The 72,089-nt window shown below is 42.5% G+C and overlaps 3 protein-coding genes across 5 annotated transcripts in view; 2 read left to right on the top strand and 1 right to left on the bottom strand.

Moving 5' to 3' along the window:
* Positions 1-2,208, top strand: part of LOC124244767 (major allergen Equ c 1-like) — a 4,474-nt gene extending 2,266 nt beyond the window's left edge. The window contains exons 4-7 of one of the 2 annotated variants that reach the window (XM_046671596.1): positions 181-291; positions 650-751; positions 926-971; positions 1,929-2,208. In XM_046671596.1, the coding sequence (XP_046527552.1) occupies positions 181-291; positions 650-751; positions 926-963 (251 nt within the window). In that variant the 3' untranslated portion in view covers positions 964-971; positions 1,929-2,208. The remainder of the gene's footprint in view (positions 1-180; positions 292-649; positions 752-925; positions 972-1,928) is intronic. The other variant, XM_046671606.1, reaches the window with a different exon arrangement.
* Positions 2,209-26,491: 24,283 nt separating this feature from the next.
* Positions 26,492-26,839, bottom strand: LOC124247027 (SH3 domain-binding glutamic acid-rich-like protein). The gene has a single exon (XM_046675992.1). The coding sequence runs from the start codon at positions 26,837-26,839 to the stop codon at positions 26,492-26,494; it is 348 nt and encodes a 115-aa protein (XP_046531948.1).
* Positions 26,840-69,204: 42,365 nt separating this feature from the next.
* SLC46A2 (solute carrier family 46 member 2) overlaps positions 69,205-72,089 on the top strand; it is a 10,765-nt gene continuing 7,880 nt past the window's right edge. The window contains exon 1 of one of the 2 annotated variants that reach the window (XM_046682373.1): positions 69,205-71,306. In XM_046682373.1, coding sequence (XP_046538329.1) covers positions 70,178-71,306 — 1,129 coding nt within the window. In that variant the 5' untranslated portion in view covers positions 69,205-70,177. The remainder of the gene's footprint in view (positions 71,307-72,089) is intronic. The other variant, XM_046682364.1, reaches the window with a different exon arrangement.

Genomic DNA, 72,089 nt, shown 5'->3' with positions numbered 1-72,089 from the left:
TATCCCTTAGAAGTTGCCTCTTGAAGCCCAGGGAGATGCAAATGGAAGGCATTAGCTATCACTGTCTATCTCTTCCAGGATATGCACTTGCATTTGGTTAGTGGGAGAGAATAAGTAAAGCATTTTATTGGCTTCCCATGGACCAAAGAAGTTCTGAGCTGTGTTCTGTTTCCTCCACAGATGATGGATACAATGTATTTCGCATAAATGAATTTGTCAATTCTAACTATATTATTATTCAGCTGGTGAATTTCAGCAAGAACAGACCATACCAAAAGTTGGACTTCTTTGGTAGAGTATTTTCATGCTGACACTCATCTTGGGGTGGGGAGAGAGGGGAAGGGAGGAAGCCTGGAGAGAAAGTGGTCCTCCCAATCTTATCCTGGGATGTCTCTCCTCCTCTGAAGACAGATGCTCACCTTTGGTAAGCCCTCAGGTTCAGTGATGGGAAGATGATGAAATCTCTCATCATGCCAGAAGGAGATTCTAAAGATGTCAAATTCAAGACAGGTTATATCCCATCCCCAAGACTCTGCCTAAGCACCCAATCAGTGCCATCCATCCTCCCATCCATCTGGAGCCCCATGCCCCTCATGAGCCTCAGTGACAAATATACAGGACACAGTAGTTACTGTCACTCTTCCTACAGCCCGAGAACCAGATGTGAGTCCAGAACTCAAGGAAGAGTTTGTGAAAATTGCCCAAAGACAAGGAATTTTTGAGGAAAAGATATTTGACCTGACCCAAACTGGTAAGTTCAGCTATCTCTGGTTTTCTCTTCCTAAATTCCATTTTACTGAAAGGAGAAATTGAAGAGAAAGGGACCTTTAATCAGTCCCCTTTGTCCTAACCTTGAGAATCATTTGGTTTCTCTCTGGGAAATAAACTGCGGTTGGTTTGAATGCCCTCTGCTCTGCCTCTACAGATCGCTGTTTTCCGACCCGAGGGAGCGAAGTGGCCTAGGCCTCCAGGTTGGTGATCTCTGGTGGTGAGGGGGTGGCCAAGGGATCAGTGCCTTCCAAAAGTATTAGGGGGTTATATCTAAAGATTACAATAAAAATAATGTGGTAAGGCAGCTTGTGGAGAGAGCCTGGTTATTTGGAGTTGGAGGACCAGGGTTCAGGATCACTCCTACCATGAGCTTCTGAGCAAATGATCTAAGCAATTAAAAGGGAAACAATGATGTCTACTGACAGATTTCCTGTGTGGATAATAATGCTGGGGACAAGGGCTCAACGATTGACAATGTGCTAACAATCATTACGACAAAGTTTTAAATGGGAAAAGAGTAATAGGGTGTGAGTATGACACTCAAATACATTCTGTGTTTGTGGTCCATCTTCCAAGCCCAGAAGGGCATCTCACCCTCCAATTTGTGGTAAAAATGCCTTCCTTTGATCTCTGCATGGCCTTAACTTCTAATCTGAGAATAGAGCTGTCTCTCCTTCCAGTTGTCTTCTGATCTGGAAAATAGACTCTGAGTTTCCTCATCTGCTTCCTGCCTCAGATTTACTGTGGGGCTTCATTCAGGCAACATATGTGGAAGCCTTAGCCACTATAGCTTGCACAAAGTCAGCACTTAATCAAAGGTAGCTATGGCTTTGGACATTATTTTTCAATTTATCAAAAATTCTTCAAAACTTCTAATGCTAAAGATGACTGAAAAGAGCTTAGGATCCTTCATTACTTCCATTCTTTGTTTCATAGACTCAGTTGAGGAAAGGTTAAGATGGGATTAGCAATAGAAAAAGAAGTTACTTACTCAATGTCCTCCCTCCCACTATTCTGGCAAATAACATAGATTAGACTGCAAGTTGATATCTGTTTCTTTGCCATTTTTCTCTGTAATATAAAGTTTCTTTGCCTTCATTTCAATCCAAGACGTGCTTAATACATTTCTGTGTTTTCTTTCTCATTGGCTTATGTAGCTGAGTGAGAGTGAATACTTCCTCACCTGGGCTCCAGGATCTTCCCTCCGTGATCCCCATGACATCTTGTGACAAGTTCTGTCACCTGATTTCCATCACTATCGCACGTGAAGGCATTATCTCTGCATCTTCAGGATCTTCCCTAATTGTCTAGGAAGACTCCTCAACTCACCAAGAATCAAGGTTTTTCCCAAATTCCCCACTCTCTCTGCCATGCCCAGAACTCGACCATGCTGAGACCTTCCTCTACCTGATCAATAAATGATTAGCCTTGCAGTCATGTGACTTGTCTTTGTGTGTGTGAGAGATGTGGGGCCGACAGCAAGCGAATGAGGGGACTTCCTTGGCCCTGTACCCATAACCCTCCTCTAGCTTCTCAGAATCTTCCCTGAGTTTCAGGATTCTCCCTCCTCCACACTAATTCTCTGTCCCTGTGAGGGCTGCTTGCCCTTTGATGTGCCTATTTCTTAGTGAGCTGCTGAGACAAACTATAAGACTTGTCCTATAATTTGCCCCATCCTACAATTCTCTTTTTCAATGAATTACTGAGAGACAGATGCCACTGAGGCTGATACCACCTGGACATGTTTCAGAGCATGCCTCCACATCCCAGCTTCTCTGTGTCATCCATCCTATGAGATGGCCCGTGTCCTTTCATACTCTTGGGAAACCTCCTTCAACCACTGCTGTTACCTACGGTGAACATATTCAGTGAGATTCCATGACATGTGAGCAATACCTATCCTCAGCAACCTGTACTTGGTACAGTCAGGAGGCATCAAGCAGGCTAAATGTTATTAACTTCTCCTTTGGATGGCTTGCAGTCTTTGGAGAAAGGAAAATTAAAGATCGTGCTCCACTTATCATCCTTTCCCAAGACTGTAAATGTTACACACGGGTGTTGGGGCAAAACAAGACATGGGCGGGGTGCAAAATAATGCAGAAAGAATGACTCAGTCATTATGGACATAAGGTTATGGAGAGAAGGCTTTCTAGGCATCTGATGCTCCCCATGTCTTACCCCACCTCCAGATTACAAGAATGTTAGGTTCAGGCTTATGGCTCCTGACTTAACCACTTGGTCTGGTTTGCTGAAATATGGCAAAAGGCTATGCAGAAAATCAATCAGTCATATTGGAATCTTTCATTTACAAATATTGGCATTTAAGGGTCAGAACAGCTGATACCCAGAAGGGCATGGCCTAGCATTTCCTTGATATAGTTGAGAACGTTAACTACAATAGCAAGCAATGCAATGAGGACCACATTGATGGAGAAAATGGCTGGGTAGTACCACAGGTCAGGAAACTGCAGCCCAGAGGGAGGCACAAAAAGACCCTCAGCTGATCCCAGGTCAAGATGGCAGCTTGAGCTCACATTGAATCCTACCCTCCAACTCCAGACGTTTTAAGCAAATGAGGCATGAAATGTTAAGAACACTCAACAGTAAGGAGTGAAAAGGTTTGTAGATCAAAGACAGAGTGGTTCTTTCCAGAAGAAAAGAAAGAAAGAAAACAGATGGGAATGATGTGGGTAAACACGCCAGAGCAGCACTGTCTTCTGGGTTCTGAGTACAGATCTGGGTCACACGTGCAGGGTTGGAAGCAAGCGTCACAACGGCCAGGTGGGGATGCAGCTGAAAATGCACACCTCTGAGAAGCAGGGGCTGAGTGAGAATGAACTTAAAGACAGCCTCTCTCCCCCACCTGGGGTCTCAGAAAGAAGCTGACTGCCTGTGGCCCACAAACGAGGTACCACCCCCGACTTGAGAAAGAAAAACAGCAGCCACTGCTATCCTGGAACTGGCCTGACTCTCATAGCTAGGCTTCCATGTTATCACAGGCTGGCCTGATGCTCACGGCTAGGCCACATTGTTTTGCTGGGTGGAAACAACCTCATAAAACATCAACATCACACAAAGTCACTCCAAGATCATTGTGCAATCTACAAACATGCCCCTCTCTCTGCTAGAATGAGTGACTGCTACTTCTTTACTGATTACAGCTTTATCCTCATGCTTATCTCCACTCCCTATAGACAAGATTTATTGGGATATCCAATCACAGACTGGCCCCTGCTTTCCAATAGCACCCAATCTAGAGCTTCCTTAGATCCTCCCCAAATCCTATAGTAGGTTCTTCCTAACACTCTCTCACTGAGATACCCATGGTTCCTAATGGTGAGCATTCTTCCTAGCTGTGATAATAACCCAGCTTATTCAACTACAGAGATGTCGCTGGTGGTCTTTGGTGAAAGAGTATTAACATTTTTAGGACTAGAACACAAGCCCACTCTGGGCATGTGCTGCCTGGAATTCTGGGAAGCACCAAACTAAACCACAAATGCAGGGCCTGGTTCAATGCTATGCATTCTGTAGCGGCTGGGACACAAGATGCCTCCAGGGATCTTGGTCTGAGCAACTGGAAAGATGGAATTGCCATTTACTCCAGTCAGCTGGAAGACCCAGCTTAGTGGGAAAAGACAAATATCTCAGTTCTGGACATTTCATTAGTTTATCTAGCTAGGCTGCTATAAAAAAAGAGACCCAACCATAATCCAGTATGGTTTAATGAAGACAGAATTAATTTTGCTCTCCTAGGAATAATCTGAAGTAAGTGTTCCAAGTTGGCTGGCAGCTCTGTCCCATGTAGTTATTCAGGAGCCCTGTTCTTTCTATCTTGTTCTCCACCATCCCTAGGACATTGTCCTCACCTGCGTGGTTAAAGCGGAGATGCAAGAAGTAAGGGAAAAGAGAATGTGATGGAGGAGTGGTCATATGCCCACTGTCCTCTGTGGCCCCTGGCTCTGTGAGGTTCTTCCTTGTCACTTATCCCCCATGGCCACATCCATTTCCTGCTTGTGCAGGTTTGGAGAGACTATTTTGAGGATTAAAGAGTCACATGCTGTTGCTATAGGCCTGATCTAAACGTCTTTTGGCCATGCAAATTCCTCAAAAACTTGATAGGTTTTGGCTGTATTTGCCTCTTGACTTCTCCATGTGCAGATAACCAGATCCCAAAAATCTTATCTGGACATAGAGTTAAGCTTGGAAACTCTGGTGTTTTTCTAGATTGGGCTTTATGCCCTGCCCAGCCCATCTGCTTTTCTCAATTTGATGATGGCTACTTTGAAGCCATCTAAAACAATGGATCTGGGTGGGGTGAGCCCTTAATCCCTTCTTTGCCAGCAGGCTCACAACCTTTCATGACAGCAGCATTCTCTCCTAAGACCAGACTTCCACTTCACGGCTACTACTTACAACTGCTTCTCTTGGGGTAAAGAAGCAGTGACCCTTGCTCAACTTAGAGTGAGGCTTCAGGCAGAGGGGGCCTCCCTTTTCAAAGCTGTGCTACTTTCTCTCTCTGCTTGCAGCCTGGCTGGCTGTAGCCTTGGTTCCTCCCTCTTGCAAGTTTTGCTGAAAGCAGCAAGAAGTCCTGCACATGATACCAATATTCCAACACCTTGAATCTTTTCTATTTCTTCCCCCAGCTACAGCCTTTGTCAGCACATGGTCTGTTTTCCAAGGTACAGCAGGAACCATTTGACCAAATGTTTTCCCAACATGTAATGAGAGTTACCAGCTTTCCAGGCTGTGACAGCTGAATCCTTGATGCCCAACACCAGCCTTCCAGTAAACTGACCACATCTTTTAGGTTCTCTCAATTGCCTCAGCTAGCAAATCTTCACCATACCCCGTATACTTTGAACTGCCTTGGGTAATTAAAGTCATGATAAGGGCAGACATTGCAGTCATTATTGAAGATCCAGGTCAGTTAAAGGGCTTAAAACCTTTCGGGGAATCACTTCCTTCTCAGGTGCTGGGCTCCTGTAACAGGGCCATATGATCAACTCCCCAACTCTTTGGGACTTGGATCTGTATTTTCTCTTGTTCCTAGCTTATTGAGGCCCCTAACTTTGATAGCGTGACCCTCCCTAGAGGGAGAACAGGGCATTCTGATTCCTACAGAAAGGAATGCTTCAGTATCTTTGACCCTATTTCATAGGTCAAGAGCTCCAGAAACATTTTGGTGTCTCCTTTTCCTGATACTCCTTTTATGCCACACTTTTTTTTTTTTTTTTTGGAAATGTTTCCCTCTTTGGCATTCAGCACCGAGAATGTGGCTCCAGTATCCAGCAAGAACTTTAACATGTTTTCCTCCTACTGCGGAGGTCACCCAGGACTCCTAGGGCCAACTGGGGAGCCCCACGGCCCTGTCACATCTCATCTTTAGTCAAGGGAAGGTGCCATGGCTTGGTCTGTTCAACCCCTTCCCTCTCTGGGTATGCTTGGGACAGTCCTGCCACTAATGCCCTTCCTGTCCCTCAGTGGGAGCTGGTGTCACTCACCCATGGCATCTTCTACTCTTCCTTGGGTTACCTTGAGCAGACTGGAGAGCCACATCTAACAGGGTGGCTTGCCTTTTCACCTTGTCTTCTTTTTCGTGATCATCAGGGATCATTGGGATTCCACCCATGGTCAATCCTTGGCATAGCCTGTTAACTAGGCCTGTGAATGACTGATCCTGGGTCGTATTCATTATCTGCTTGTTCTCTAGCTTTTAAGAGAACGTCTGACTTTTCCTTGGCCATAAGGAGTGTAGTTAGCAGGCTTTGAGTATCTGCTCAGGTTGGATTATGAGTGGCAGATTTGTGAATTCCTCTGCGTCAGCTCTCAATCCTTTAGTGTGTGCCTTCCAATTATACAAATCAGAGGTGGAAAAGGGGATGCACACATGAATAAGTTTCCCCTCACTGTCACGTACCTGTCTTAGGGGATATATCCCAGGTATGTAACTGGTTCCTAATCTAGTTGTACTATCTTCAAGAGGAGGGTGAAGGGTCTTTGGCTGTTGGAGCTTAGATTCCACCTTTAACTCTTCAGTAAGACATAGTGCCATGAAGTTCTGGATATAAGGGATTTCTTCCCATTTCTCAGTTCTTTTGCAAAATAGATCTAATCGTAGTATGGTATTAACATTTAGGGTCTCATTTTCTTGCCATTTTTCCCCATCCTCCAGTGAATATTATAGCCAGGCTGTGTTACATAAAAAGATCACCTGCTCTCGGGTCAATGGGGAATACCCAAAGGCCTTCCAATTCTGGAGGATGTAGCCCAACAGACTGTCCTCTGGGATGGAGCTTGCTCTCCCCATATTCTAGTATCTTCTTATCACCTGTTTTCAACCGCCCAGGAGCAACTTATAATGGTTAGTGGTGATGCAGATGCCACAAGGTTGTGCCCAGAGGAGGTTTAGCACCTTGATAGCCCAAAACTAGGCTCAGGCCAAGTTTCCTCAGGCCAAGTTTGGCTCTGGCCAAACTAAATCTTTAAATAGAAAATAACACTGATGGACCCTGACAGGGAGGGCCAGAAAAAAAAGAGACCTAGGAGTCCAGAAAAGCCAGACTGTAGAAAAACAAGATTGATGTCGAGCATCCTCAACAAAAACAAACAAACAAAAACAGACTCAACAAGTCCAGAGAGGGTTTAACCTCATCTAAGGAGACCCTGCCTCTGGTTATAAGCACAACACAAAGACAGATTCTGCTGCAAAGAGCACCACAGAATAATATTCCAAATGCAGGCTAGTGTGAATTAGGATTACTCAGTAGATCATATATGCCACACTTCCTTCCAAGAGTTAAAAATACACGTAAGGAAACTCTACTTGTATATGAGAAATACAGTTATGAAACTCTATTCTTGGCATTCAGCTGGAGAGGAGAAATGGGTCCTGTATTAGTTTCCTGTTTCTGCTGTAACAAATCACCATAAATTTAGTGGCTAAATAGCACAAGTTTATAATATTATAGTTTTGGAGGTGAAAAGTCTGACATGGGGCTCACTGGGCCAAAACCAAGAGAGCCCTGTGTCTGTCATTTTGTTCAGATCATCTTCTAAGTCCTTTCTTAGAATTTTAAAGTTTTCTCCTTGGTAATTTTCTTGTGTATTTCTTTCTTAGTTGTTGATTCCTATATACTTTCAGTTTTTTTGTGTTTTGTTTTTTTCAACCTTTAATTATCGCTATTACTTTTTACTGGTTCAGTCGTCCCTCGGTATCTATGGGGGATTGATTCCAGGACCCCCGACAGATACCAAAATCCACAGATGCTCAAGTCTCTTATATAACATGGCCTAGCACAATGAATACGCCAGCCCTCCATATCTGTGAATTTCACATCCGCAAATTCAAATTAATTCCTCCACATCTGCAAAATTTTGATTTATGATTGGCTGAGTCCACTAATGCGAAACCTACAGATACAGCAGGTGGACTACATAAAGAAATGCTATTGATTTTTGTAAGTTGATCTATCTAGCAAGCTTGATGAAATTTTTTATTCACTGTAATAAAATTAGTTCTAATACTTCATGGATTCTGTTAGTTTTATAGGTATATGGTCATATTATCTGCAAGTAATGTCAATGTATCTCTTCTAATCCTTATACTTCTCTCTCTTTTTTCTTCTCTTCTTATAGCTTTAGCCAGAACCTCCAGGAATACTTTAAACATTGAAACTGTAGGGGAGGAAGAGATATGCTCTACCCTCTGGGTCCTTCTGGCTGGGCTATAAACTAAACTCACATGAGACAGAGTAACAGGAGAAAATCAAACAGAGCTTTATAACATGTATGCATGGGAGACACTGAAAAACTGAGAAACTCACCAAAATGGCTGAGGCCGTTCCCTTAAATACTATCTTCAGCTAAAGACAAAGGAGGGTGTTGGGGGTAGTGGTTTGGGGCTTCAAAGGGGAGGAAGGCAATTCACATGGAAATGGAAAAGCAAATGTTCGATAAACAGAACTTTGATAAGAGTGGGTTTAGCAAGGGTCCTCCCAGGCTACGGGTACCCAGAGTTATCTGTGGTGATGACTCAGGACAGGCCTTATCTTAAATTTCTTTTAGGCAGTTGGGGGAAGGTCAAAGTTTCTTTCAGAGTCTTTTGTTCTTAAAAATAATCAAGGCAAGGCAAAGAGACATATTTGGGGTGGCCAATTTTGATCCCCCACACAACCATATTTTCTATACCAGGAGTGGGCAAACGATGGCCAACTATAGCTAAATCCAGCCCATGGCCTATTTTTGTACTGCCTATGAGACAAGAACATTTGCAATCGATGTGATATTAGGAACACTAATGTTCAACTCCAATTCAGCAAAATGTTATTCAAAAAAAGAATTCCATTCTTCTAATAAACCTGGATTTCCACAAAAAGAATCATACTCAATATTATATTTTGAATTTCACCAAAAAATATGGAAATGTGTCTTCCCTATTACTATATTAGTACCTACATAATATCTTCAATTTTGCCTCTTGGCCAAAGCCTAAAATATTTACTACCTGGCCATTTAGAGAAAAAGTTTGCTGACCCACTTTTCTACACTATGGCCTTACCCCTGACTGCTATTTGCTATTGTTATTTGTGCTACATTTTCCTCCAAAGAAACAAGTTTGTCAAATTGAGCCCTTCAGAGTGTCTTCAATAAAATGGGCATTAAATTATAGGATTGAGGGATTAAGGAGATATTTTAAGTTGTGCTGTTACTGCTCCCCTTTAAATATCAAGAAAAACAAAAACTCAAATGGAGGACATGCAGATAAATGTCAAACTTCTGGAGTAAATATCAAACCAGGACACCCTGAGGTTATTTGAGGTTTCAAGGACAACACCGAACGTTCCAGATCTCTGTTCTTGGCTTAGAGGACTTTGTCACTTGATTCTCTTGACTTAAAACTGTCTGCTCCTGGAACCAGGCTGGTCCAAATATGAGCTGTTGTTCTTAAAAACATTTCTTAAATATAGTATTCTTAAATAACATTTCAGAAACATTGTTCTATTGGTTTCAAAAAGTTGATGATGGATCTGTTTGGTTATTAGAATAATGGACAATTACTGGCTAACCACTTGGTAAAGAAAGAGAACTGGAGTGCCAGGTTGTTCAGGAGAGCCTAGCCCCCAAAATAGGACCTGGTCAGCAGCACTGACAGCCAGTGCCCAGCTGCCAGGATTATTCCTACAACCTAACACAACTACCTGCGTCGTCCCCTGTTTCTGTTAAATCTGAATTAGTTATGCACACAATTTTCCTCAAACACCCCATGAGCAATACCACCTCTGTACCCTTGTCCTTACTTCTCCCTTGTCTGAAATACTTATCCCCGGTATCTTCATGGCCCACTTCCTCATGGCCTTCTGGCCCCTATGAGTCACTTCACACAGAGGACTCCTCCGAACCCCAAGTATAAAGTAGCACTCTTTCTCCACCTTCCCTGACTGGCCCCCCGTATTTATTTGTTTATTGCTTGTCCCCACTCCCTCTAGAATGTAAGTGCAACAAAGTCATGGAGTTCCTTTTGTTCACTTCAGTATCCAACACCTGAAACACTGCCTAGCCTGACACACACACTCCATGCTCATTGCCTTAGGAAGTGGGCTTCCCTGACCTGCACAGGAAGAATGAGGAAACCCATCCTCTTGTCTTGTCCTCATATTTTCAGGAGGGTGTCTCAGCTCACACCAAAGAATGTGGAGCCCTTAGGATGTTGCCCATTGGTGGAAGTAGAGAGATGGGGACTCTAAGGAGATTGCTTCCTAAAATCTCTTCATAAAACCCTGGGCTCTTCGAATGGAGGCCTAGTTGTCCCTCACACACACAAGAGCAGGCCTAGCAGTCAACCTTCAAGAGAAGAACAAGGGATCCAGGACCCTTTCTCCCCACCTCCTACAACCCTGGCCAGAGTGATATGCCACTCCCATTTCTGTCAGCCAAAAGGGAGTCTTGAAAGAAGTTGAGATTCAAGAAGCTCCTGACATGACAGGCACAGACTTGACCAGAGGGAGGGAGATGGCTGTTTCTAAAACATGGCCCAGTCTTCTGAGTTGAGGCTGAGTGGGCTGAGAGCACCAGAGGTCTCTGTGTACACAGATAAAAATGGAAGACCAGATTTGCAGGGTTCAGAAGAAAATGAGGGACTGAGTGTGTGGGGAGCTCAGGAGACAGCCTTTAGCTGTGCTTCCTGTTTCCTGTTCCCTCAAATCAGTTTGACTGGTTTGAAGCACAGACTCTTGCAGTAGGTAAGTATATGTGTCTCCACTCAACAAAAATAAAGGGATTACTACCTGAGTGGTCATCTTGTATGATATGTATATTGCTATCCCTCTGCCCCAAACTGACAGCTATGTCCACATCTCCACATTCCTTTAAGACAGGAAAAGATATGTAGCAAGCTTCCCCAATTACCGAGCTGCTGCTTTCTATATTCCTTCACTGTCCTTTTCCATCTCAGATCTAAAGCAAAGAATATGATAAGAATCCATTGATATCATCCTCATCTGTAAAAGAGGGGTAAAAATAATGATAATACCTAAACGATAGATTGTCACAAAGATTAAATTAGGTACTACTGCAAAGCATTTAGAACAGTGCCTGGCACACAGTAAGTACCATCTAAAGTATTTCCTGTCATTATTCTTTAATACATTTCTTGATTCAGTTTGCTCATAATTTAATTGTTTTTACAACTATCTCCAAAATTGAGATTCATCCATAGTATGATCCATTTTTTATTTTTATCGTATGCTTCTTATCATATTTGATTACAATATCATGTTAACTTCATAGAATATATAAGGGAGGTTTCCCCCTGAAAATCATTCAAATACCTTTGGGATGATCTATGCTTTAGAGATTATCATTTAAATTACAGACAATTTATCCCTAAAACCACTGGGCCATCATCATTGACAACAGGTTTCTTCAGTTTTCTATTTCTCTAGGGCTGTGATATTTGTGTTGTCATCAAAGATTTATCCGTCTCCTAGGCACGTTGCAATTAGACGTGGCCCTGTGACTTGCTTTGATCAGTGAAAACAGAGCAGAAGTTCCACATGCCCTGGCCATCAGGATCTTTTAAAGCTCCCAGGGGACCCAAAAGTGTAGCCAAAACTGAAAAACACTTATGGAAGGATGGAATGAGTTGGTCATGCCACCCATCGCTAAACTAGACTCTCTAGTACTTTAGCCGCGGAGAGGCGATGCCTGAAGCGGCCCCAAAAGATGTTGTGCAGATGCCAGGAGGCGGCCGGTGGGAGGTGAAATCGCAGATTGGCCCCTTCACATCCGTCCCGGTGCCCACAGGAGCCCCGGAGAATGGTCAGGTCCCCTCACAGGCGGCCTCGCGAACGCTCGTGGCTCAGGCTTGTCTCCCTGCGGTAAGTAGAGATGCACCCAGTGGGCGTGGACCTGGTGGTGGACACATGCGGGAGCCTGGCGCCGCGCTCTGAGGACGTCCGCGGGAAGCCTGGCGCCGCCTGCTGGCCGACCTCGCGCATCGCAGGGCGCTGCTAGGAGAGCCGGGCGTCCCGCCGCCTGGGCTGAGTCCGGCGCAAAGAAGCCCCTTTGGGAGGCCTCTTCCAGAAGGCCTGGGGCTCTCGCTGGCTTCCTCGGATTCTCTGCAGGTCCGCGCGGAGCGTGGAGGGGAAGGCAGCTCAAGGAGTCTGTGGGGAGAGGAGGAAGTATGAGGCTTCAGCCGGCCTTGCTGATGGGGAGACTGGTACAGAGGCTTTTTTGTAGAATCTGGGCGTCGGGAGCCCCCAGACCTCTCTGGCCTCCCAGCACCAGCAGGAGTTTCTGTGCTTAGAACTAGGGCCAGCAGAGGCCTTATGTTGGCAGACTTTGCAGCCAGTGGTTGGTTTGTTGTTCTCTGCTGTCTGCAGGTTTATTAGAAGGGGCCCCCAAGTGTGCTCGGGAACCAGGAGCCTTTGCCTATCAGAGCCCAGAGCCCATCTAGGGATGTCCCGAAGCTGGACCTCAGAACCAGGGTCTTGTGGGGAAGCAGCATCTGGCTGGAAGTGAGTGGGTTGTTCTGGAGTCTTCACTTCACCCAGCCTTTAGGAACTAAGGGAGCACCCCCGTAATAGCCCGGGGCCTCCTCTCTGAAGCCTGTGAGTCAATGCAGTGTGAGGAAGTCATTAGTTCTGTCTTCCAAATAGAGGCATTTCCCACATCACATCAGAAATGAAAGTCATGGTCATGAAAACCAGAGGTTCTGTGTGAAAGTGCTAAGTGGAAAGTTATTTCCTATTTTTAATAACAGTTTTATTGTGGTATAATTGACAATCAACTGCACATATTTAAAGTATAAAATTTGATGAGTGTTTACATGGATATACCCATGAGACCATCACCACAGTCAGGATAGTGAATATGTCCATCATCCTCAAAAGTTCTCTGTCCCTTTGTCGTCCCTCCCTCCCACAGTGCCACTCAAGCCCCAGGCAACCCCTAAGCCACTTTGTGTCTCGAGAGTTTGCAGTTTTTAGAGATTTATATAAATGCAGGTATTAGTATGTACTCTTTTTTGTTGTTTTTCTGGCTACTTTCACTCAGTATAATTATTTTGACATTCATTCATGCTGTTTATCAATAGTCTGTTCCTTTTTATTGCCAACAGTGTTTGTTGTGTGGATATACCACAAGTGTTTACCCGTTCATCTGTTGACGGACATTTTGTTGTTTCTTAGTTCTTGGCTATTTCAAAGAAAGCTACTGTGGAAATTTGTGCGCAAGTCTCTTTACGGCCATATGTTTACCTTTCTCTTGGGTTATACCTACGAGTGGAATGGCTGGGTCATGTGGTAGGTGTCTGTTTAATTTAAGAAGCTGACAGACTTTTCTAGAGTGGTTGTACCATTTTACATTTCCATCAGCAGTGTGTGCGAGTTCCAGTTCCTCCATATCCTCACCAACACTTGGTATTTTAAGTAGGAAAAATTGTAATGTGTTACACAGAACCCAGAACTTCCCAACAGTTTCCTAAAATCCAAGTAAACACATCGAGTGCCTGTAGGAAAACAGTAAACTGTAATGTTGGGACGTAAAAAGCTTAAAACATTGCTTCTTTATCAGCAAAAACCAACATGGTTGCTTTGTGATGCTTGTCTTAGGACATCAGAGATGCACATCACTTTTGATGATTCTAAACTTCTTTGTAACATGTCAAGCTTTCCCCACAGATTGTTAAAAATGTTGGCTTATATTTCTTTAAGGGAAACAACTTTTCCCCAAAAAAACCCATTATATTGAGAGATATGAATACTCCATGAAGATTTGGGTATTAAGAACTAAAAGACTAGGGGGCTAGCCCTGTCGCCTAGTGGTTAAGTTTGGCATACTATGCTTCGGCAACCCACGTTCACTTCCCAGGCACAGAACTACACCACTCGGCAGTGGCCATGCTGTGGCAGTGACCCACATACCAAATAGAGGAAGATTGGCATAGAAGTTAGCTCAGGGAAAATCTTCCTCAAGCAAAAAGAGGAAGATTGGCAACAGATGTTAGCTCAGGGTGAATCCTCCTCAGCAAAGAAAGAAAGAACTAAGAGACTGAGAAAACATTCTGTAGCATATGCCTTTATTTCGGGTTTCCCCCCACAGGTATACAGTGGGATTGCTCTCTCAGCCCACCCACCCTCACTTCTCCTCCCCACCTTAGAGTGTGTCACTCCTTGGCGGGAGTTTTGAGAGGCAGTGTTCAGTTCACCCATCCCTTCCTTTGCTGCATTGCCAGCACTCAGTGGCTACTCCGTCCACCTGGTCCCAGAGAACAATGACCCGAAGCCCAGAGTCCCCAGCCAACTTGTGATGGGCAGTTTGGTTTGAGGAAGAACATTTATGGTGTTAAGCCACTGAAATTTGAAGGTTGTCACACAATAGAAAATGACCTAGCCTGCCAAGCACATGGAGTCAATTTTGAGCACTCATGCTTTGCTAGGAGAGCAAAATTCCTCAAGGTTTTCAAGTTTATTGCCGAAGAGTTATACTCAATATTCTCATGTATTTTGTCATCTCTTTATATCATCTTTATTTCTAATTTTATTGATCAGAAAAGAACAAGGAAACTTTATTTTTTAAATTAAGTGTCCAAATATGTCCTGTTTTATATGTTCCACAGAATGTATGTTCTCTATATGAGAGTTCACTGTAGAGCTGTTATATTACTGCAAATTGTTTTATTCCTATTCTTTTTTTTTTTTTTTTTTGCCTACTAGATAGCCTGGTCATTTTTAAAAGCTATTTTCAACAATCCCACTAAAATTTCTTATCAAATTTCATTTGTTTGGGGAGATTTTTTGCTGTGTTCTACAGCTGGCTGAATGTAGACCAAATTTGACTACCATATCTCCTGTTTAATCTGCCAGGGGTATATAAAATCTGTTTGTCCTGTTAACGCCCTAACAGTCTTAACCGCCCTTAAATACCTGTTTGTCTAAATATTTCCCCATCTGTTTGTTTCTCTCTTTAATCTCTTTGACTTTCATTAAGGACACACAGTTGTGCTTTTCCTTTTTTTTTTTTAAGGTATACTTTTTGGTGAGGAAGATTGGCCCTAAGCTAATATCTGTTGCCAGTCTTTCTCTTTTTTTCTCCCCAAAGCCCCAGTACATAGTTGTATATCCCAGGTGTAAGTCCTTCTAGTTCTTCTATGTGGGATGCGACCACAGCGTAGCTTGATGAGCTGTGTGTAGGTCTGCTCCAAGGATCTGAACCAGTGAACTCCGGGCCGCTGAAGCAGAACAAGAGCCCTTAACCACTGCACCACCAGGCCGGCCCCAACAGCTATGCCTTCTAATCCATGCTGACAGCCCATTTGAAAATACAAATCATCTGGCTCCCATTTCACTGATTTTAATTCTTCTGTTTCCTGTTTTTCTGTGTTTACTCTGTTCCTTAGACTGAATGGTCTGATCACGTTTTTTCTTCCTTTTCTTTCCCTGTTAAATTAGAAGTTCTACAATCTTCAATTCTAGGAGTTTTTGTCCCATTCTTAAACACAATCTATATTTCTCTTTACTGCATTTGCTGTCATATAACTTGGGTGATAATCTAAGATGAGATACAAGAAGCTATTGTGAAGAGATATTAACCAGTTCACATTTATACAAACTGACCTTGACTAAAGTGGACTTCCAGGGGAAGGAAAAACCTTATTTTGCTCAGGGGATTCCAGTGTACCATGCACAGTAGGCAGTATGCTGAGCACCGAGAACATAACACACGTTGAAATAGGTAGAATAAAAGCGCATAGCTAAGAGAACCATGCTGTTATCAGAAAGGACAGGTACAAACAAAACCAAGCACAAACTTACTGCAGGGTTCTATATCCAGATGATTCTTAGATATTACCTGCATTAGAAACTTTATCTCCATCTTCAAAATACTTCGACATTCTCAGGCCACTCTCTAGATGTGTTACTATTAGTCTTACGCTTAATGTTCTAGCAATGTGCCTAGAGTTTCAAGGCATGGTTCGTGAATACATCCATACATGAAGTGTTTGGAGAATGTGTTAAGGGACAGCACAATTAGCCATGTCATCTGTAAAGCTGCTTATATTTAAGAGATTATTGCTAGGACTCCCAGTTAAACACGGTGTATTAGGCATATGGTTGCCTGTGTTCCCTCCTGAAATCCCACTATAATGAATTTAAACGTTTGAGGGAAGAAAAAGAGGAAGGTGGCGACAGAATCCCTCAAAGAGAAAAAAGAATAAAAGAGACAGTAATAGCAGAGAAGGATGAACACAGATTTGGGAGTTGGCAAGCAGACCTACAAGGGCTGAGTTAGCAGAGAAAGCTGGAGGCGCAGCATCTGCAGGGGGCAGGGAAGCCAAGAAGAGCACAGATCCTCAGCGCAGCACCCTGGAAAGGCTCCAGGCCAGGGAAAGGGTGGGGGGCAAAAGGGACATCTGGAATGATGGATCAGAAAGGCCGTTTAGCACCACCTCTGCGGCAAGAGGAGGCTGTCCAGACTGGCACCAGGTGGGACTAGTAGAGGCAATGAGAAGTGGCAAGTTGCTGGATATATTTTGAAAGAGCCAACAAGATTTCATGATGGATGGGAGATGTCGTGAGAGAGAAAGAGAAGAATGACATCTTATGTTTTTGACTCAAGCAATAGGAAAAGTGGATATGATGTTGGGTGAAGACAAAATTACAGAAATTACAGATTTGGGAGAGATCAGGAATTCAGATCTAGACATGTTAAGTTGGAGATGCTTATTGGACATCCAAGTGGCAATGGTGAACCATTATCTTTGTTACCCTGGTCAAGAAACAAACATGCCCTCTATGCTAGAGAGGGACATGATCTCTGTCCTTCCAGTTGTTTGCCACACAAACATCTGTGAGAAGATAGTCCTGGGTATAAACTGTCAGAAGACATATAGAAATGCTATGAAGGATTGTCCCCCGCAACAATATCCACCCTTTGTTTCTATGTTGTCTTAGCTTCTGGCAAATTTTCCTATGAATATGCCATTCAGTCAGCCACTATGCTTAATTAAGTGAACAAGAGCTAAGACCAGATCCATTCAATTTGTACTCTAAGCAGAATTGGTCCTGCTGGTCAACCTGCAATATTGACCTCAGCTATGCCCACCAGGCTTCCAGCTGAACAAAGCTCATAAACCATCAGTGTCTACCTTAGAAGGCCAAGTGCCTTTCTCCTTAAGTTTCCATAGCAACCCAAAGCGTTAGTCCAGGTAGAACAGGGAGTATTAGCAATTCCACAGATTACATTGGCCCACAGGGACGAGGCCTAGGGTGATTCTCTCATCTGCAAACAATCCAGGCCAGAGAATTAAGGCTGACCTGTGCCTGCCAGGACCAAGGTGATATGTCCTTAAACACTTCCAGTTCTCTTATGACCACTTCTTAGGGTGTAAGCCATTGTGTTTTAGGAGAGAGGTAAGCCAAAGTGTAGCTTCCACATAGGCAGTGCATTCCTGAAGGAGGACATAGTGTCCCTGGAAAGTATACGGTTTGAGGGGGGCCCCCTGAAGTGGGATATACATTAGTCAGAAAGCACAGGTTGACAGTGACCCCAACAGGGCCTCCCAGCCAACTGGTGAGCATTCAAGTTCCCAGTTCTGTCCATTTGAAGGGTCTTCCCGAGGGCAGTAAGTCCACTTTGTCCCCAACACCAGCTAGGTCACATCTGTCCTCATAGAATGGTCAGAGCCGGCTGGTTGAGGATGGCAGAGTCAACAGTCAGTGAAATTTTTTGCAGCCATTTGGGAGAGACGTACCCTGGGTTTTCCTTCTGTAACAAGGCTCCGGGGTGGTTCTGAAGGACAGAGGTCATTAATGCCCACTCCCTCTGTCACACCTCCCAGGTGCTGCTGTGTTGCTCTTCCTTCACCTCCACAACATCTCGTGTCCCATTCCAGAAGCTATAACTTTACCTTCTACCCAATCATTCCTACTCATGCCCAGACCTTTTGTCCAGAAGAATCAGGTGAAAGAGACCAGGACATTTTTATAAAACTTAAGAATTAAGTTGGAAACCCCTAGGCCTCCCTTTCAGTGTCAGAGTAAGCTGATCAGCAACCTGAAGCAGTATCAGTGGTGAGCCACCTGACAGCCTCAGAGAGGGGCGAAGGGCTGGTAGAGTTGATCTGCTGGGCAGGGGAAGGGAAACTCCCCTCGTGGTGTGGCCTCCCCCACCGTGGGACAAGCAGGTCAACTTTTGAGGAACACAGTTTGAGGGACGTCTTTGATCTGTTCTTCCACTTGGAACAGTGCAGACTGCCAAACAGCTAGGCCATTGGCAACAACAAACAAGTCTGAGTTCTGCCCACTGAGTGGGGTGACCACATTCACTCCCAGCTCTGCACGGTTGGCTCTGAGGCAGAACAGCTACATCAGCCCTGTGGACACTGCCAGGTTTCAACTTATCCAGACCTTCATCAAGCCAGAGCCAGGCAGAGAGGCACCGTTGGGCTGGTGGCTTTGCTCCTGTCGGAGGAGAGAGGATGTAAAGTCTGTAGACAAATATCTGCTACTTTTACCACGTAAAGCCAAGATGCCACTGGGGTCAGGACAGCTGTGTTCTTGAATACATTATGTTCATTTCTAAGCAAGGCTTTTGTGGACTCTTTCTACCTTGCTAGGCTTTGGGTCCAGGTTGACCCACCCCAAAATGGGGATTTGAGGACTGAGAGTCACAAAGCCTTCATGGGTCAAGTATTCCATTTCAACAAGAACTCAGCAAGCTAAGAGCTGCCTTCCAAAGGCTACTTGGCAGCCATAACAGAGGGGCCACAAGTCCAAAACCCTGAGGGCACTTCCAGGTAGAATCTGTCTCCCTTTGCCAGAGGCTCCAATTGGCAAAAGTCATGCTTTTTCTGTCTCCAGTAACCAAGGGGTCTAAGATGTTGGGCTCCTCTTGGGGAGAGGGAGCTTGGGCAAAGACAGCGTTTGTTGTTTTTTCCTTGACTGCCAAAGAGATTGAGTGTCCTGAACCCACTGCAGACCTAAGAAAGTTTACTTGGCATCTGGCCCCCTGAATTTTCAGGTTTGTCAGGCACACCTGCTGGCAAAGATGTGCAACACTGTAGTCAGGGCCATGCAGACTGAGGCTTCTGACTTGCCAACCAACAAGATATCTATATGGTGAAAGCTTTGGTCATCAGAGGGTAGAGGCTCTCATGCTGAATCTTGACCCACCTACTGGTGGCAAAGGGCAGTAGAGTTTGTCCCACTATTTGTCATTTTTCTGTGTGCAGCTCTTCCCCAATCAGGCTAATCCCCTCTGGGATGGTGAAGCGGAAGCATACAATGATTTCTATATAGTCAGATGTAGATGCAACAAAGACAGTAGACTGAGTCAGCCCAAAGGACCTATCCACAAGATCACGTTAGTTTCTCTCCCCGACTGTGACCTTAAACCCCATCCAGGCATCCATTCCTGTATCAGACCAAATAGGACAGTGACTTGAGTGCCTATATCTAACAGTCATCATCCTGTCCCTACCCAAGGTTCCCTAGCCTTTTCCTTAAAGTGGCTGGTGTGCGGGTAGAGGGGAAGGGAGGGATCAGGGTGTGAAGGGAGAAAGTGGTTTGGTGCTAGTGAGCAAGGACCCTTTACCTTGTTTCCAGCAGCTGCTCATGGCATCTCTCACTGGAAGTGTGCACAACCAACAAAAGCACAACTGGGCTGCATGTTTCAACTCTACCTCCCACCCTCAATCTCACTAACAGGCAGGATGGTGGGAGACTCTTCACCCGCCACCACTTGGACAACAGCACTTGCTTGAGATCCCAGGGTATTTGGTCCTCGTATCCCCAAACCTACTTGCAAACTAATATGTTCACCTACTACAGTTTTATGGATGCTGGGCGAGAAGACATGAGACCTCTGGGTCAGAGACAAGAGACTATTACTTACTACGTGGCAGGCAGCATGAGCCTCATGTTTGCATGGGTTTTCTTTGTCCCCCAAGTCCCATGGGAACAATGTGGAACAGGCTTAGGTAGATGCTACACACAGCATGGCTCTGCCATAGCTAAGGATCCCTGATCTCAGGAAACCACTCATTTAAGGGGGCTGCTAGCAAAATATCCAGTTTCAGCCACATATCAAAATAATATTTCCTCAAGAGTATTCAGGGAGAAATCTGCTTAGTTTTCAGTGACTTAAAAATGAATTTAATTCTGGCAAGATGAGTAGTCCCTGCAATAAAGGTACCACTGTCTACCAGTTCCTACTGCTCTCGCCTCTCCCATCTCAGTGTATTCACAAACACCAACCCGCAGTCTGGTCTGGCTAAAATCCAGAAGCCTGCTTGCTCTCCGACAGCTTTTCCATGTGTTCCTGACAGGACTACCTTCTTGCGTAGAGAATTCCATTTATTCTTTGATCGCTTGGTCCTTTGACTTGCTCGATGCTGTGGGCAGAACCTGTGGAAGCAAGCCTACACAACAAGTAGAGATAATATTCCTTCCCCTTTCCTGGGAGATGTTCTCCTTCCCTGGCATCCAACAGGAAGAACCCAGGGACCTGCGTTTTCCTGACATGAGTGTTCTTTTCCCATCCCTTCCACATGAAGATTTTAGTTGTCTTCAGGGTCTTAGTTCCTATAGGTGTTAATTTCCTCAAAATCCAGGTTTGAGGCATTTGGGGTCTAGGGTCTGTCAGGAAAGTCTGCTGGTTTAGTGAGATAAGCAGCAAGGTGCCATGTGCCTGGTGTTTTGGCGGCAGAATCGGGTTGGGTAATATGAAGAAGAATCTCTTTGATGTTTGAATCAAAGTCTAGACTCAGGCGTATGTTTCACCCATTTTGCTTGAGAAGCTCTTAGAGGATTGAGGTGGTAGTAGGAAACAAGAGCTTGAAGCCCATTGGGAGAGTTAGAGAGAAAAATAGATTGTTATCATCAATATGAATTCCACAGTATAGTTTAAGGTCCAGGTGCAGTCATCACTCCAAGATGATTTTTCCAGAGCAGGAGATAAAACTTGTATGAGTTATTGAACGACTGACATTCAATTACATCCATGGAATAACAGACCCATTACAAAGTGTCTTCAAGTTTCCTACTCCAGACTCGAAGCTCTGTCTCTCAATACATGTAAAGCCTGCCACCAGAAGTGAAAACAGGGGAAACATTAGTGTACAGTCATACCTAATATTCTCACACTAACTTTTAAAAGTCTCTTTCATCCTAGTGTCTTAAAGATGCTGGCCATCCAGACTTCTTGATTCACCCCAACCATTTTCCTCTGGGTTTGGGGGCAAAGTTGGGTTCTGCCTAGTCAGCCTCCTACTCCTCTGGAATCTTTTCAAACCTGATGGAATTGGAAGCCCCTGGAGTTGTTTACTAGCAATACCCCGGAGGCCAGCTTCATGTGTTTTACTTTATGCCCAAAGGCCCTACAAATGGGAGACGAGAGAGCCTTAGCACAGTGATTCTCAATTGTGGGTGATTTTTGCCCCTGAAGGGACACTTGGCAGTATCTGAAGACGTTTTCCGTTGTCTTCAGACCTTGTCTTCAGGGGAATGTTACTGACATCTAGAGAGTAGAGGCCAAAGATGCTGCTAAACATCCTAAATGCATAGCCGGTCACCCACAACAAAGAATTATCCAGCCCAATATGTTGGTAGTGCCAAGGAGAGAAATCCTGCAAGGGGTCAGTGTAACACTATCCTCAGATGAGCTTGGTGGGTTTTTATTTGTTTTAAGGCACTGCATTGCTGCCCAAACAGAAATCCTTCATTCAGATTCTCAGTGCAGTTACACTGAGTTAAAGTGTTATCACATGGTAAGTTTGAACAAAGGTATCCATTTTTCTGTAATGGAAGCTCAATTTCTGCCTCCTGCAGAAAGTAGTCTTTCTGATTCAAGATAGAGCTTGTCACTTCCAGTTTGAGACTATATCTCTTTGGGTTAGTGCTCAGTGGTTTCAGGATTTCTCCCTTATTTTTAGTTTTTACTCCGAGGATAATTTAAATTCCCAAGAGTCTTCGGTATTGTTCTGACTTTGGGGAAGAGGCATCTGGTCCACTAACATCAATACTCCCTCCCACCAGCTTTCAGAGATGTTCAGCCCCTGCTAGTCTTTGCTCATCTGCACCCATCCCCGTTGCCTTCATTGCTGAAGCATCTTCAGCCCACATCTCCTCTCCCTCCACTACACAGGTCTCTAGTCAGCTTCTTTTCCTAACAGTGGGGCCATTTCAGGTATGCAGATTCTCTTTATGGGAGAGTTGCCATTCCAAAGCAACAAGGAAAATTCTCATGCCCTCCTACAACACTCTGGAGCCCTGAGACACTATAGGGGGGCATGGGGAGGGGGCACTACGTCAGGCTTTCTCTTGGCCTTCGTGAGCCCTGTCACGGTTCCCACTCTGCTGCAGTTATCCTAGTGAATGAGTCTCTTTCCTAGCCTAGGATCATAAACAGAACTTACATACAAGTCACATTTGTTCTCCAGACCCCACGAAACTCACCTGGGGTTTCTATCATGACCATACTCCTCAGCAAGGGTGGGTAGCAGAAGGAAGTAGCTCAGGGCCACTCAGGAACACTCACCAACATATCATTCTCTTACAATTTTCTTCCGATTCTCAATCCTTCTCCAACTCAAGTCTTCCTTTTGTGGTCGGAAACATCTTTCTTCTACGTCCTTTGTTATGGGTAAAGCAACACAGCCTAGACAAGGGCACCTAAGAGTGCGCAGAATCCAAAACAAGTGGTCACGCTTTAGCCTCAGCTTATGACATCCATAGTCGGAAGCTCTGAGGGAAAAAGAAGCCTCTGGTGTGTTTTGTTGTGTTGTGATGTTAAGAAATAGACCAAAGAAGAGAACATAAATGGAGGGGAAAAAAACACTGTCATTGCTACAGCTAACTGACTATTGAGGGGGAAGCGAGCTGCTGCTGGGGTCCTGTTACTGACCTCCGGGAGCTATTGTGGATGAACACTGCCAGGACTTCATACCTTTCCAGGAAAAGCCAGGAACCTGGAGATATACGTGAAATGTCTTGATTTAAAGTAATGCCATGATTGTGTGGACCAAATAAGACTGGTTTGTAGGCCTGATCTGTCCTGTGTGCTGTAGGCTGGTGTCAACCTGCCCCTCAGTCGAGCACCATGAGTGATCTAGCATGATGAGTCCATAGAGAGACAGAGAGCAGGGCCATTTTTCCAGACCCTAGGGCAGAGCTTAGCCATCTGAAGTCTCCCTCTCAGCCAGGAAGCCCACTGCCAGCAGCCTGAAGCCCATGCTCACTGTTCTTTGAGCTGCCAAGGCCAAGAGTTGTGACGTCCTGGTAGGGTAGGGCTCATGTGTTCAAATACTTTCCTCCTTTAATTAGCCCTCAGCAGGAGCCTAGGCCCAAGTTCAGGCTACAGGTGAGTCAAATGTGCCAGCTGTGTGGAAGGGGAAGGAGCAGCCCCTGATCTGGGGGCTTACAGGGCTGATGGGTTCAGGAGCCTTTTTAGGAGCCAGTCTATGAAGGAAGATGATTCTGCATCTCTCTGCAAGACACTGGTGCACCCAGGGTTAAATTCTAAGTACCTTGGGCTTGAAAAAAAATGTTTTTTCCTTTTTCTTGTCCCATTCATATGTTAAGCCTTTTGCTGCATATATGTGACTCCTTGGAAAATATATAGCATGTTTTGCATGAATTAAAAACTTTATATCAATGATGTCATACTGTACGTTTCCTTCTGCTTTTTCCCATTCAAATCCTAGATATAAGACTTGACTAAACAGAAATAGGTAAAATCATAATCATAATGGGATTTTATTTTATTGTGGTAAAATACACATAACATAAAATTTACCATCTTAACCATTTTTAAGTATACAGTTCAATGGGATTAAAAACATTCATAATGTTGTGCAACCATCACCACCATCCATCTCCAGAGCTCTTTTCATCTTATAACACTAAAACTCTACACCCATCATCATGGAATTTTTTAACCCAGAAAATTACAGATCAAATAAACAAAAAATAAGGATACAGGAAATTCAAATAATCATTATTAATAATCCAAATATTATATAGAGAGAAGGAAAGAGAGAAAGGACTGTGAAAAGATCATATATGCACAGGGCCAGCCCAGCGCAGTGGGTAAGTTCACACATTCCACTTCGGCAGCCCAGTTCGGATCCCGGGTGCAGACATGGCACTGCTTGTCAAGCCATGCTGTAGCAGGCGTCCCACATATAAAGCAGAGGAAGATGGGCACGGATGTTAGCTCAGGGCCAGTCTTCCTCAGCAATAAAACAAGAGGAGGATTGGCAGCAGGTGTTAACTCAGGGCTGATCTTCCTCAAAAAAAAGAAAAGAAAGGAACATATATTCACTATTTTGGGAGGACAGATAGCTGTGGCCGTGTTTTAGACCACAAGGAAATTATTCAGTAATTCCGTGGATATAGAGAGCATACAACTAAAAAGATTGCCTTAATCTTTTTAAAAATCTTTTTAACCTATAGGTGTTAAGTCACAGTGGTATTAAATGGGAAGCCTTGAGGAATTATAGCCTTGTTCATACCAGTACCTTGAGAATTAAGATTTGAGTGAGACTTCCTGGGGTTAAACATGCCCTCTGGAAGTCACACTTCAAGATAACCATCCCCATAAATAACAGGATTTGAGAGGAAGGTGTTGAAAGCCTGCCTATCCAAACGTCTGTGAGCTAGGACCAACTTAAAAATTCCTGTTCATCATGGGATGTACCCTTCCTGTTCATGAATGGGACTAATGGTTTAAAGGAATTCAGTCTATTCAGTTGAATTAATCAAGCATCAACCAAGGAACATACAAATGACTAAATAGAAAGGCCAGTGGAGAAAAAACAAAACAGAGAATCCAGGTATATAACCGAGTGCATATAGAAATTTCATGTAAAAGAAGGCAGCATATCCAGTCAGTGGGGAAAGGGTAGAATTTTTTTTTTACCGTTCCTAAAAAGTATTGAGTTTATTTTAAAGCATCACATCAAGTTTGAATCTCAGTAAACAAAGCCATGTCTTCATTATACGTTGACTTGGGCAAAGAGCACAGAATTGCATACAGCAAATGATATGATAAAGTAATATAAAGGGAAAGGAGTTTGCTTTTAGTAATAAAGTGGTGTGGAACTAAAGTACAATATGTACATCTTCTGGGTAAGTGATTTAAGCCATAATGTTTCTTGTCTTCTTAGAAGTTTTCAGAATTAAGATTTTAAAAATTGACCCCTCTATCTGATACTTGTGCCATTCACTGGAATAGAGGCATAGAAAAGATTCTCTCTGCTTAGATTAATGGATTCACGCAATATGTGCCTAAGCTGGAACAAAGAGATCAAACATCTGAGAGAGGGTGGCACTCATGATCACAGTTGTTTTATAAGGGGGAAATCGCGAAGATTTTTTCAACGAAGATCCAAGGAAAACAAGTCTTGGGCAATGAACGGTGACCTATTTTATAATAGTTAATAAAAAGTCTGAGCTCTTTGCAAAAGTATGCCATTTTAAACTTACTTGCCATCCTGTTTCCATAACATACATGTGCATATTTCACTGGGGCAAGCAACTTAGAAACATGGTTGCATCATAGCTGTGTAGTTAAGCAAGGGACTTATCAATTGAATGCATCTTTTTTGTGTGTGGGGGGGAAGTTATTTGTTCTGATTGCTGAAATATGCAATAAAAGGCTACATTTAGAAGCCTTGAAAACCTGTGGTTCAGTACATGGAAGTTTCAGCTACAAAAGAATGGGAATGTTATAATTGCCGTAGGAAATTATAATGTTGGACACATAAACATTACTTGGAACTACTTTTTGATCACAATAATGTCACATCAAAAAGGTGCGTATTTCACTAAAATTAATGAGGCAATTTGGGAACAAGAGACAGATTCTTTCTCTCTCTCTTTGTTGAACTCCTCAGTGTAGAGCTACAGATATACTTAAGCTGAAATAGTAACATAAAAAAGGGGAAACGTGTTTGCTTTTTAAAGTCATTGAAGTACATAAAATGCCTTGGCAGATAATACTGTTCTATGACGTCTACTGAAAATTTTATGTTCATCCCCCATTCTCCTCATCATAATGTTCACATTTTAATTACGTTTTCATTTTGATTGTTTGCATGCAAAAACAGCAACTAATCTATTATTTCAACCTTAAGCCTATTTCTTTTGAAGCCAAGATAATTTTGTTATTTTATAAAAGCAATGGAGATCCCTTTTTCAAGATGCTTAAGGCGGAATGGTTAAGCTTCATGCTGCTTTGTCTGAGCTTCTGTTTCCTTTGAACCAGGTGGGCCTGTCAAGCCTAAAAAGGAATACACTGCACTGTTTTCTCTGGCTTCAAAGAAGTCCTCATAGTCCCCACGGTACTGGGTTTCAGTGAAAACCTGAGGTGGCAGGGGGTACCCTGTGGCTGGTTGACTGTTTTCAGGTACATTTTCTCTCATCCACTTCTGATTTTCTTCATTGACTGCAATATCTTCTTCTTCAAATCCTATTTTGTTAGCTTCTAAGAAACCAAGCACATCTTGCTGTTTCTTCTTAATCGCCAGAGAGCCAGAGGAAGATGCAATATACACACAGGTCACCATCCTGGGAACAGCAACTGCAGTTGTTTGGGTCCTGAAAAAGCTGGAGAGCAGCTGCAGCCAAGGGTAGAATTTTAATAAGTGGTGTTGCCACAACTAATTAGACATATGGAAACAGATAACATTAAGATAAACTTTGAATGGATCAGAGAGCTATATGAAGGGAAAAAATAAGAATTAGAAGAAAATCTGGATGAATTCCTTTACATTCTGGCAGTGAGGGAAACTTGCCTGATTATGATTCAAAATAGAGCAATAAAAGAAAATATTGATAAAATTCACTACACAAAAGCCAGGAAACTTTTTCATGGCAAAAAACACTATAAGAAAAATCAAGGGATAAGTGACAAACTGAGAAAAAAAATTAGTAATGTATCACAAAGTGTTAGTGTCAGTAATATTATAAAAAACTTTTAAGATTTGAAAAGAAAGTAATCAATGACATCAAAGGAAAAAATGGGGGGAAAATATGAACAGATCACAGAAGAATAAAGGTAAATGGCCCACTTGCAAATTAAAATTATACCGAGATAAAATTTCTTACCCATCATATTGGCAAAAATTCCATATCTAGCAACCTGCCCTGTTGGTGAGGCTGTATGGAAACAGACATTCTCAAGAGTTACTGGTGGTCTTCAGGGCCCTTCCTATAGCACCACCTGTTGCAAATATCAATAAACAAGAGGATATTCTTTTTCTTTAAAGTTGAAACACCTCATAAGGCTCTGGGAACTGGTAGAAAGGAGTTGAGAATTTTCTTTCCCCATTTTCTTTAAATCACTAGCAATGTCTATAAAGCCTTTTCGATTATTTTTCCTGAATTTTAATTTTCTAAAATTTTAATCACTTTTCTCTAACTAAAACCATTGCCTGATTTATGTTTTCCATTGTGACACACCTCATTCTTTTAAGAAAGTCACACACACTATCAGCTTTTATTTATAACAAAGGTTTGATGATCTTCGGAAAAAAAGGTTGCTGAGGAGCACCAAAAGGAAATGTGATTGCAATGGATGAAACATATAAACGTATGAAAACCCACAGTCTGGTGTCTAGCATAATGCTGTGCCTTCTGATTTCTACATGTTTGAGCCACTTAAAGATGAATTACAGAGCACTGCATCAAGATGACAAAGAGACCCCCAAATCCATTAAAGTAGGGGGGGCGTGCTTTAAAACTCTAAACAAGAATGTTTGTCAATGAGAATATTTTTCAAGCGACTCCACTTTATAATTGCGAGCAAAAAATATACTTGACAATGGCGACATCTGGCGGTCACCATCTTAACCAAATGACTAAATTAAGCATCACCAGTTGTGGAACAATCTGAGATTAGTGTCTCCTTGAGTGATTCAGTATGAAGTACCTTGCATCACCTATGAGGAATTCTTGCCAAAAATGTTTAACTTGAAGATAATCAAGGCTTTAGCCCTCATCTCTAGCCTACAGGAAATGTAAGAGATACAGGAACAGGTTAAATAGCACTATGAGGAAACAGACAAATCCAGAAAGTAGAACATTAAAAACGAAAACAAAAAAACTAGCCTATCTGTAGTTAACAAAACAAGAAATAAAAAATGTTGGAGGAGATGTGGAGGAAAAGGAACCCCCATACACTGCTGGTGGGAATGCAAACTGGTGCACCACTATGGGAAACACTATGGAGATTTCTCAGAAAATTAAAAATAGAAATATCATATGACCCAGCTATCCACTACTGGGTATTTATCCAAAGAACATGAAATCAACAATACAAAGAGACTTATGCACCCCTATGTTCATTGCAGCATTATTGACAATAGCCAAGATGTGGAAGGAACTCAAGTTCCCATCAATGGATGAATGGATAAAGAAGATGTGGTGTGTATATACACACACACACTCACACAATGGAATGCTACTTAACCATAAAAAAGACAAAATTGTGCCCTTTGTGAAAACATGGATAGATCTTGAGGGTATGATGCTAGGCAAAATAAGCCAGACAGATAAAGACAAACTGTGTGATTTCACTCATATGTGGAAGACAAACAAACACATAGATAAAGAGAACAGATTAGTGGTTACCAGAAGGGAAGGGGGTGAGGGGAGGGAAAAAGGGGTAAAGGGGCACATATGTATGGTGACCGATAAAAATTAGACTATTAGTGGTGAACATGATGCAATCTATGTAGAAACAGATATATAATAATGTACACCTGAAATTACACAATATTATAAATCAGTATGACCTCAACAAAATAATTTTTAAAAAGCTGGCCTATTCTCTTAAAAAGTCAATATCATGGGGGAAAAAAATCAATGATGTAGGGAAAAAAAGTGGGAAGATTATTCCTAGGGTACGATTGATCACTGATCTGTTACTTGAAGTTTCTAACAAAAGTTCTCTATGGCCAATAGGGTTGTATTTTTTGGTAGATGAGGTAAAAACTGCATGGTGCCCACATTTGACAAAATCCCAGAAAGTTACAAGACATTACCAATGAATTGTGAAGTAGAAAGAAACTTTTCTAAATTATCCATTAAAAAATTATTGTCATGGGGCCAGCCCAGTGACGTAGTAGGTAAGTTTGTGCACTCTGCTTAGGCAGCCTGGGGTTCACAGGTTCAGATTCCAGGCACAGAATCCTACATACCGCACATCAAGCCGTGCTGTGGCAGCATCTCACATATAAAGTACAGGAGGATTGGCACAGATGTTAGCTCAGTGACAATCTTCCTTAAGCAAAAGGAAGAAGATTGGCAACAGATGATAGCTCAAGGCCAATCTTCCTCACACACACAAAAAAAATTATTGTCACATCAAAAGGTGATCAAAGAGTGTGCAACAGACCTGAAGGGGAAAAAAAGTATTACAGAGATGTGTCAGATAGTTAATTAAGAAAAGTATTTTATTTTTCTCAATTTTGTGATGTTTGAGGTGTATTTTAGCTTTGTGAAATTTGTTAATTTGTTGTGATTTATTTTCTCATTCTTGATAAGTACTCACTTCGGTGTCTACTTTTGTTTGGGTAATTTTGAATTTTGTTAAGAAGATCCCAAAAATTATACAGTCATGAGTTGCTTAGCAACACAGATACATTCTGAGAAATGTGTCATTAGTTGATTTCATCATTGTGCAAACATGGTAGCGTGTACTTACACAAACCTAGATAGTATAACCTACTATACGCTCAGGCTGTATGCCACTAATCTTATGGGGCCACTGTCTTACATGCTGCCTGTCATTGACCAAAACACCGTTATGTGGTGCATGATTGCTTAAGCTTCAAGCCCCTCAAAACTTTGATCTGAATGTGATATTAGACAAGTTGCTTAGTTCTCTGAGCCAGAGTGAAGAGGGACTGTGAGAACGTATCAGAAACAAACTGGAGAAGTGAATAGAAGCTACACCACAACAGTTCTTGATGCTAAGAGAGTGGGGGCTTCTCTCCTGCAGAAAATAGGGTGCCACAGAAGAGTTTTAGATGAAGGAGTAATATGATCAGAACTTCAGTGAGCACTGTAGAGAAGGGTCCAGAGTCAGGGAGACCTACGGCAATCTAATGCAAGAGCCTAGGTGAGAAAGGATGAGGATAGATTTTTCAACAGCTAAGGATCCAGCCATGTACTTACTCAAACTTCAGGAGAGACTGGCTGTGTGGGGGGAGCTTGAATGCTAACAAGCACATATTTACTACTTTAAGGACATATGCCCCCAAAATAAAGTGGATTCTTATGGTGATATTGAACCTCTTAATCTCAGGTTAGTGTGCCCGATGCACTGTAAGCCAAACACTGAGACATTGGTGTGTGGAGATGGAAAAAGGTTTGATTCGAAGTGACCAAGAAGGTAGGAGGACAGGTTCTCTCAAATCTGCCTTAACAGGAGAAGAAAGCAGGGAGTCTTTATAGAGCTAGGGGATATGGCAGGAGGAGTTTCAGAGAAACAAAGGGGAAGTCTGTGTTTCTTTCACTCACGAAAAGCCCCTAGGTAATCTGATCTCTGGGCCTCAAAGCAGCTGCAAGCTTGTTATCTGGTGATCCTTGATGGCATTCTCTTTCTTATATGAAACAAGCTCATAAATCCTTGTGACCCTTGAGTTACCCCTCAGGTTAAACAGGAAAACAGCAAATTAACAAAATTGACTTCTTTTCATAACAAAGTCAAAAGGTAATCTTATTGAATATTTACAGTGACCCTCAGGTACCTGGCTTCAGTGGGACATTGTCCAAGCTGAAAACAGACAAGGCTTGCGGGATGCTCCTGGCTGACCGGATCTAAGATCTCAAAAGCATGTGAGGGGCGGGGGTGGCTGCAGGCCAAGGAAGATAAGATCAAAACTTTATGCAAGAAGGAAGAGAGCTAAAAGTAAACCGCTCTCCTTCTTCTGTCTGTACAGAGAGTCCTCATCAATAGTGGATCATTTAATTAAACACAACTTTACATGCCAGGGCTTACTTTAAGTCACAGGCGTAGTCTTAATTATGAAATTAGAATGTTCACTACAATATGTTAATGGATACTTCAATGTTCATTGCAAAGACACATCTTCTCCCTTCTCCCTGAGCAAAGGTCACTGCAGGCAAACTGCAGGCTTCAGGGAACTATCTTTTTCTCTATTCCACATGGCTCCTCTCTCAGATTCCTAAGGGCTTCTGGCCCCTCTGAGATTGGAGTCCAAAGAGGGAGAACGAACAGGGAGGAGTGAAAAAGTTCACACTTGGCTAATACTGTCACAAGATGGCTTTGTGCTCTCTGGACTTGGCAGGTGTTTAAAGCTGACCCTTTCTCTTGTGGATTCTCCTGAGAGGTGCCTCTGACCACCACCGCCATGCTGTACACAGTACTCCTTTGACTGGCTTCTTCCTCTCTGTACTCCATACCCAGCATCTTCCTGTTGTGTGTCCTAGAATCTCCCCTGGCAGGCTGTACTCTTGGGCAGGATTCTTATTAATCCTGGCCAATATTTCTACACCATTTCTGAGAATTCCTGGGCTTTGCCCACCCCTTGGAGGGAATGCAGTTATTTTCCAAATGCAGGCTCAACTCTGTTCCATGGCCACTTTGGCTTTCTCAGCTACGAATCGGACACCAGTTCCCTGGGTCCCCAACAGCAGAGAACAGGTGTTCAGATCTATCCAATGGACCACATCCCTGAAGGAGGCTAAACTGGAATGATAGAGCACTACCACAGATAAAGAAGGCTGAAAGAACAGACCAGGTGGAACCACAAAGCCTAGAGTTTGGAACGAGCAGTCATTCCAAGCACAGGGTATGATTTCCAGCATTTGATCACTATGCAAAGGAGAGAGCTGAAGTATAAAACAAAGAATTCTCTCACTAGGAACTCAACAGCTCAGCTGTGGGAACCCCATCTGAAGGAAATGCTGCCAGGTGTTCTGTTCATCTGTAAGAAAGACATCTGTCCTCTACTCTTTTTTCCCAGGATTCTAAGAGAATACATGATCCTAATATGAGTAACATTTAGGGTATATTTGCAAGTATCCCTGGAAATGTCTAGGACCGTTTGGGGAACTGTTTCTAGGAAAATAATGTACTTCAGGCTAATAAGCCAGTAGGGGCTTGGAGCATGTAACTTTAGGGCATTATTCTAAATGTGATAGTGGACTCCAAGAGGGCACAAATTTTTATCTGTTTTGCTTACTGCTGAGAGCAGAGCCTAGAACATTTTCCTACAGCCTAGAACATTTCTGTGTAGTACAGAATTATCCTCTTTAAAGGGAAGTCTGGCATTTTCCCTCAGTTACTGGGAGGTGATCACTAGACTCAGAATATCCTATCTGATAAGAGCATCTTTGTGTACCCAGGAGCCTTGGGCCACACCAGATAGTCTAACAGTGTGATTTACGATGGAGGTTTTAAGCCAAGCAGTATCAGCTCAGCCTCCAGAGGGACTGGAGACTGTAGGTCAGCCACATAAGCTGTCAATCATGTCTGCATGATAGACCTCCAATAAAAACTCTGGATACCAAGGCTCAGGCGAGCTTCTCTGGTTGGCAATGCTCCATGCATATTGACACATATTTGTGCCAGGAGAGTAGCCTATTCATGACTCCACTGAGAGAGGACAACTGGAGGCTCTGTTCTTAGAACCTTCCTGGACTCTGTCCTAGGCATCTGTTCGCTTGGCTGATTTTAATCTGTACCTCTTTGCTATAATAAAGCATAACTGTGAGTATAACAGCTTACAGTGAATTCTGTGAATCCTCCAGTGAATTATCAAACATGAGGGTCATCTTGGGAAACCTCCCAAACTTGCCTTTGGTGTTAAAAGTGAGAGTGGTCTTGCAGACGGTCTCCCAAAAATTGCAAGTACTTTGCACAAGCAGATTTTCAATAAGTGTTTGTTGAATGAAGGAATTTGTATGTACCAACAAAGGACGCCACGCCACTTACCTAAGAGTAGTATTTTTGCAAATGTAGCATGATTAAGTTTTGTGTTCACATGATTTGCAAGACAAAATTAGACTTCATAATCCTGTGAGTTTTCTTCCCAACTATGCTTGGACTTTTCTGATCACATATTTCAGTTGCCACACTACTCTAAAAACCAAACATGAAGCAGATTTCTGCCTGAAGAGTGGGAATAACAGCAAAGTCAGTAAACTCTCTACAGGGCACAGGTAGGATTTGAGGCTAGCCTGGAATGAAGGTGGCATTGCCCATTGAAACTTCCTCCAGAGCTACTCCAGTGTGGACACGAAGAGGGCAGCTGGCCACAGGAGAGACGCACCCTCCATCCATAGTTGGAAAAGCTTCACATAGTCAGGAATGACCACTCCAAAAAACCTCAGGGGCATAGCACAGTCTCTAAATTACTGCCATGGACAAAATGAGGTCTCCTCTCAGGATAAGACCATGTTATTTATGACCCCAGAGAGGATAAAGCCTGTAGATGTAACTTTGAGGGCTTCCTCCCCGCTCTTTCTCCTTTGGAGACACCAGGAAGGGTCTTCTCTGTCTCCGTTGGCACCTTTGCCGCAGGGACAGATACGTTCCCATTAACAGGTTACTTTCTGAAGACTTCACAGCTGCCTCACTTCACACAATGCTTTCAAGAGTGAAAGCTGTGAGGCAGTTGCCATAGAATGATTAGCAGAGAACAGAGTGTTATTATGATAAGGAGGCCCAGCAGCGCTTGAAAAGAACTTCATATTCATGATTCCTATCAGCTTCTTGATGGCCTGGCATCGGAGTTTTCTCCAAGGAGCCAATTCTGGTCTCAGAAATCACCAAAGAAATATTGGCTACATTATCCAGACCTGGGATCCCTGCCCTTTCTACCTTTAGGAACCCAAGACAGCCATATGGTTTTGATCAGATATCCTCAAGTGATGCAAAATTTTGCTTTGAATACCCATAGTCTCTTTCCAAGAATTCCCACTTCAGTCTCAGAAATTTAAAGTCACTTCCATTTTCAAACTTCCCTGGTGGATCAATTCTGTGTTAGTGTAATCCAGATATTAGATGCTGCCCTTTAAGTTCTAGAGAACACTGGCTTGAACCTCCCTTCTACAGTCTATGGAAATCCAAAGCTTTTTCAACATTTCTACAAGTTCCCAGGGAGGTGTGTTCTCAAGTCCCCTTAGCCTCCAAGCTCCAGCCTCCTTGTGGGCTGCCTTTCTCTGTTCAGCTCCTTCCACAATTTTCACAGAAATCCTATTTACATAAACAACTTAGGTGTTTTATATTTTCTCAAAAATTTGGAGCAAGTTCAGTAATGGCAGCAACCTCACATTGAACTTGAGATATCTCCTATCTTACAAATATCCTTTAACTACCAACTACTGGCTGATTCTCCCGCATAAAACACCTCCTCTAATCGTACCATCTCTCTCCATTCTTTTGTCTCTAACCTCCCCAAACAAATTCCACTCTTTATGGCAGCAGAGCGATTTAATTATTTTACTTTGTTGCTGTGATTCTTGCTCTTGAGTCCCATTCTTTATCAATCAGTTTATCAAGATATTTTCCTGAACAAAAGACACTACTTTGCCTGAAAAGAATCCTTGTGTAAACAATTAAAATGATTTTCTTCATTACGTAAAGAACTATTTTGGCACTATTGGGTTCCATCAACCAATGATCATCCTTGACAGACTACTGATTCATGGAGATGGACTCTGAAAGAGGGAATGCATGTAGAAAGTTTATCAAAGAGTGTTCTTGGAGGTAGCCCTGTAAGAAAATCAGGAAGGCAAGAATGGGCAGAGGGAGCGGGAAACCCACAATGGGATTGCAGTTAACACCTTAGTTCTGGAGTTGTCCAGCTCTGAACAAGTCTGGTATGGACCTCTGGAGTTGTCCCAAATTGAAGCAAAGCAAAGAGTCCTTTGTATCCTTTTAGTAGCCAGTTGTTAGCTAGGCGATGCTCCCTGCGAAGGGTGCAGAAACTTGAGCAAAGCAGTTCCTTGTTCCAAGTGCAATTACGAGTGAGGGATGCAGCTGTGGGCAGGTGGTGTCTGAAACCCCCAGCAGCTGGGGATTAGATGCATTGGCCTTAAAGAGGGAATCTGAGTGATCTGAGTGAATTCCACAATATCCATAGCAGCTCACCTCTTGTAACTCTCAGATCCATGGGAATGGCTTTCCATAATTCTGGTTGACCTGATTTGTTAGGAAACTTACAAGAGAAGGTTTAGTGGGTTAGACTACAGACCCCACTGCCACAGCTAAATTGAGGCCATAAGGATACTCATCATCATTCCCCCCTCCACCTCCCATTATGTATTTCCCTCACCATGCTGATGGTCTAAGTGGCTTACCTGGTGAAGTGACCCAGATCGTCATCCCTAAGGTGTCTGTGCCTAAATCTGCTATGTCTTTGTCAGGCTATGGCTACTGCACTTGTCCATTGACCGTTAAAACTGGGCGTGGGAATGCCAAGAGGCAATCCATGGATCTCTCGAGCACCACACTTATCCTTTGCTGCCCCATTGAGTAGTTGCAGCCCTGATTATCCCCTGCATTTCCTTTTTTGCCTGCTGTTCTCTTGGCACATGGGGTTGGAAGAGCCTGAGCCACAGCCATAGCTTTAAGTTCAGTGGGATTCTTACTGTGTCCGCTGATGGAAGTGGCCCCTTTTAGAGCTGCAGAGCTAAAGGTGCAGTATGGAAAACATAGATTCCCAAGAGGGTCACTGGGGGTGATGGTAAGTGGGGTCACTCCTACTTCCATCCTTTAGTTTCCAGATCCATGTTTTCTACCTTTTGGGGACAGAGAACAGCACCATGTAATGGTCATTGATTTAGGGTGTCCTGGATGATGGTAGCCCATCCTTATAGGGTGTTAACTCTAAACTGAGACCTTAGCTGGTCTTATAAAGACCATTCTACTGTTCTACCATGTAGGTGACTTCTAGGTGATGAAATATGTGATAGAACTAGAGGATTCCATGATCATGTGCCAACTACCATTTCTCTTTTGCTGTAAAGTGGAACCCTGAGCTTTGGTTCCTTGCTGATACCAAGCACTCTATAAGGTTTCAGATAGTGGTGTTGGCTGAGGCCCTGAATCAGGAAAGATAACCCATATAAAGAATATGTGTTGACCCTGGTCAAGACAATAGCTGCCCCTTCTAGTGTGCAAGGGATCCAATGTAGTCAGGTTGACACCAAGCGATTGGTTAGTTTCCTTAGGGGATGATGCTGTACTAGGGGCTCAGTGTTGGTCCCTGGTGCTAACAGGCTGGCATTTCACCAGAAGCAATAGCTAGATCAGCAGTTGAACTCATGCATAGCCTCCTTCCCACCGTGACTACCCTATTAAAGCACTCGTGCAAACATACAGGTAGCTAATGACAGAGGCTGAATGATGTCCCTTGACTGATTCACTTTGTCTACATTTGTTGTATAGTGCCTCTTCTATAATGAATTAGCTTCTAGTGGGATAATGTACGTGTGAAACAAAGATCTTCACACCTCCTGTAAGTCCACCTACATGCCTCTTCCCCAGACCTGGTTGTCCCTGACCTTCTAATCTGTCTCCTTCCAGGCCCCAAAACTGCCAGCCAGACCACTGGCTACTGCCTATGAATCCATCCATGTATCTTCATGCCTTGGGAAAGTCATATGACAAGGTATACTTCCCAGAAATTTTCCCGTTGAGAGGATTTCCCCACTACTATCTTTCAGTACCACATCTGAGTGTGTTCTGGTGCAGCAGAAGTTGACCCATTTGTAAACCAAGCTCAACTTCTTTTTCCCCCTATCAGCTGTCATAAGAGATCCCTCGTGCAGCTGGTGCTGAGGGAGACGTACATGATGACACAGGATCTGGGCCACCTGTTCATACACCTTAGTTGTGCCCTCTGGCCCTACTTGTGCCCTATCCCAGTGTACCACCTACATCTTAGGATGGGTTGCTGCTGGGCTCACTCGACCTTACAGTTTGGCTGTCTGAAAGAAAATGTTCATGATGGACAGTTCTGGTTGTGTGGTGATCTGATATCCCTTGGTCAGATGCTCCATCTCCTCTAGACTGGACACCAGAAACTGCTTTCTGAATAGTGCATAGGTCTCTGCTGTAGATGGCATAACCTTTCTCCAGTTAGCACAATATCCACTACAGTTCTCCTTCATGGCACTTGGAACTCGGATAGGTAACAGAGGTGTAATTTTATTTCCCTCTCTGGCCTAGGTTACATTTTAAGCCCGGAGGTCAGAAATATTCTCCCCTTTTTTGTCATTGATAGCTATGAAAGATAATTGGTCATTGCATACCTTAATTCACAACCAACTTCATCACCACTCTTATGCCTTTCAAGCTTCCTCTCGCTAGTCTAAATAGCCAAATTTCTTTACCCTCTGGTTAGGAATTTTCACCAAAATGTCTCTGCCCCTGCTATAGGGGCAATTCTGTAAATTCAATTGGGAATTTGTAAATTCTGTAAATTCACATGGGAAAAAGTCTTCCAGGCACAATGGTATAGAGCTTTCTTAAACATTTTGTCCTATGGATCTTATATTAATTTTCCTCCTAGCTAGTAGGATTATTCTGTTTTTTATGCACTCTTTTTCTGAGCCATCACATTTATTCTCATGACTTCTGCTATCAGTATTCCAAGTCTTAAATCAATCACCCTCACCATCCTGGGATCTCAGAGTACAATGGTTATAATTCCTTTATTCATGACCAATCTTTTGTTTTCGATCACAGATCTGATAGGGTGAGTAGTATATTATTTAATTTTGCACACTTTTCATTATTCATGAGGCTGGACACTTGTTTCACACTCTTACCATGGAAATGATTTCTCCCTGTTTGAATTGCCTCTTCTTGTTGTGTGCCCACTGTAGTGGATGCTGTGATACTCTCTCCAGCTCTCCCTTTCAGGACTGAGGCATTCATCCCCTCAGACACTGAGGGTTGATGGCTGATAGTTCTCAGCTGAGTCCCTCTCTGGGACCTGGTTTCGGCTGAAGGAGCTGCCTGACCCAAAGGCACACCCCCTTCTCCAGGGCAGCCTGAATCCGATGGCTGAGCAGCGTTGTAGGAAGGGAAGAATAAAGGCTTGGCCCCCTTGCCTCAAGGTGAAACATCCCAGCTCCCCATAAAATCAGTTGAGGCCTCTATTACAACTGCATCACGTTTCAACTCCACCCTCTGACTGAACCCCCTTCCCTCACTCCCCCATGGGTGTTGATCCCCAAAGCACTCCACAATATACCTCCGGCGCATAAATCTCGGCCTCAGAGTCTGCTTCTTGGGGGACCCAATCTAAGCACTCATTTTTAAAAGCTCAGAATGTTTGTCTTATTCTTAACAATTAAAAATAAAGCTTAAAAAAAAAAAACACTGCATTAGCCCTAAATGTTACGTAGGTTAAATTTTTTTCTCGGTTCATTCTTATCTTTTCAGAACAAGTTAAGGAAAGCTATTTTGACACCTTAGGTGAGAAAGAAGAATAAAGAAGATACACCACTGCGAGGTAGGAAGGGGGTTAAGGAGTAGTAGCTCCTGTGTTCACATAGGGTGACTTAGGGGAAGAGATGAATAACCAGACTCACCCTCCCTAATCCTGGTCTTCTTCTCAGCTTTGCTCCTGAGCTGGAAGATTTATGTAAAAGACCTTAATAAACGTAGTCAGTTCTAACCAGATGATTTAAGACTGTTATACACTGGGTGAGTGGCTGTGGAGAAGGTGCTGATGGGAAAGCCCCACAATGCACTTGTAACAAACATTGTGCAAGATGTGAATGAAAAACTTGTACTCAGTTTACACTGCATGTCCTTTCTCGGAGCTTTAGATATGTCTCATTCTGAGCAACTCCTATGGAGGGAGTGGTAAAAATGACCCCCCCCCCCCCAAAAAATGTGACTATGCAGATTTTAGTCTGTTGATATGCATCCTGAACCTTCTTTCAGTCTCAACTGCCTCTCAGTCCCCAACCTACAGGCCCTAGAGTCCTGTTCTTTAACCTGCAGGCCTCCTAAACTCCTGAGACCCACTTGTGCTCCCCTTCCAATCCCAGATTCAACATCTCTGTCACCACTACACACACACACATTTGCATATACACACCTTCACTATTCTTTCCCTGGCCTCAACAGTGGCATTGTAGGTACCCTATCTTGCCAGCTGTCCCCTGTCTTAACAGAAATGACTGCTTCTCTCTTATCCTTTATAATGGGACTCTCCTCACTCTCCTTCCCCATCTTCTGAGCCAAGACTTCATGTCTGATATGGAAGAATTGTTGGCCCAAATTTGGGCCATTAGCAAACACCTGAACTGGAGGCTCCAATGTCTGATCTCTTCTCTCAACACACAGTGGGTACTCCAGTGTCCCCGTCCTCACAGGTGGTAAGATGGTGAGAGATTGAGCCCTACCCTCCTATCTCTAAAGAAAAACTGAGGCCTTCACTAAGAAGCGCTGAGGTCCAAAGATACCAAAACAGAGTGGCATAAGCCTAGGGTTTTGGAAAAAGAGGGCTGTGAGCTAATATGGGATTAGGAGAGAATTCCCACATTGAGGGAAGTGAGCCAGTAGACAGGAACTTCTCCCACATTAGGAGAGACTGAATGATTGTCCTCTGGACCCAAACCCTATAAAAACCTGGTCTTGCTGGCCTCCTACACGACAGAGGGACAAAGTCAAGAACCTCTGATTTCAGAAATCAATTAGAGCAGGTCTCATTTTCTTGGTGAAAAGTGATAAACCTGAGAAAACTTACCTCATATAATATTTTCCCAAAACATGTTCAGTGGAAAAGTATTTGTCTCTGATTTAAAAGCTCAAAATTGTCCAGAAAACAAAATGTTCTCCCCTAGGGCACCTTCTTGCTACACAATATCTCATTTACATCCGGCCCATCTTGTCTTCTTCCCCGCAGCCTTCTTCAGTTCAAAGAGAGACCCACCCCTCCATCCCTTCCTCTTTACTGTAGGATCTTGATCCATTTCTTGTTTCCTCTCCATCCTAATTCTTCAACCAGTTCCTTTCTACTGGTTCTTTTCCTTTAGCCTAAACCCCTTTCTAATAACCACACCTGAAGGCCTGGGATGCTAAGCAGCACGATTCCACTAGGCACCATAAACATCATAGTCTATGTGAATGGTGCCCCTTGGAGTTGAGCAGTGCACATAATAAAATGAAAGACCAAAGATGAATGGGAAAAAGGAGCATTTCCTCTGCTCACTAAGTGGCACTCTGGCAGTTTTCAACTACACGATGTGCAAGTGGTTGAGAGGTTGGCCACAGCAATTCAGTGAGCTTGCTACCATTTTCTTAACCAAGTAAACCTTTATTACAAGGGTCCTGGGATTATAGACTCAGATTCTAAAAGAAGCTTTGAGTTTGTGTAACCTCAGCTTAAAACTTCTCCAGTGGAAGAAGTACAATTCCCACTTAAACAACTCAGTCAGCTCTTTAGTCATCTGTTCATGAATTCAATCAGGAAGCATTTATTGAGCACTTCCTATGTATCAGGCACTGTGCTCCATGCTGAGGATTCAGGTGAGGATAAAAAGAAAAGAACAAGATTCCTACACTCATGGACCTTTTTGGCATTAATCAAAAATTCATACAAATACCATTAAACTGTAACAGTGGAAAGAACTGCAAAGGAAAGGTACATGATGCCATGAGAACATCTAATAGACCAAGACAGGAAGTTCAAGGAAGGCTTCTTTGAGAACAGGATGGTTAACATCTGAAGGGAGAGTAGGCATTGATTAGAAAAAATGGAAGTGAAAGGTCAGGAGCAGAGATAAATGCATGTTCTAGGCCTGTGGGGAGCTTGAAGAAGTGAATGATGAAAACTAGAGTGACCAGAACACTGTGAGTAAGTGGGAGTGTCGAGTGAGATGGGGCTGGAGAGATAGGGAAGGCCAGAACTGGTAAGCCTTACAGGCCATAATACAGGTTTTGGTCTTTGTTCCAAGAATAACTGGAAGTCATTTAAGGGTTATAAGCAGGGAAAAGACTTGATCATATCTGTGTTTTAAAAGAATCACTTTGGCTGCAATGTGGCTAACATATTGGAGGGGCCTTAGAGACGTGGGAAACAAATTAGGAGATTATTGTAGTAGAGCAAGAGAGCGAAGCTGGTGGCTTGTACTGAGGTTGGTTTGGAAAGCTCTGACTATTAAAAGTTCCTTCCTTATAGCAAAGCAAAACTTACATCCAGTGGCCCCAGCTCTTTCTTCTGGGACCACGAAGAACAAGTCAACTCCACGTCAACATGGCAGTCCTTTAAGTAGATTAAGGAATGCATTCCACTGCCACTTCTTCACTCTACTTCATCTTGCCCTCGTTGCTTAGTCCTCTTTTCTTCATGTTTAAAAAGTATAACTCTGGAGTTGGCCCCATGGTGTAGTGGTTGAGTTTGGCATGCTCCACTTCGAGGGCCCAAGTTCACAGGTTCGAATCCTGGGTGTGGACTGACACCACTTGTCAGCCATGCTGTGGCAGCAACCCACATAAAAAAAGAGGAAGATTGGCACAGATGTTAGCTCAGGGTGAATCTTCCTCAGCAAAAAAAAAAGAAAGAAAGAAAAGAAAAAGCACGATTCTTTTAATAGGCCCTCAAATGGCCTGAATATTAATCCCCTTCTCCATCCTCACTGCCCCTCTCAGAAAAGCCTCAGTTGGCCAATAAAGACTAAATCTTTCAATGAGTCAGAGCTTCCAGAGACTAAGAGGAACACAAAAATAGGATTGAGATGTTAAGCCCTGATTACAGTATGAAAAGAAACAAGGAAGAGTTGACTCTACAACCTGACAACTAGAAGATTATCAATTAACCTCTGACTTCTCCATCAGGCTAATAATAATAGAAATCAACATGTATTGAGACTATTTTATTTTATTTTCTATTTTATTTTAAAGATTTTATTTTTCCTTTTCTCCCCAAAGCCCCCTAGTACATAGTTGTATATATATATTTTTTAGTTGTGGGTCCTTCTAGTTGTGGCATGTGGGACACTGCCTCAGCATGGCTTAATGAGCGGTGCCATGTCCGCACCCAGGATTCAAACTGGCTAAAACCTGGGCCGCTGAAGCAGAGCGCGTGAACTTAACTACCCAGCCACAGGGCTGGCCCTGAGACTATTTTAAACATATTGCACACATTAATTCATTTGGGCCTCACAGCAACCCTTGAGGTAGGTCCTAATATTATTCCCATTTTACAGATGAGAAAAATAAGGTCTGAGAGACTAAGGTCACACAGCCAGTAAGCATCAGAGCCAGGACTCAGGTGCAGTCTGATTTCAGGGCCTGTGCTCTTAGTCACTACGCTACACTGCCCTCAAGAGCAAGGAAAAAGTACATTCAAACTTCTAAGGGAAAAATAAACACAATGAAAAGGAACTAAAGCCCCAAATTAGAGAAGAAAAGAACTGGAGAATTTCTAACTACTTGATTTAATTTTCGTCTGAAGCCCAGATGAAAAATAGTTTAAGACGCTGAAAGAACAATCATCTATGAACCCAAAATAACAGTTGGCCGTCTTTAAGAACTATTGGAAGATGACCAGAGACACTCAACAGATTAAAAGGACAAATGTTCAAAACAGAAGAAGAGTCGATTTTAGGCAATTGGTGTTCTTCATATCTCTCTCCGTCTTACCTCACTTCTGTATTAGTATCTTTTATTGCTGATCAGGATGTACCAAACGGCTTTAGAAAAGACTTTGAAATTCTGGCTCTTTTAACTAATCATCCATTCATTCACTCACAAATCTTTATTGAATACCTGCTACTTGCCACACAGACTGGTAGGTGCTGGAGAGTCAAAACAGACAGAGTTCCTACCCTCATGGAAATTTCTGGTGAGGAAGATCATTGCTGATATAATAAGCACATAAATGTAGGCATAATTATAAACTAAATCATGTGCTACGATTATTTAAGAAATTGCTTCCAGAGCAGTTTCTAACTGTTTAGTGAAAAGCAAGAATGTAAGTGATTGTTCTATTACCTATTTTTAACAAAATTTACACAATGGAAAAATATATTTCAAACCTTTTAGGGGCTGGCCCCCTGGCCGAGTGGTTAAGTCTGTGCACTCCGCTGCAGGCGGCCCAGTGTTTCATTGGTTTGAATCCTGGGCACGGACATGGCACTGCTCATCAAACCACGCTGAGGCAGCGTCCCACATGCTACAACTAGAAGGACCCACAACGAAGAATATACAACTATGTACTGGGGGGCTTTGGGGAGAAAAAGGAAAAAATAAAATCTTTAAAAAAAAAAACCTTTTAATGACTTAAAAGTTTGATCATAGCCTTACGGTAAGAATAGGTCTAAAATTAGACAATAAAAAAAGATTGTAAAATTATATTACATAAATAACTGAAATACCATTAAAAATATTAATAAAAATGAAATTGAAGAATCTGTTTTAAGCCAATTTTTTAAAATTTATTGAGATATAATTCATATACCATAAAATTCATCCCTTTCAAGTGTACAGTTCAGTGGATGTTAGTATATTCACGAGGTTGCACAACTATCATCAGTGTCTAATTCCAGAACATTATCACCCCAAAAAGAAACCCCATACCCATTAGCTGTCACTCTCTGTATTTCCCCTCCCTGCCGTCCTTGACAACCATAAATCTGTTTTCTATCCCTATGGATCTGCCTAATCTGGACATTTCATATAAATGCAATAATAGAATAGGGGGCCTTTTGTGTCTGACTTTTTTCACTTAGAGTGTTTTCAAGGTTCATCTATGTTGTAGCATATATCAGCACTTCATCTCTTTTAACGGTGGAAAAATATTTCATTGTACAGATATGCCACATTTTGTTTATCCATTCGTCAGTTGATGGACATTTGAGTTGTCTCCACTTTTTAACTATAATGAATAATGTTGCTATGAACATTCATGTTCAAGTTTTTTGTAGACGTATTTTTTCAATTTTGGGGGGTATATACCCAAGAGTAGATTTGCTGGATCATATGATAACTCTATGTTTAACCTTTTGGGGAGTGGTAGAATGTTTTCCAAAGTGGCCGCACCATTTTACAGTCTGCCAGCAGTGTACAGGGCAGCACTTGCTATTGTCCTTCTTTTGATTATAGCCATACGGGTGAGTATGAAGTGGTATCTCATTGCGGTTTTGATTTGCATTTCCCTGGTGGCTAATGATGTTGAGCATCCTTTCCTGTGCTTATTGGTCATTTGTATGTGTTGTGTGGAGAAATATCTGTTCATATCCTTTGCCCATTTTTTGTTGGTGGGATGCTGATTCTTTTTAATTTTGAGGTATTATCAGATGCAGTAAATAAAATCAAGGTTAAATATTTTACAGAATTTCTTTTAGGTAAGTTTTACATAAATCAATATGGTAATTATAACTTGTCAAATCATATAACATCTTTATTCAAATTATAGTCAAGTCTCATCTTATTAAATGCTTTCTTTTCTACTTCCATTAACAAAAAATAAAATTACGTGCTAGTTAGCAGACCAATCAGATTTTAGCAATATATTCTTTTCTGTTTCACTAAGTATATAGGAAAAGTTTGATCATGAACTCTGACGAAATTAATGTATCCATTTCTGATTTTTACATATATTCTTAACCGTCCTCAAAGCCCAACACCAGAATTTGATAGATGTAAACATATACATTTGCTGAAGGCATACTATATCATTTTTCTCATTTCATAAACTTATAATGGAAACAATATTTTACTGCATAGTTATGAAAAAATTAACTATTTACATGTCATTTGACTTTATCACTTTAATAATCTACCTTGTAAGATGTGTTCTAAAATGCATTTCTCAATGGTTTTTGTTAATATTCCTCAAAGTATCAAAATCTATAAAATATACATTGATATATTAATTTGAATTGAAAGAATGAAGTCAGACGTGCTATTGGTTTGATTTTGCTGACTCAGTTGACAGTGAGGACTACCTTTGCTAATTATGTTAACATAGCCAATATTTCCTATAAATTGAATTAATTAATCTGCAACCTCAAGTTTTGACACCAGCCAAAGTTGACTGTAAGTGAAATCCTAACCCAAATTGTTGTACTTCTGTTGTTTGTTTACTTTTGTGAGGAAGATTGGCCCTGAGCTAACATCTGTTGCCAATCTTCCTCTTTTTGCTTGAGGAACACTGTCGCTGAGCTGACATCTGTGCCAGTCTTCCTCTATTTTTTGTATCTGGGACACCGCCACAGCATGTCATGATGAGTGTCTGCGCCCAAGATCCACACCTGAGAACCCCAGGCTGCCAAATTGGAGTGTGTGAACTTAACCACTACACCACCAGGCTGGCCCTGTTGGGATTTTTTTTTAATTGAGATCATAATAGTTTATAACATTGTGAAATTTCCGTTGTACATTATTATTTGTCAGTCACCAAATAAATGTGTCCCTTTATTTAACCCTTATGCCTGCCCCCCAATCCCTTTCCCCTCTGGTAACCACTAATCAGTTCTCTTAGTCTCTGTGTATATCTTCCACGTACGAGTGAAATCATGCGGTATTTATCTTTCTCTGTCTGGCTTATTTTGGTTAATGTCATACCCTCAAAGTCCATCCATGTTGTTGCAAATGTCACAATTTTGTCTTTTTTATGGCTGCGTGGTATTCCATTGTATACATATACCACATCTTCTTTATCCATTCATCAGTCAATGAGCACTTGAGTTGCTCCTACTTCTTGGCTATTGTGAATAATGTTGCAATGAACATAAGGGTGCATAAGTCTCTTTGAATTGTTGGTTTCAAGTTCTTTGGATAAATACCCAGTAGTGGGATACCTGGATCATACAGTGTTTCTACTTTTAGTTTTTTGAGAAATCTCCATACTGTTTTCCATAGTGGCTGCACCAGTTTGCATTCCCACCAGCAGTCTATGAGGGTTCACTTTTCTCCACATCCTCTCCAATATTTGCTAATTTTTGTCTTGGTGATTATAGCCATTCTACAGGTATAAGGTGATATCTTAGTGTAGTTTTGGTTCACGTTTCCAAGATGATTAGCGACATTGAGCATCTTTTTGTGTGCCTATTGGTCATCTATATATCTTCTTTGGAAAAGTATCTGTTCATATCCTCTGCCCATTTTTTGATCAGTTGTTTTGTTGTTGTTGTTGAGTTGTCTGAGTTCTTTAAGCATTTTGGAGATTGACCCCTTGTTGGATATATGATTTGCAAATATTTTCTCCCAGTTGTTGGGTTGTCTTTTCATTTTGTTCCTGATTTCCTTTGCCTTGCAGAAGCTAACTTTAGTCTGATGAAGTCCCACTTGTTTATTTTTCATTTCCCTGGCCCATGTAGACATGGTATTTGAAAAGATCCTTCGAAGATTGATGTCAAAGAGTGTACTGCCTATATTTTCTTCTAGGAGTTTTATGGTTTCACGTCTTACCCTCCAAGTCTTTAATCCATTTTGAGTTGATCTTTATATATGGCAAAAGATAGTGGTCTATCTTCATTCTTTTGCATGTGGCTGTCCAGTTTTCCCAACACCATTTGTCGAAGAGACTTTCCTTTCTCCATTGTATGTTCTTAGCCCTTCGTCGAAGATTAGCTGTCCATAGATGCATGGTTTTATTTCTTGGTTTTCAATTCTGTTCCATTGATCTGTGCACCTGTTTTTGTACCAGTACCATGCTGTTTTGATTACTGTAGCTTTGTAGACTATTTTGAAGGCCGGGATTGTGAAGCCTCCAGCTTTGTTCTTTTTTCTCAGGATTGCTTTAGCTATTTGCGGTCTTTTGTCGTCCCATATGATTTTTGGATTCTTTGTTCTGTTTCCATGGAGAATGTTATTGGGATTCTGATTAGGATTGCATTGAATATGTAGATTGCTTTAGGTAGTGTGGACATTTTAACTATGTTTATTCTTCCAATCCATATGCATGAAATATCTTTCCATTTCTTTATGTCATCATTGATTTCTTTCAATAATGTCCTATAGTTTTCATTGTATAGGTCTTTCACCTCCTTGGTTAAATTTATTCCTAGATATTTTATTTTTTTATTGCAATTGTAAATGGAATTGTAGTCTTGTGTTCTCTTTATGTTAGTTTGTTATTAGAGTATAGAAATGCAACTGAGTTTGTAAGTTGATTTTGTATCCTGCAACTTTGCTGTAGTTCTTGATTATTTCTAATAGTTTTCTGATGGATTCTTTATGGTTTTCTATGTATAAAATCCTGTCACCTGAAAACAGCGAGAGTTTCATGTCTTCTTTGCCTATTTGGACTCCTTTTATTTCTTTTTCTTGCCTAATTGCTCTTACCAAAACCTCCACTACTGTGTTGAATAAGAGTTGTGAGAATGGTCACCCTTGTCTTGTTTCTGTTCTCACAGGGATGGCTTTCAGTTTTTCCCTGTTGAGTATGATGTTGGCTGGGGGGTTCTCATATATGGCCTTTATTATGTTGAGGCACTTTCCTTCTATTTCCATCTTATTGAGAGTTTTTATCATAAATGGATGTTGGATCTTGTCAAATGCCTTCTCTGCATCTATTGAGGTGATCATTCTGTTGTTATTCCTCATTGTGTTAATGTGGTCTATCACATTGATTGATTTGCAGATGTTGAACCATCCCTGCATCCCTGGTGTAAATCCCACTTGATCATGGTGTATGATGCTTTTAACGTATTGCTGTATTTTGTTTGCCAATATTTTATCGAGGATTTTTGCATCTATGTTCATCAGCAATATTGGTCTGTAATTTTTCTTCTTTGTGTTGTCCCTCTCTGGCTTTGGGATCAGGGTGATGTTGGCCTCATGGAACCAGTTAGAAAGTGTTCCATCTTCCTCAATTTTTTGGAATAGTTTGAGAAGGATAGGTATTAAATCTTCTTTGAATGTTTGGTAGAATTCTCCAGAGAAGCCATCTGGTCCTGGACTTTTATTCTGGGGGAGGTTTTTGATGACTGTTTCAATCTCTTTACTTGTAATTGGTCTATTCAGATTCTCTATTTCTTCTTGATTCTGTTTGGGGAGGTTGTATGAGTCTAATTTATCCATTTCTTCTAGATTGTCCAATTTATTGGCATATAGTTTTTCACGGTATTCTCTTAGAATCCTTCATATTTCTGTGGTATCGTTGTAATTGCTCCTCTTTCATTTCTAATTTTATTTGTTTGAGTTTTCTCTCTTTTTTGTTAGTGAGTCTGGCTCAGGGTTTGTCAAATTTATCTTCCCAAAGAACCAGCTCTTTGTTTCATTGATCCTTTCTACTGTCTTTTTTGTTTCAATTTCATTTATTTCTGCTCTAATTTTTATTATTTCCCTCCTTCTGCTGACTTTGGGCTTTGTTTGTTCTTCTTTTTCTAATTCTGTTAGGTATAGTTTAAGATTGCTTATTTGAGATTTTTCTTGTTTGTTAAGGTGGGCCTGTATTGCTATGAATTTCCCTCTTAGGACCACTTTTGCTGCATCCCATATGAGTTGGTATGGTATGTTTTCATTTTCATTTGTCTACAGATATTCTTTCATTTCTCCTTTAATTTCCTCAATGATCTATTGGTTGTTCAGTAGCACATTGTTTAGTCTCCATATATTTGTCACTTTCCCAGGTTTTTTTCTTGGAATTGATTTCTAGTTTCATAGCATTATGGTTGGAAGAAATGCTGGATATGATTTCAATCTTATTAAATTTATTGGGGCTTGCCTTGTTTCCAACCATGAGAATGTTCCATGTGCACTTGGGAAGAATATGTACTTTGCTGTTTTTGGCTGGAGTGTTCTATACTTATCTAGTAAGTCCATCCAGTCTAGTTTTTTCATTTAATTCCACTATTTCCTTGTTGACTCTCTGCCTGAATGATCTATCCATTGATGTAAGTAGGGTGTTGAGGTCCCCTCCTATTATTGTGTTGTTGTTAATATCTCCCTTTAGGTTTGTTAATAGTTGCTTTATGTACTTTGGTGCTCCTGTCTTGGGTGCATAAGTATTTATAAGTGTTATGTCTTCTTGGTGGAGTGTCCCTTATATCATACACTACCCCACCTTGTCTCTCATTACCTGTTTTATCTTATAAGTATGGTAACACCTGCTTTCTTTTGTTTGCTATTAGCTTGGAATATTGTCTTCCATCCCTTCACTCTGAGCCTGTGTTTGTCTTTGGAGCTGAGGTGTGTTTTCTGGAGGCAGCATATTGCTGGGTCTTGTTTTTTAATTCATCCCACCACTCTGTGTCTTTTGACTGGAGAATTCAATCCATTTACATTTAGAGGGATTATTGATACACGAGGGCTTGATGCTGCCATTTCATCACTAATTTTCTGGTTCTCCCATATTTCCTTTGTTTCTCATCTCATGTATTTCAGACTACCAGTTCAGTTAGATAGTTTTTTATGATGGTTTTCTTAGTTTTCTCTTTATTTATCATTTGTGTTTCTCTTCTGATTGTTCATTTAATGGTTACCATGAGGTTTGTATAGAAAGTCTCATAGATGAGATAGTCCATTTTCTGATAGCCTCTTATTTCCTTAGTCTAAGCCGATTCCATCCCTTTCCTCTTCCTCATCTAAGTTATTATTGTCTTCACTTATTCCATCTTGTGTTCTGAGTTTGTAGTTAAAATGATGAGATTTTATTTATTTTTGGTGTTTTCCTTCCCTTTATCTTTAGTGTTGTAATTAAGTGTTTGCTAACCTGTTCTGATAGAGAGCTGTAATTTTCTGATTGTGTCTACCTATTTACCTCCTTTATGAAGACTTTGTAATCCCTTTATTTTATTTTTTTTTCCAGGTATAAGGGCCTTCTTGAGCATTTCTTATGGGGAAGTCTTGTGGCCATGAACTCCCTTAGCTTTTGTTTATCTGGGAAAGTTTTTATTTTTCTATCATATCTGAAGGATATTTTCACTGGATAGAGTATTCTTGCCTGAAAGTTTTCGTCTTTCAGAATTTTGAATATATCATTTGAATCTCTCCTAGCCTGTAAGGTTTCTGATGAGAAATGTGCTAAAAGTCTGATAGGGGTTCCTTTGTAAGTTATTTTTTTCTGCCTTACTGCCTTTAACGTTTTTTCTTTGTCATTGACTTTTGTCAGCTTTACTACTATATGAATTGGAGAAGGTCTTTTTACATTGATATAGTTAGGAGATCTATTGACCTATTTCATTTATATTTCTAGCTCCTTTCCCAGGTTTTGGAAGTTCTCAGCTATTATTTCTTTGAACAAGCTTTCTACTCCTTTCTCCTTCTCTTCTCCATCTGGAATACCTATAATCATTATGTTGTATTTCCTAATTGAGTCGGATTTTTCTCAGAGAATTTCTTCATTTCTTTTTATTCCTAGTTCTCTCTCCTGCATCTGAAGCATCTCTATATTTCTGTCCTCCAGATTGCTAATTCTGTCTTCTGTAATATCAGCTCTGTTATTCAGGGAGTCCAGATTTTTCTGTATCTCATCCATTGTGTTTTTCATCTCCAACATTTCTGATTGATTCTTTATAGTTTCAGTCTCTTTTGTGAAGAATTCCCCCTGTTTATTAATTTTGTTCCTGATTTCATGGAACTGTCTATCTGCATTTTCTTGTAACTCATTGAGTTTTTTTATGGTAACTACTTTGAATTCTCTGTCATTTAGATTGCAAATTTCTGTGCCTTCCAGATTGATTTCTGGGTGCTTGTCATTTTCCTTGTGGCCTGGAGTACTAATATATTTCTTCATACTGTTTGATAGTGTGGATTTGTGCCTTCGCATAGTGATAGTATCTGGTTGCAGATTCCACCTGCTGCCACTAGGGAGGGTGAGCAAGAGCTGTGAATTCTGAGCCTGCCATGATCCTTGGTATCTATGGTTGTCCTTAGAATCTGTGCTGACAGGGCCCTTGTGCGATTTCCAGCTTGTTCGCTCACAGCTGCTGCTTTTCTAACCAACACAGGATCTCTGGCTGACTGGCTGAGTTGGAGCGCTGGGTGGGGGGAGGGACAATTTTCTTCATGTGTGCTATCCTGGGGGCATTCCCATTCTGCCCTCACTATCTACTCTCCTGGGGTTCTGGCTTGATGAAGACACTCCCACAATAGCTTAGCCACCTCTGTGTGGGGCTTTCCTGTGGGCTGTGAGGAAACTTGGAGAGAGAAGGCATTCCCACAGACAGCCACCTCTCCCTCCTCTCTTTTCAGAGCAAGTGGTCCTACTCCTTGGGCCACTGCCAGGGAGGGAGAGGAGCTCCCCTTACCTCCTTCCACTTCCTCCTGAGGGGTCCAGCACCTCCACTTCCAGACATATGGCTGTGTGGGCCTCTCAGATGTCTTTTGTGTTGTATGACTGTCCTCTGTTGGTTTATGAATGTCCTTTTTGTTGTATCTTAGGGGAGAGAGTCTAAGGGAAGTGCTCATTCCCCTATGACGCTGATGTCACCTATCTATTTCTGTTGTTTGATCAACCCAAATCCCCCCATGGCCACACTGGCTTTGTGTTTCCCTTCCAGCTGCTGACAGAGATCCACCCTTTGCCCATTTTTAAAATAAGTCATCTATCCTTTTATTATTGAGTTGTAGGGGTTTTTTATATCTTCTAGACACAAGTCCCTTATTAAACATATGATATGCAAATATTTTCTCTTATTCTGTTTGTTGTCTTTTCACTTCCTTGACAGTGTCCTTTGCAGCACAAAAGTTCCTAATTTGGACAAAGTCCAATTGGCCAATGAGTTTTGATCAGAATTGGGGAATATCACTTCCTGGGCCAAACATTTAATTGCCAGTATGAGAATCTCTAGAGCTCTCTTTAAATGGTAACCAGAAATATTTGAGTTGGTGGTGGTCCTGTCAGTTTCGATCTCTGAATGATTCCACTGAGCAGAGCCCCTCTACCAATCCATGATAGAAATGTAGTCTGACAGAGAAATAAATCTTGGTCATTTTAAGCCACAGAGATTTAGGGATTATTTGTTACCACAGCATAACCAACCCTGTCGTGATCAGTACCTATGTATTTTGTAACTCCATTAGTTGTCAGAATATCATCAAATAAGAATTAAAACACTTTAAAAATAAATTAGTTTAAGTTAAATGAGTTTAAAATCTCTGCTCTATGAACTATTGAGCAGTTTATATTTCTTCCTATATTCAGTCAAGAATTTCAAATGTTCATTATATGATATGGGAAAATGCTCTTGACATATTAAGTGAGAAAAAAAGGTTTAAATTTAAAGACAAAATTCTAGAATGTTAACAGTGGTTGTTTCTCTTGTGGGATTGAATTTTTATTTTTTTCTTCAGAGTTTACCTGTATTTTTACATTTATTTTTACAATTTTATACTCAGAAAATAATATTGGTTTACTTAAATATATTTTCACCTTAGAAATAGTATTTATATATGTTTATTATCAGAAAAGAATCTAGCATGAAAGATGTCTGCCATTCTATATACTTTTATCTCACCATCTAACAATGTTTACAGAAAATCGTGATGAGAATTTTTGTCCCAGGGCTGGCCCAGTGGTGCAGCAGTTAAGTTCACATGTTCTGCTTTGGCAGCCCAGGGTTCATGGTTCAGATCCAGGGTGTGGACCTATGCACTGCTTGTCAATCCATGCTGTGGCAGGCATCTCACATATAAAGTAGAGGAAGATGGACACAGATGTTAGCTCAGGGCCAATCTTCCTCAGGAAAACAAAGGGAAAAAAAGAATTTTTGTCTCATGATCAACAGAATATATTTTGGACCATATTTTTTTAAGTGATTATCCAAAAGGACACAATTTTACAAGCAGTAAGTATCATTGCAATAGACCACACCACTAATTTCATGTTTTTCATTTAATTTCTGGATTCTGGAGTTAGGTATTATGATCACAAATACAGGTTTATGTCAAATGAGCCACAAACTATCTTTATTATACATGAGCCTGGACACTTCGAGATATGATATGGCTTTTATCTCAAGATGTTGAGTGGATATATGCATTACTTCTCCTTCCTCTGGAATTATTATTGAATGCAGAGGGAACATAAATAAGTATAAATAAGAATAACTCCATTGAGTCAAAGGCAAACAGGATGAATGCCATCAAGGAACATCTGGAAAATGCTGAGCAGAGAGAATCATCTTGAGAGAAAAATCCATGGAACTTACAAGTCCCAAAATACAAGCCACTTAAGAGAGAAAATGGCACTTTTCTCTTCCCTCATCAAAGGGAAATGACATGGAATAAACTGTCGCCTGATATATAATGACTCAACCTAAATCTTCAAAACATTAACTTGATTTTTTTTTTTTTGAGGAAGATTAGCCCTGAGCAAACTACTGCCAATCCTCCTCTTTTTGCTGAGGAAGACTGGCCCTGAGCTAACATCCATGCCCATCTTCCTCTATTTTATACGTGGGACACCTACCACAGCATGGCTTTTGCCAACTGGTGCCATGTCCCCACCCAGCATCTGAACCAGTGAACCCCAGGCCGCCGAAGCGGAACGTGCACACTTAACCGCTGTGCCACTGGCCAGCCCCTTAACTTGATTTTTGAAAGAGGAAGCAGATGTATTTTGTTTTCTCCTCTGCCCTTCTGTGATTCTACAAGTTGGGCAATATCCACATGTGGGAAACACCCTTGACTGTTTCTTTTCTTCCTCTGTACTAGTTTCAGCCTTTTCCACAGGGTTTGCATTTCCCTGACACTTTCACTCCCTAAAATCAGAAAGCGATTATGTGCCTAACTTGATTTAGCTCATTGCAGAGTTGTTTCCAGGCCTGTGCCAGCCACATCTCTCCAAGATCTACTTTTTCTGTTTCATAAAGCAAAATTTGATAAAATGATACTGCAGACCAGCAAATACTGAGTCAGGGCGACTCATATATCCATATATTTCAGTTTTAAAATAACAGAAATGCTGCCCCTTTTTTTCTGGTCTCCCATCCTCCCTGAATTACACAGCATGGTTTTTGAGACAAAGCTTCTTTAAATACTCAGGAAGAGAAACTTTATTTTCATTTCTTAATTTTTTTTAACATTGTGGAGATTTTCACTTTGAGGTAGCTGATCATGTGTTGGGTAAGAAGTGTAGCTCAGAGCCCCACTCCCTAGATTAGGAACTTCAAGTCTCCATCAGCTAACAAAAGTTGGGGCTCTTCAGCTCTAACGAATTCAAAGAGTGACGTACCTGAGTGGAACAGATGGTGGAGTTAGCTTTTGACAGAGAGTGGGAAGCACAGATGCATGTATGTTAGGCGTTGCTATATCCTGACCAAGGAGAACTGACAAATAGAAATGGCAAGCAATATGATATATTGGAGTATATGAGGAAGCCATTTGGTGTAAAACTAATTCGGCCTGACTTTGTTTTTTCCAAAAAGGGCCTGACTGTAGCCATTGAGCACTCATTGCATATCTGCTTTAAACATTTACTATGGCAAGAACAAATGCCCTTAAGATAAAGGGGCAACTTCCCCCCACATGGCATTTCCTTAAGGATAACCATCTTTCCTTAGGCTAGGAACTGATTGATGCACTCACCTTCGAACATCCAGCTCACCTGTGACCACCCAGCTTGAGACAAAAGACCTGCCATCCTGCTGTGTTCACCGAGACAGCAGACCTACCTGCTATTTCCATCAATCACTGTGCCGACAGAGCAGTCTCGCAACTGCTGTAAAAGGGCCATTTCAATCCTATGTGAAACATCCTGTTTGGGGGTGTATAACCACTCTGCGCACCCCACTTCTTTGGTGCCCTTTCTTCCTTTGGGAAGAAAGGCCCCGGGCCATGGTCCTCAGATTTTAGCTCAGAATAAACTCTCCCAAATTTTCATTCATAGATTGGTTATGGATTATTTTCATCGACATTTCTTGGCATAGTCGCAGCAGGATTTCAGGGAAACCCACCGGAGACCACCTGGAATCTACACTGAACCAGCATTTGGTACCAATAGGGGCCCATTGAGCCCCCAGATCACTGCATTCTTCAGGTGACCTTGGTGAGTTCTCCTGAAACCCGGACCTCATTTTAAGTTGACGGTCCAAGAGTTTATATGAGCTGGGTAAGGTCTTAAGACTAGCTGTCTTAAGGGGTACCGATACATACCCTAGGTAAGAGGAACCTAGGAGGAATTTGCTAGGCCAGGGAGCCTAGAGGGAAGTTCCTAGGCCAGAGGAGCCTAGAGGAACTTGGGAGTGAATGGGGAAGGCTGACATTTTTAATTTGGCTTTAAATTGGAAAGAATTGTGTTTATAAAGTCTGAACAAACTGCTTGATAGAGAAATGAGAGACTGAACATGTTCAGCTCCGAAGAAAAGGGACATTAGCTCCTCCTAGCTTTTACCAAAAGGCATCCTTAGGTGACTAAGGACCTCAGTGGGAGGGTCAGAGGATCAATCCTCGCAATGTGTAGCAGTCCCATAGGGAGCTCCACTTTCATTCACGATAATTAATTACAGGCTCGTCCGGGGATGCGCACATAAGGGCTGGTCACCCAGCACTCTGAGCCTGCACGGTGGTGGTAGACTGCCAGAGGGAAAAACCAAGGCACGTAAGAGAGTGTTTACGACCTTTCTATAGGGAGTAACACTCACAAGCAGCACACTTTCTGACCCATTACACTGTCCTTAGAAGTTGTTCGGACTTTATAACAAAACAAAATTAAAAGAGAAGCAGGAAATCGAGCTTCTAAAACAGTCCAATCACTTCCCGAATAAGCAGCCTCTCCTCCAGACTCCAGTTGGCTTCACGCTGTGACTGCAACTGCTTAACAAAGGGCGATCCCAAGCCAGATTGCTAAGGCCAAAAGAAAGAAAGAGAGAAAGAAAGAGGAAAAAAAACCTGGGAATACAAGTTTTTCCACCGCGGTCTGCTATGAGAACACCTAACTCAGAAATCTAAGGAAAATCTTTGTTTTATATGTCTGTCTGTTTGTGTGTGTCTATATATGTTACAAATATATGATATTTCACCTCCGGATGGTACAATTTCTAAAGAGCTCTATTCCATTGACTTAAAGTGCTTACAAAAAGTTTTAACCCAAATGTCTTTCAAGTTAACACGATATAGGTTAATCTTTGGTTAATGAAAGTTTAAGGTGTTGGTTTGATTGAAAAGGCATGTCCTTGTTGGTATTTGAATATGATGCAGGCATGCAGCCTGGGTTTACTAGTCAAATAAGCTCATGTTGTCTGTTAGAAATTCGTCAGCAAAATAATAGCTTTAAATGATAGCTGTTTGTCTAATGCCTCATGAAGTTTTTGTGGGTAATCTGAACATAATTGTTGGAAACAAATGATTTAAGTAGATAAAAGTGGGTAAAATAACTTTTATGGTCTGTATACTCGGGAAAAAACAGTTTCCAAATTCTTTTTGGTAACAATCTTGAGTTTTGCCAAGTTAAGTTAAGTGATAAAAATCTGAGTACCTGGGTCATTTTTGGATTGGATAGAACACTGAAACATTATTGCTAAGTGTATCTGAGTTATCTACTTTTGCCTTCTTATTGCAGAGATGCTAAAAGTGTTTGGGTGTTTTACTGTAAAGTGGCATGTCTCTAGAAATTATGACAAGTGTTTAGAATGCTGACATAAGAGACAATTCATAATTGCTTACCATTTTAGTGTTTACTATGGTCTGTTAAAGGTTAAAGAGTTCTAATATATGTGATTAAAGCTACTAGAAGTTAATAAGGAAAATGTATTTATATTCAAGGAAAGTAAGGTGTAAGTTTTCAGTAAAGAAGGTATAAAAAGAATGGAAAAAATTTGTTTGATTGGTTAAGAAAGAGAAATTTGTCCTAAAGTACTAGGTGGAAAAAAAATAAAAAGACGTGGGACAAATTCTGAATGTAAAAGAAAGTTATAGAAGGTTTGTGTAAGAGAAAAGAGTTTTGTACCTGGTCAAGTTGGCTAAGATTGAAATGAATCTAATTAAGTAAACGGGTTTTAATATGAAAAAGTAAACTGGTACAAAAATTAGAATTTGGCTTTCTCTCTTAAAAGGATAATTTTCTTAAACTCAGTCTGCTCTTGATAAAGAAATTATACAAGGTTTTTCCTTCTGAGTAAGTTTACAGAAGATCTATGTTTTGTTAAGATAATTTCCTAGGTGCAAAAAGACAGAGGTCTCTCTATTAAGGTTTTTTTGCTGTTGTCACTTTGGTTAAATGTTATGAAGCATTGTTTCATTGACCCTTGTTTTACAATGACAAGATCAGCAACCTCTTGATCTTGTTTAAGTAACTGTTTTTAAAAAATCTTGATATTTTTGACAAGCTTCTCCCTCAAACAAATAGTCAAGTCCTAAATAAAGATTTTCCTTTGACCCGGATAAAGGAAGAGAATTTCTCTGAGGATTTTCAAGGGCCCCTGGGACTTCTCAAAGAAATTTGTTCTCTCTTTCTATAAATGAGGGATACTAATTAGGCTTGTTTGGAATGCTAAATTGCATGGGAAGCATTGTGAAGTAAATGATGGTAAACCTTAGGTTATGTGGTGTAGGTAAATATTATTCACTATTTTAACCCTGTTACCTTTCTTCCAACATCACAAGGGGAGAAGATCACGACTGCATTCTATTGTTTAATTTGGTTTACAAATGGTCTTACTTAAACACATTTAACAAGGATGTTATCAAGCTGGATATGCTGTCCAGCCTCAAGAATGCCTACTACTTTCTGTTAACTCTGCTAATCCAGTAAAAAGATTTCCTTCTACAGGCTTAAGAAATCGCCACAGAAGAAAATATATATATACATAAAGGTTGCAACAAAAGGGAAAAACAATACTTTTGGACACTTTTTCCCAGTGGCTCATATAGCCTCTACTTGTTGTGCTATATGCCCAAAGTATAATCCAGAGAAGCCACTTCATGAGTCACAAGGCCACTTTCCCTCCTAAGGGACCCTTTGAGGTATGACAATTGGACTTTGTCCAAAGGCCACCATCTCAAGGATAAATATACCTTGTAATGATCTGTATGTTCTCACATCGTTGTGAGGCTCTTCCTTGCAGAAGAGCAACAGCTTTAGGTAAATTATTATTGAAAAGGATAATTCCTGTTTGAGGAATTCCTCCCAAGTTACACAGTGACTGGGGAACTCAAATCTATTTGTAATATTTGGCAAATATTGCAGCATTTCCACTGTGCTTCACCCTTGATCCTCAGGATTGGTAAAAAGAACTAACGGCACAACCAAAACTTAATTGGCAGGCTTTCCGAAGCATTTACTCTCTCACGGCCAAAAGCTCTTGTGCTAGTGCTCCTTAATCTTAGATCTATACTTTTTGTAAACATCGGCTGTCTCCTTTTGAAATAATGATAAAACAGCCTATGCAATTAGATGAAGAAATAGATGAACCAACTTTGCTTGAGGGAAATATTGAATTGTCACGGTTTTATTGAGGTGCTTAATACACAATGGAATACTACTCAGCCATAAAAAAGGACAAAATCGTCCCATTCACATCAACATGGATGGACCTTGAGGGTATTATGTTAAGTGAAATAAGCCAGACAGAGAAAGACGAACTCCATATGACTCCACTCATAGGTGGTAGTTAACATATAGACAAGGAGAACTGATCGGTGGTTACCAGGGAAGAGGTGGGGGGGGAGGCACAAAGGCTGAAGTGGTGTACCCACAACATGACTAACAATAATGTACAACTGAAATCTCACAAGGTTGTAATCTATCGTAATCTTAATAAAAAAAAAAAAGAAAAGAAAAGAAAGAAAGAAAGATTGGTAGCTGATTCTTTCACAGAGCTCCCAGAACTTAAGGATCATGGACTATAACCTGGAGAATTTACTTATTGAAAGAGACATCAAATAAGACTGTTTGCAGCCCTGTTGGAAAGGACGATACCAGGAGGAGAAGACGACGGCATCTGTTGCAGACAGCTGTCCCAAGACTCTGGACCAGGCCTGTATTCCCAACCTTCTAGCTCCTCATTTAAACATTTGTTATGCTTAAACTGTATACCTATTTTATAACTTGTTTGGAATACTATCATACTTAAAGAAAGTGATTAATTTGGAACAGACTGATCTTGAAGGCCAGGAATTTATCGAGTGACTCCTAATGGAACTCAGTGTTTATGTGGAACAAATCTCTGGCCTTGGCTACTGCCTGGATGGCTAAGACACTGCACCCTGAGTTTCTTTTAAAAGCAGGGAAGGAGTCAGGCTGACTTAAAAGCTGTTGCCAATCTCCCTCTCTTTAAGGCCAGATGGGCTCATTCAGTGTTCCACTGGTATGACCACCTAGCGGCTATATGTGCTCCTTCTTTGGGGCTAAAAGATGTCGTTCTTACATGTGGAAGCTCTGACTAAATTTACTCAAGCCCTTAATGATAGACAAGCAGGAATAACCTTATTTAAATATTGAAACGTCTTTTATGAGAAGGGCTGTCCTTCAAAACAGAATGGCTTTAGATATTCTTACTGCATCCCAAGGTGGTACATATACCGTCAGTCAGACTGAATGCTGTGCTTTTATACGTGATGAATCTTCCAATGTGTCATCTCTGCTAAAGAACATGAAGAAGCAGGTGGATGCCTTATGCGATCCTACACCCAGTTTGATTTGTTTGGTTGGCTCCTTTTTAGTATTGGTTCCCTTTTTCGATCTGGATTGCAATTCCTATTTCTACTACTTCTTGGAATCCTTGTACTAGTCGTAATATTCAAACTAATTGTTGTTTTCTTTAATCAGTGCTGTAAAAATAGCGTACAAACTAGAATAATGGTTGCTTGGCGGCTCCAGATGGTTGATCTGTCTTATAATCCTGGACAAATTTCCTTTTCTGATAAAGACTTTACCTAAGAACTCATTTTAACTAATGTTTGCAAATATGTTGAATTATTATTGTTATTGTACTTGTTCTATGCTCTTATGCAATGTAAACGTGAAGAGTCATAGAAAAGCACATATACAATGTTTGTGCAACAGTCTAAAATTAATTGAAAATTACATAACCTATGAGATGCTTCCTCTGTTAATATATATACCTCTCTGCTTGTCCACTATTTCCCCCCAACGTGGACAACTGGGCAAATAAACGAGATAAAAGCCTAGCACTGAGGGACACGATGGACCCAGGGCAGGCAGCAACCACCCTGGCGCCGAGGGACAATATTTTGATCGTCAATGCTTTCTATCGAAAGATTAGAGATCAAAAGGGGGAAATGACAAATAGAAATGGCAAGCAATATGATATATTGGAGTATATGAGGAAGCCATTTGGTGTAAACCTAATTCGGCCTGACTTTCTTTCTTTCCAAAAACGGCCTGACTGTGGCCATTGAGCACGCATTGCATATCTGCTTTAAACATTTAGTACGGCAAGAACAAATGCCCTTAAGATAAAGGGGCAACTTTCCCCCACATTGGCATTTCCTTAAGGATAAGCATCTTTCCTTAGGCTAGGAACTGATTGATGCACTCACCTTCGACCACCCAGCTCACCTGTGACCACCTGGGTGACCACCCAGCTCGAGACAACAGACCTGCCATCCTGCTGTGTTCACCGAGACAGCAGACCTATCTGCTATTTCCATCAATCGCTGTGCCGACAGAGCAGTCTCGCAACTGCTGTAATAGGGCCATTTCAATCCTATGTGAAACATCCTGTTTGGGGGTATATAACCACTCTGCACACCCCACTTCTTTGGTGCCCTTTCTTCCTTTGGGAAGAAAGGCCCCGGCCCTGGTCCTCAGATTTTAGCTCAGAATAAACTCTCCCAAATTTTCATTTATAGATTGGTTATGGATTATTTTCATCGACAGAACCAATGAGTTAGCTGAGATTAATGTAATCCCAAAGGCTCCTCTGCTAAAAATGTTTCTTGGTATATTATATTAAGAGCTGACAGAAGGTAACAAGACAGGAAATATGGAAGCATGGACTGGAGCTTCTCGCTCCACATCCAGCCCCACTGGCTGCAAAGATTTCAATAATAAATCAGGGTTTGGAGGAATAGCAGGATTCTGAGTTCACCTTTGTAGATTTTATTCAGTGGTGACGATTTGTCCAAAGTGTAGTGCTGCTGAAGCTAAGAGTCTCATCCCAAAGGTACCAGTGAGTTAAACCTAGACCCATGGTCACTTGCTCCTCCCCTGAAGTACATGCTAAGATGTCACAGGGTTAGGTGAGTGCACTCATCACCACTGCTGAGTGGGAGGGAGAGTGGTGCAATGGAAGGTCTGAGTCACAGAATTTGAAGACTAGTCCTTACTAACTGCAGGCTTTTGGCCTCAGGTTCTTCAGGAAGCTGGTCTAAATAATGACTGGCATTTAACTTTTCTATCTCTGAAGGTCTAAACCCATGTTTTCACCAGACAATGGGAATGCAATACCATCTTTATTCACTTATTTAACAAATATTGATTACATGCCATCTAGATGCCAGACAATGTGTTAAGCTCTGGGGCTTCGATGGCAACCACAATATGGCCCCAGCCCTTGTTGATTTTACAGTCCAATGGCGCCAAAAGCCATGAATCAAATTTATCACCAAAGCAAATGTATATTTGCAACTGTGACAAGAATAAGAGTTACAAGGTGCTAACGGACCCTATATTGGGGGTGGAGTGTAATGACTTAGCCAGAAAAGTCAGAGATTGCTTTCCTGAGGAAGTGGCACTTGAGCTGAGAACCAAAGGACAAGTAGATGTTAACTAGGCAAAAACAGGACTTTATCAGGTTTTAGATAGAAGGAATAACATGTGCAAAGGCCTGTGGTATGAGGAGCAATATTTCAGAAATAAAAAGCCAGAATGCCTAGAGTAGAGACAATAGGAAGGAGCATGGTACAAGATGACGGTGGAAAGGTAGGTAATGAGCAGGCCACGCAGGGCTGACAGACCATGATAAGAGGATTTGCCTTTATAATAGGATGTGTAGTTTTAAGAAATAAAATCTGGTTTCAGTACTGAAGAGGAATGAAAATGGACAGATAAACTAATTAGTACTTTATTCTGTGGACCAAGCAAGAGATAATGATACTTTGAACTAGGGTGCTGCTATGAAGACGGAAAGAAGTGGATGGATTCCAGAGATATTTAAGAGATTAAATAAAAATGTTTTGGTAAGGAATTGTGTAAAGAAGGCAAGAGAGAGAAAAATATCAAGGATACCTTTCTAGCTTACACATCTGGATGGATGGTAGTGCTATTCACCATGAGAGAGAACACTGTAATGTGGGTGAGAAAGGGAGACCATGACTTTGGTCTTGTGCACGTTGAAAAGATATCAAGTAGGTAGTTGATATACGGGTCTGGACCTCAGAGAAGGGTCTGGATTGGAGGTACACCTTAATGAGACATCTATATATAAGTAGTAGTTGAAGTTATATGTGTAGATAAGATTGTCTAGCAAAGAGACTGAGAAGAAAGCCTATGACGGAGCCATAAGGAGCTCTAACTTTAAAGGCTGGTTAGAGTTTGATAAACCTCCAAAGGTGACAGAGAGGAGCCGTAGGAGTAAAAGGAGATAAGCCAGGAGGGTGTGGTGTTACCAAAGCAAGAGAATAAATTCTCAAAGGTTTAGGAAAGAGATAAACTCCCAAAGGTTGCTCAGAGTCAAGTAGGATGAGGACTGAAAATGTCCATCAGATTTAATGAGATGGAATCACTGATCCATCTCATTAATCACAAATCCATTTTAGTGACATGTTAGAGCTGGAAATAAAATAGGAAATAGTAAATGAGTTTGAGATTAGAAGAGAATGGCAAAGTTCTGAACTTGTCATTTTGGAAAATGAAAGAGTAAGAGTTGGCTGAAGAAACATCATAGGACTTCTGGGTAGTTTTGAGAGCTCATTTGAGATTGGAGTTTGTGAATTTATAGCTAAAATCTGCCCTGGTGCGAGACTTTCTTCAACCATTCTTAGCTACTAGAATGCTAGCAAATGATTGGGTTTATCCAAGGTTGACGTACATTGAAAAGACAGAAGAACCAGAGAGTCTGATCTATTGAAAAAAGTGCTGTTGAAATGATGTACCATGAAATCGAAATTAGATAGTAGAGGAATAGAAGAAAGGGGAAAGCTACCAGTTTGGAAAATCATACATCACTGTAGGGGTACAAGAGTCCTGAGAAGATCCAAGAAGCATTGAAGCGGAAGCAGTCCAACAAGAAACAGAGGAGAGGAGGCTGCAGTCAGAGAATGAGATATTTGAATTAATGACTTTGGAGGCGGCACAGCTCCAGCATCAGATGATCAGACCCAGGATCCAAGGGAGTTTGTGGCTCAAGAAGGGTGACAGTCACTAAAGATGAGAGGCCTTGGGTTAGACGCCACCAAATCTCTTTCATTAGTGATTGATAGAAAACTCAAATCAAACTGGCATTTAAAAAGAGGAATGCAGAAGCTTTTGTTACTAAAAAATTGAGGGGTAGTTTAGCTTCAGGCACAGCTTACATGATGTCATCAGGATCTGACTCTTTTCATCTTTCAGCTCTGTTGTCCTCTGTATGGGCTCCAATCTCAGACAAGCTCTTCTCTAGTGGTAGCGAAGCAGCTGCCAGCAACTCCAGGCTTTCATCCTCATCAGTCCAAACCAGCGGAAAAGAATAAATGTCTCTTCCCTAACTGTTTAAGTCAAAGTCCTGGGCCTCATTCTTATTAGTCCAAATTTGGGTCACATTTCCATCTCTGAATCAACTGCTGTGATCACAGGCAATCCATGCTGTGATTGGCCAGTTCTGAGTCTGACATCTAGTTGGAGGATGGTTCATCGAGGAAAAATGGGGTGTTGTTACAAGAAGAAGAGTCAACGTATGCGGCCAGCAAAAAACAACAGATGTCCTTCTTCTACAGTATTGAGCAGGTTGTTCACGAGGTCATTCACATTGGTAGCAGAGTTTGAAGTGGAGAGGAATCCCATAAAGCCAGAGTCTTTGATGATAGAGGAGGCAGGGCCTGGTGTCAGTGACTTCATGTATAAAACAGAACTTGGAGTGTCAGTACGAGTGCCTTTCGATAACTCTTCAGACTGAAAGATCCTTGGGGGCAAAGGATTTTGCATCCCTGGTACCTACTACTGGGCTTGATACTCAAAAGATGCGTGTAAATAAATGAATAGATGGATGGATGGATGGATGGATGGTAGATGGATGGATGATGAATGAATGAACAAGTGAACCACTGAGTTTGAAAATTTCTTACAGTATTTGATGGAAAGTGTTCAACAAAAATAATGTATCTCTTCTATCTAATTACATCAGAAATGGGGCATTGTGCAAAATGGCATAGACTCTGAAGTCACACAAACCCAGATTTGAATCCTGCCTCTGTGTTACCCTGTGCAAATCATTTGACTACCCTAAGTCTCAGTTTCCCCATCTATAAAATTGGGCAATGTTAGGGTGCCACCTCTAGGAAGACGGGCCAATGAAACAATTTCCCAAGAGGATCCATGGGTGGCATTCATTATTTTGATGAATTTATTATGGACGGGGCCTAGCTCTCAGCCTGACAAAAAAAAAAAAACCCATTTCATCAGCACATGGGGAGGGAAGCCATTTCTCAGATAGAGACCCACCTTAACCAAACTAGAAAGGTAGGTAGATAAGCAAGAATGCCAACTTATTAACTTACCATGAGAAATTATTTGGAATCTTCAAGTAACTAGCACATTTTCTCCCTTTGCGCAGCTATATTTGGGAAGTAAAACCATAACTAGAAGATTGCTTGTGATCAGGTAGGGGGACTTGGGCTGTAGTGATGGACCAGCCATTGGGAAACCTTCAAAAGAAAATGCTTGGATGGTCACTGACAAGGTTTGTCTCTGTCTCCTACAATGAGTTCGTACATCTTTGCTTTGTTCCATTATATATTTATGTTTTGGGGGGCATCTTATTTTCCTCACTTGAAGTGTCTCGCAGAAAGGCTTACTTCAACCCCTAAAATATTAACAATTAAAAGAATAACACCTTCCTCATCAGTGCAGCCTGCACGTCAGCAGCCAGGGTCTCTCTGGCCCTCAAGCTCTGGATGTGATGGCTTAACTCCCCACATCTGCATCCTGTGAAAGTCCAAAGCCCATCCCAGATTTCAGCAAATCCTTGGGAGATTTGTTTTCTTGTGGTCTCCCCTTCCTATTTCCTCATGATCTCTGCTCAGCATTATATCAATCCAGACATGAATCACAGCTTCTTCACCAACTTCCACCGTAATAAAACCCAGAAAATCCCACTCACACAAAATCTTCATGAGTAAATTTTTCTAAAGAACTGAGGAGACAGGAGAGCTTTCACGAAGGATTCGTATACACACAGGATACGGCAAGCTGTTTAAAATCCACACTAGACATTCTCATTTTTCTAAAGTCCCTCTGACCACCTGACCCCCAGAGGTTCCTATCCTGACCCTTCCAACCAGCAACCCAGTCTCACTTCCTCCCCACATCTCTTTTCCCCTCCCCCTCCCTTCCCTCTCCTCTTCTCTTTTTCAGGCTCCTCCTTCTCCAGAGCATCAGACAAGTTCCTCTCTGACTCACACGCAGAGGTTCAACCTCCTTTCTGGAGCCATCTCCACAGCTGAAACCCAAGCCTGAGGATGTCACCTTCTAACTGATCAAAGTTACTTTGCAAACAAAGACTGTTCCTTTCTAAAATGAATTTGGGGGCCATCTCTTAAGCAAATAAAAGTATTTCCTACTCGATTGTGAAGTGACTGGGATATGCCTTCAATAAATAAACTTCCATCCACCCCTCTCGTTCCTCTCCCTTTATGCAATACTTAGTTGATCAACAATAATTTCATCATGACTAAGGTGTTTCTGCTCCTCTCCACATTCCTATGTTGGTTGAGAGGACACCCTCAAATAAAATTCCCTCTTACCTGTATTTTCTCCACAGTTATTGGCTTTCAAAGACAGTCTGGTACCAAATGCTGGCTCCCCAACTTACTAGCTGTGTGATCTTCTGCAGGTTACTTAACCTTTCTGGCCTGAGTTTCTCCACCTGTAAAATGAGGTGATAGACTAGCTCATAGGTTTCTTGGGAAAATTAAATTAATTTATTCATGTAAAGTGCTTACTATATAGTAAGGGCTTGGTAAGTGTTAGCTGCTACATTTTTTTTTAAGTCCCTTTCTCCTCAAATAGTGTCACTTTTTCACACTATTTGACAAGACAAGAGAGTTTAACTTTTGCATTTTAATAATCCAGGCTTGAACTAGAGACTAAAGTGGCAGGGTCAGGGCTCGACTTGGCTCAGGGGCTATACCCTGCCGATAGACTGGGCCACAGAGGATGGCCAGGCATTAAGTCAGTTGGGGCCTGCATTCAGAGACAGAGGGGAGAGTGGGGACGTGATGAAACCATAATCCAACCCAGAGTAGACTAAGCTGGAGGAGACTTGGACTGCCCTGGGTCTTGCTCATTTCCGGGCCAGAGGATTCTGGTCCCAAGCCTGGGGGGTCCCAGGGCTGACCAGCATCAGGATGACCCAGCTTCCACCAGATCTGTCCTAGATCTGGTGTGAATCTCTCAAACCCCTCAAATGTCCTTAGTTTCACAAGAGGATGGGAAGAACTGAGACACCATGGATTCTCCCATGGGGCATAAAGGCTGCTTTCTCATGTCTGCAGCCCCAAGAATAGACAGACCCCTTGATGAAATGGCCACAGTGGTCTGTCTGGTTCAAGCTGTTGTTCTTATCGCCGTATCTGATTGCTGAATACCATCTTCCCCCATAACCTACCCAGCCCTTGGAGCCTCTGCCCCTCACAGGAGTAGGCTGGTTGGACTGCTCTGTGGCAGCCTCTGGAAAAACAGTGTTAGGAATGGAGTGGGAGAGGCAAGTATGGGTTGAGTGAAACCAGTACCTCCCAAGGTGGGCCTAGATGAGAGAGAGGAAGAGGGAAGTGAGAAAGCTTTGAGGGGGCTGCCAGGCCAGCTCCACAGGGCATGTCTTGAACGGGGAGACTAGGTGGGTCTTTCTCTTTCCAGAAGGCAGACTTGTCTGGGCCTAGACAAAGGGGGCTGGGCACGGAGATGTAGAGAAGGAGATGATAGCTCACCTAAAAACTACCTAAAGGGTACATAGCTACACAAGATCACTTAGAGTCTAGTCCCTGCTCCCATGAGTACTTTCTCCATTTGGCCTTTTAAACTCTCCCTGTGGACTTGAGTCCCCGCTGCGTGTCTTCGGGTTCCTGCTCATTCATGCTGCCGCAGCCATGTCAGAATGGAGCAGACAGGAAGAGAGGTTGCGTGTTTTGACTCTCCTCCCTGGGGGTGGACCTGAAGAAGGGGCTCTCTCCTTGGTGCACTTTGCCACTGCGCACTGCAGGGGGAAGACCCTGGTCCTCTTTGCAGAAGTGTGTTCTTAAAGGAGGAAGCAGGCAGCCTGAGAACAGAGGCCTCAGCCCAGCCCAGGGTCGTGAGCCCATGAGATGGAAGATGAGCCACAACTAAGTAGAAGGGGTTCTGGAGACTTTATTCAGGAGAAGATAACTCTGGTGACTCGCTTCTTTCTGGGGCCAGAGAGAGTACAGTTTTATCATCTGGAGGGACATAGAGGGCAGGCAGGTCCTCCCCCTCTCTCCCTTGGCCCTGGGGTCTGAGACCGGAGCCCTGCATGGGGTCTGAGACCGGAGCCCTGCAGGCTGGGGCCCGTGTTGGCTCCAGGCCCATCAACGCAGGTGCACAAAGCAGAATTCTTCTCTAAGAGGCCTTTGTTTTGGAGGAAGGGCTGAGCCTCGATGCTCCTTAGGTTTTGTTTGTTTGGGTATTTTTATTTGTTTGTTTGCTTTTTTTTAAATTGCGGTAAGAACACTTGACAGCTACCCTCTTAACAAAGTTTGAAGTGTACAATACGTTATTGTTGACTATAGGAGCAATGTTGAACGGCAAATCTCTGGAGCTTCTTCATTGATGTTAACTGAAGCTTTATGCCAGCTGATTAGTAATTCCTCATTCATCCACCCCTACCCCCACCCCCAGCCCTGGCAACTACCATTCCACTCACTGATTCTATAAATTTGACTGTTCTAGATACCTCATATAAGTGAAATCATGCAGCATTTGTCTTTCTACAACTGGTTCATTTCACTCAGCATAATGTTCTCAAGGTTCATCCATGTTGTTACAAATTTCAGGATCTCCTTCTTTTTTAAGGCCGGATAGTATTCGATTGTATGTATATACCACATTTTCTTTATCCATTTGTCTGTCGATGGACATTGACGTTGTTCCCACATCTTGGCTATTGTGAATAGTGCTGTAATGAACACGGAAGTACTAACATTGTTACCGAACCTGAAATGAGTTCACTCACCCCTTGCGCAGCAAGCCAATCTCTGACACCGGGGGTGGTGGAAGAAAGTAGGAATTTTATTTTTGCACAGCACTGAGCAAGGAGAGAGGGCAGCTAACGCTGAAATCCCAAACTCCCCGAAAAGCTAAAAGGAAGGGTTTTTATTTGGGGTTTTAGGTAGGGGAGGGGGAGCATATGGCCTTGCTGGTCGGAGCTTCCCCCCAGCCTGTCTTTGGCCTTGAGACACTTGCTGAGAGAAGGAAGCCTGTGACCTTGCTGGTCAGCAGCTTTCCCACCAGCCCAGATCTCTTTGCGGGAGGAGAAAGTCCAGGTGCTTGTCCTTGACGGTGTCTGTCTCCATGGAGGATAGTGGATTCTGGAGCCAGGAAGCCAGAGAGTAAGCAGGGAATGAGTGTTTTGGTTTTAACCCCATATATGCTGGGTTTAATGTGGGGAAACTGATATCAGGGTCGATATCAATATCTCTTCATGATCCTGAAAATAAACAAGTGAGACTACCTCAAACCAAAAAGCTCCTGCACAGCAAACAGTCAACAGAGTAAAAAGGCAACCTACTGAATGGGAGAAAATATTGCCCACCATGTATCTGATAAGGGGTAAATCTCCAAAACATATAAGGAACTCCTACAATTCAAAAAAAATTTGTTGTAAAAACAAAAAGAAAACAAATAGCCCAATTGAAAAATGGGGTAAGGACTTGAATAGACATTTTTCCAAAGAAGAATACAAATGGCCAACAAGCACATGAAAAATTGTTCAGCATTACTAATCACCAGGGAAATGCAAATCCAAACCACAATAAGATATCGCCTCACTCCTGTCGGGGTGGCTATGATCAAAAAAAGATAAGTGTTGGTGAGGATGTGAGAAACTGGAACCCTTGTGCACTGTTGGTGGGAATGCAAAATGGTGCAGCTGCTATGGAAAACAGTACAGAGAGGTCTCCAAAAGAGCTAAAAGCAGAACTACCATATGATCCAGTAATCCCACTGCCGGGTATTTATCCAAAAGGATGGAAGTCAGAATCTCAAAGAGATGTTAGTACTCCCGACTTTTTACTTCTCTAAGCCTATACTACCCAGCTCCCTAGAGCACATGGGTCCCTGTTGCTTTTAAACGCCGCAAATAAAACCTCACATCCCAGCGTTAACGCCAGGCAGAATCCTAAGCACCCGACCCCTCGCCCAAACCTGCCTTCCAGGGACAGGGGAATTTTGCTCCCTGCCTGAGGAGATCTCAGCCCCTGTCGTGACAAACCCTAGGGGAATGTGCCCAGCGACCCGCGGGAGGTCCAGACACGCCCGGCTGTGGGGAAATCAGGCCCGGGTCAGCGGCCGCGCTCGCAGGGGAAGCGTGACGCGGCAGCCAGAGGGTGGGGGCCGCGGCCGACACTCGCTGGGCGCTCCCCCGTGCCTGGATTCCCTGGGCGGCCGCCAGCCCCGCTCAGCCTGCGGGGGCGGAGCGCTGCCTTTTCTGTCCCAGGTAGGAGTGGCCGCGGCCAGGGAGGATACTCGGCCGCTTTGCTGGCCGCTGTCACACGCGCCCCGCGCCCCGCTCACCTCTCTCCTGTGCTCACCCGAGCACACGGTTCATGCTAGCGCTCTCGGACTGAGCCCGGGTCCTCCGGAACAGCTGCCAGCGAGTAAGCCCCTCCATCCTCCCATCAGAGAGACCACATGGGCCCCGAGGCCACCTGCCCGTGGAGATGCCCCCTGCCTCGCCTCCAGGTGTGGACCTGGATCGAGCCCGTGGTGGCCTCCACCCAGGTGGCCACGTCCCTCTACGACGCGGGGCTGCTCCTGGTGGTGAAGGCATCGTTCGGAGCGGAGACCTCCTCCAACCACAGCGCCAGCCCGTCGCCCCGGGGGGCTCTAGAGGACCAACAGCAGAGGGCCATCTCCAATTTCTACATCAACTACAACCTTGTGATGGGCCTGACGCCCCTGCTGTCCGCCTACGGGCTGGGCTGGCTCAGCGACCGCTACCACCGCAAGATCGCCATCTGCGTGTCCCTGCTGGGCTTCCTGCTCTCCCGCCTCGGGCTGCTGCTCAAGGTGCTGCTGGACTGGCCCGTAGAGGTGCTGTACGGGGCAGCGGCGCTGACCGGGCTGTGCGGCGGCTTCTCGGCGTTCTGGTCGGGAGTCATGTCCCTGGGATCCCTCGGCTCCTCCGAGGGCCACCGCTCCGTGCGCCTTATCCTTATTGACTTGATCCTGGGCTTGGCGGGATTCTGCGGGAGCATGGCGTCTGGACATCTCTTCAAGCAGATGGTTGGGGGATCCAGGCAAGGTCTGGCGCTGGCAGCCTGCAGCGTGAGCTGTGCCGCTTGTGCGCTTCTGTACAGCCTCTTGGTCCTGAGGGTCCCCGAGTCGATGTCCAAGCCCAGCAAGGCACTCCCTGCTGTGGATACCGTGTCTGGCACGGTTGGCACATATCGCACCCTAGATCCTGATGAGCCAGACAAGCAGAGTGTGGTGGAGCACCCTCCGTCTCCTGGGACAGCAAAGCCCCCAAAAACCATCATCGCCCTGCTCTTTGTGGGTGCCATCTTATATGACCTGGCAGTGATCGGCACAGTGGACGTGATTCCCCTTTTTGTGCTGAGGGAGCCTCTCAGTTGGAACCAAGTGCAGGTGGGCTATGGGATGGCTGCAGGGTACACCATCTTCATCACCAGCTTCCTGGGCGTCCTGGTCTTCTCCCGCTGCTTCCGGGACACAACCATGATCATGATTGGGATGGTTTCCTTTGGGTCAGGAGCCCTCCTCTTGGCTTTTGTGAAAGAGACATACATGTTCTATATTGGTGAGTCTGGCATGCTTGGGGAGGCAGGACAAGGACGTTGCTGCCCCTTGCATCATGGGGCTGACACCGGGGATGCTGTGTCTAGGTGTCCCACTTTAGCACCAGAGATTATACCTGCTACCTAGGAGGTACAAGGGAGACGGAATTATGTGCACTTGAGTTTATCTGTATTCTATTGTATATGGTATCTGTATTGCCCATTGAAATGTCACCAGAGTGGTGTCTATGGCTCTAGGAGTTCAAGGGAGGGGAGGTCAGTGGTGCCTTGAGTTAGTAGGGGAGGCTACAGGATGGCCTTGGATGGGGGAGATGGGATTGGCTTTCTTCTTTTGTTTGTTTTTTCCAAGGAAGATTAGCCCTGAGCTAACATCTGCCAGTCCTCCTCTTTTTGCGGATGAAGACTGGCCCTGAGCTAACATCCAGGCCCATCTTCCTCCACTTTATATGTGGGACGCCTACCACAGCATGGCTTGCCATGCGGTGCCATGTCCACACCCGGGATCCGAACCAGCGAACCCCAGGCCGCCAAAGCAGAACGTGTGCACTTAACCACTGCCCCACCGGGCCGGCCCCTCTTCTCCCCAGTTTTAAAGGGCTAAACCATTAAGAAATCTAGCTGAAAAGGTCCCTTAATTCAAACCATTTTGGGCCAAGCACAGGCTTTTTAAAAATGAATAAAAATTCTCCATAAATCCCTTCCACAACCAATGTCATAAATTCCTTGAAGGAGGTAGAATGAAGTTTCCATCTGAGGACACAGGTCAGAAAATGCAAGCAGAGACT

This window comes from Equus quagga, chromosome 1 (assembly GCF_021613505.1).
Source record: "Equus quagga isolate Etosha38 chromosome 1, UCLA_HA_Equagga_1.0, whole genome shotgun sequence".
NCBI classification, from domain to species: domain Eukaryota; kingdom Metazoa; phylum Chordata; class Mammalia; order Perissodactyla; family Equidae; genus Equus; species Equus quagga.
The sequence above is the reverse complement of the archived record's forward strand: the minus strand, read 5'-3'. Positions and strand labels throughout refer to the sequence as shown.

Bases quoted from the DNA above. Each gene is read 5' to 3' on its own strand.
- LOC124247027 (XM_046675992.1), bottom strand. From the start codon at position 26,839: ATGGTGACCTGTGTGTATATTGCATCTTCCTCTGGCTCTCTGGCGATT.